Below are 71,036 nucleotides of genomic sequence, written 5' to 3'. Positions count from 1 at the left end.
CGAATCGATGCTATCCACGAGTATATGCAGTAGCTGAAAACTGAAGAATTCCCACCATGGTGGTGCCAGAGCTTCACAACCTTGCTGTTTCTCTTGACGGTCAAACTCTAAAGCATATACCCCGTGAACCAAACTGGCGGCTATACATCTACGGTGATGTCCACTTTTCCTTCAAAATACCATAAAAATTCTTATACATATGTCCACAAAAGTATGTTCAGTGGATGAGATAGCAGTGTCACATAGTGTCATTGTTGTGGTACTACTAACTCCGAAAATTATCACACAAACAGAAGCAAGAATGAGGATCATCTTACCAATCCACGTTAGTCAAGTGCAAAGGTCCTGTAATCTTGAAATCGCGCTTTGATCCTATTTTCTCAATCTTTTTTTGCTTTGATTGTGAGGCCTGTAAAACAGAATGCAATAGAGTGGGTGTTCTTCACATCAGCACGAAATCAAAATAAAACATTCAGTAAATATGGAAACTCTTAAACCAAAGTCAACACCAAATTCGTGCAACTGATCATCTGTAATCTCACAGATGAAACGATTGCGAGTACTCCCACCCATTGATTACAGTGGCAAACATTGATTCAGAAATGAATTTTTTAAGAACAATCCAATTGGCAAACAATTATACAACAAACAAAGATGTAGAGCAAAAATTTCAAGAACTAGCAAGAATTACAAAGATTGTCGTAAATTCCTGTAATGTGTTAGAGATAAAGAGAATCAAACCTGAAAGTTCATTATGAACACCCCCAATGGCTACAAAATCTGAATCAACAACCAGGAACGAAAATATTCGTTGGACCGAGTATGATTCATGCTAATAAGATCCATACATATATTGTCAACTATAATATTTTGCAAGTGGACATTGAATGTGTACACACAAGGAACTATTAAAAATGGAAAAGTCAATACAAAATGTATAAATGTTCCGCTGGAAATGAATTTCGGCAGTTCGTTGAGTGGCCATCCACTAACACTAAGCTGCAGTGCAGGCTTATGCAGCTTCTTACATGAAATTTAAGTCACTTGGGTTATATTTTCATTCTACATGGATGGTGCATTGTAATCCTTTCGGGCTTTTTGTGTCAGAAAAATTCTTTCCTTTTCTTTGTATTATTTGTCATGTTCTATTGCCAGGGCAACACTGTTTCGCCAGCTTATCCTCGGTTAAATTTGCCGCTGGAACATGCACATCAGCACATGCAAGACATATTTGGGTGCTGATAAAGATAATTAGATATTAATCCACACCGCAGAACTTCTTATTTTATTCATTACAGCAAGCTACATGATTGGACCTTTGTTGACGATCAAGACTTTCAACGTTTTTACAATTTTTCATTCCTAGTTTGTATTCGTATAGCTGAAAATTGAAGAAGTGCAAGACTATTCTCAACACAGAGAAACGTCAGTTGAAGAGATAAGACAAGACATCATCTTCTAACGAATAGATGACACTATTTCATAATGTGATTGATATACCAAGACCATGGGAAACTTCTAGTGTACTCCAAGGTGCATAATTAAGTCCTTGTCGAACAAGTCCTTGCTACATGAGTTAGCTTAAAAATAAAACAACAATTGAACTTTTTTGTTAACAATCAAGAATGTTGTTACAGTTTATCAAATCATAGTCTGTACTGGTAGACCTTAGACTGCAAACGCAGATCCTCTTTAAGTCATTGCTGAAGCCCATGAGCTTGCATGAAAGTCGGTAATTCCCAAGATGGACTTCGATTAATAGTCAGAGAAGCTGAGGGAACCACGTGTATTACTTCCGATTCTCTTCCAATTGCACTCTTTAATATTGTCCTAAGAAGACATTCTGTAGATGGCGAAATGATCTAATAGTTCCTATTGGAAATCCTTCAAACCACTGCAAGGATTCTCCTGTCAAACTCGCACGAAAATATATACACAGCACCGCATCATTTTCTTCCCATTGCAATAGGGATCGGCTATAGGCTTTTATGTGTTGTACTGCACACGTACTACCATCAAATATACTAGTAAATATAGGTAAATTGCATTTTGGTGGTATTGTTGCAATTTGAATTTTCCTTGCAAAAGGTGTTTTTCCAGCTTCTTCTACTGCTTCCTCTAACTGTCTCCTTCCACCATTTTTTCGCGTACTCATCATTTCTCTCAATTCAACCATTTCTCTGAGAATTTCTTCGCTCATAGTTTGGTCTAAATCCTGTTGCATAGGTCTTTTTAATCTGGCTTGCCTTAATCTATTCTCATGATTATTCTGACGCATGGCCTCTTCAATCTCTCTTTCTTCAGCTTCTTCTCTTATTCTTCTACGCCTTTCTCTTGCAGATCTCGCACGTTCACAAACAACATTGTTTCTCTCTTCCTCTTGTTCGCGTGCATATTGATCCCTCAATATTTCTCTACCATGTAACAGAATTCTTCCTTGTTCCGGATAATATTCTCCGTCATTATCTGACTCATGGTTAGTGCGATGACGTTCGGCTGCATTTTGAAATCTGTTGTTCCTTTGACCTTCTTGTCGACGACGACGTTCGCGTGGTTTCTCGTATCGGTCATATATTGTGCGTCTCTCGTCGCGTTGATCATGTAGATTATCATCTACTTGCAAGTTCTCATCAATATTACCTAATGTTTGCTCTCGCCTGGCATCTCTTCGATTAGATCGACTTTTTCTTGATGAACTTCTGCCGGTTCTTGATCTTGATCGCGTGATGCTTCTTGATCTCTGTTCGTGCAATCTGAGATTCTCTTCTCTTAAATCATCATTATGTCGTATCAAATTCGCACGCTCTTCATCTTCTCTTTGTCTCTCTGCAATCAATCTTTGTCTAAGTTCTTCAAGTGTCATATTTTCTTCATTTCCTTAAATCCTTCTTGCATCTCCAGTTCTCTGTGTTTCATCTTCGGTAGAATTCGTATGTGCAATATGAATACTCACTCTATCATAATCAATATCATTATTCTGTTCTTGTGTACGCTGTAGTCCACTCGGAACATCATTTCTTTGATTTTTTCTTTCTCCTTCCTCTAATTGCTCATGAATTTCACCTCTTCTTCGTTCGACAATTCTTTTACTTCTTCTGGCTGCTGCCGCTTGCTCAACAGTAGATCTAATTCTTACCATTTCTACTTTCTTGTATTATCAAATGAAAAACTATTTTGAAAAGGATTGAAAAGATGTGATGATGAAAATCTCCAATGTTGAAAGAAAAGTTCTAGGTTTTTTAATTCTGGAAACTTGATTTTTAAACAGATTCACCAACAGGATATATCACTTCAAGCTGTTTCTAGCGCCAAAATGTAGTTGCAGGAAATCCTTCAACCACATCCATTCAATAATATGTAATTCTCTAAGTAATCATACTGAAAATCACTCGTTTATTAATCAAGATTTTGAGATTGAATACAAAATATTACAAAGACTTTACTTGATCTCCAAATAAACTTTCTTTCTCCTAATTTCTTGTCTAACACTTATCTTAGATATCTCTCTCAATACACAGTTTCCTTCCTCTTATATAGGATACTACATAGTGGATGACAACTAATAGATCCCCTATTTTCGGAATCACTGTGCGTTACAATCGCTCATGTACATTCTCTCAACTTCGCACACTTTACACCTTCGCATAGATCACCACACTTTACTCGTGACTATGCTGACATCATTAAATATGTCATCCTAATTTTAGCATGTACGATGGTTTTCGCCTATTTTAGATGACCTTTACTTCGCGTACATAAGGAATGTTCACCCCAACATTAATATTTGTCATGTTCTATTGCCAGGGCAACACTGTTTCACCAGCTTATCCTCCGTTAAATTTGCCGCTGGAACACGCACACCAGCACATGCAAGACATATTTGTGTGCTGAAAAAGATAATTAAATATTAATCCACACCGCAGAACTTCTTATTTTATTCATTACAGCAAGCTACATGATTGGACCTTTGTTGACGATCAAGACTTTCAACGTTATTACAATTTTTCATTCCTAGTTTGTATTCGTATAGCTAAAAATTGAAGCAGTGTAAGACTATTCTCAACATAGAGAAACGTCAGTTGAACAGATAAGACAAGAGATTATCTTCTAGTGTACTCCAAGGTACATAATTAAGGCCTTGTCGAACAAGTCCTTGCTACATGAGTTAGCTTAAAAATAAAACAACAATTGAACATTTTTGTTAACAATCAAGAATGTTGTTACAGTTTATCAAATCATAGTCTGTACTGGTAGACCTTAGAATTCAAACGCAAATCCTCTTTAAGCCATTGCTGAATCCCATGAGCTTGCATGAAAGTCGGTAATTCCCAAGATGGACTTCGATTAATAGTCAGAGAAGCTGAGGGAACCACGTGTATTACTTCCGATTCTCTTCCAATTGCACTCTTTAATAATCCTGTCACTGATGTTTGCATCGCCAACTTCTCAATCCCTGAAACACCCAAGTATTCCATCCTGTCACGGTGTTCGAAATACCCAATATACTCGCAGCATATATGATCAGCTGGATTTACAAAAAGTTTTGGTACCCAAGCAGCTAATGCAGTAAACGAATCATCTGGACTTCTGTTTTCTTTGGAACCCTTCATGGCAACTGTGAGTCCTGCTTTGACAAGGCTGCCAGCGAATCGAGCCCCACGCTTCACTTTTTCACTCTGAATCTTTTCAATTGGAGCCGCAATGAAAGGTGTATTGAAGAGGTATGATTCCAGATAGTTACCCGTTTTCGCCATGTTTTTTCCTACAAGCATTGCGATTGAAGAGCCCAAAGAATGTCCTGCCAACCAGACATTACTAGCTCCAACTGCAGATACCATGTTTTGAACGGCTTCCATTGCAACATTATAGCGAGTTGATTGGTGAAGTCCATGTTTGATAATATTCAGGTCTAACCACAGATCCTGTGAGACAGATTGTTTCTTGATAGTGGTTCCCCTAAATGCTATTATATATCGTGGAACAATTCCCGTCTGATGTTTGTTAAAAGCCACGGGTTTGTATTCATATACAGCACCAAAGATGGAGAAATCATTACTATCGATGAGTGGATACAATAGCTGAAAGTTGAAGAATTCCCACCATTGTGGTGCAAGAGCTTCACAGCCTTGCCGATTTTCTTGACGGTCATGCTCCAAAAAATAGGAACCGCAAACTAAGCTAGCAGCTATAATTCTCCGGTGATGCACATTTTGCCTTCAAATTACCATAAAATCTTTGGTTATTGCAGCATAAGAGACTAAGAACATAGTATACGACAACAATCAGAAATTAGACAAGACTATAGTCGACCTAATGGTCGCTCTTACAACAATCACACAACTGCGACCAAATGGATGGTCCCAAATAAGTTGGGATAGGCAGTACCACGAATCTTGATGCTGGCCTCCAAAGGCTTACGTTTAGACCGACCGCACTTTCAAGGCATAAGTTGCCAAGGAATGATTCAACAGAAGCATGAAATATAATCTTACCAATCCACCGTGGTCAAGTTCACAGGTCCTGAATTTTAGAAACTATTCTTCTTGTCTAATTCGCCACTCTTCTTTTGCTTCAATTTAGGATCCTACAAAAGAAACGGAATGATTCAACAGAAGCCTGAAATATAATCGTACCATCTAAAAGACTAAAACTATCGAACATGCGAACCAAGTAGTGTGTTTATGTATGTTAGATAGGGAGGGAACCATACCTGAGAGCTCATTATGCACAACTGGAAATCGTTGAAGAATTTGAAAGGTTTATTACTTAGAGAAAGAACTGTCCTTTGGAAGTATAATGCTTATGACATTATATACACTATCAGAATTTGCAAGTGGTATTTTATTAGATTTTCTTTTCTTTTCCAACTAGTAAGAAGGATTTTTAGTGTTCATTGTAGTGCACAAGTCTCGAATCTTTTTTCCAACTAGCTAGTAAGTGACAACAGAGACTAGTCTCGGTTGATGTCATAGTCTGTGCTCTTGACCGCAGAATGTTCAAAGTCTTCGCTAAAATTTCCCTAGACGTGTCGATTGTACTTGACCCCATTGCCTGCTCACCAGTGTCCTATATATCCTTGTATCAATCAATAATGTTAATTGTAGTGGCATAAAACGATACACTACATCCAACGAGGTAGAAGATGATTTAACACTAAGTAAAGGTGCACAAACAAACATAGACACAAAGATATACGTGGTTAGGTATGATTACCTACGTTCACAGGGTGAAAGGATGAATGTTATTACTTATTTTCTTTGATTACAAGGTGTTCTCTCCTTCTCAAATGGTGTAACTCTCAAACTCTCAAAAAATGTGCCCCTTTCTTCCTCGACCAGCCTTTGTATTTATAGGCCAAGATCGAAACACAACAGAATTACAGTGTTGGTCGTATTACAGCAGTTTAGTTGTTCCCTATCGGACCTATGTTGGTGCTCGCCCATCTTTCTGTATGGCCGATAGAGTCTTGGTCTTTGATAGTTCTTCACCCGAGGCCGATGCCTGATCGTCTGGTTGACACGATGTCTCCCTTCTTTCTTGTGGTTCCTTTGTTTGACCATCTTCCTCCGAGTGCTTTCTGATCGTCCGCCCAACCTGTCAGAGGATAAGGGTCACGTCACATCCGACAACTGTTGGGTCGACACGTCCGACCCACGTGATACCTCGCTCTTTGCGATGTTCGGTTTTATCCTGTGTTTCGCCGCTCTTTCTTCTTCGGTGTATCATAGCTTAGGATCTTGCCACCTAGCCCTATGGATTATTTACACCTACATTTATGCCCTTTCTTTCGCTCGTGTGCTTGGCAGGAGGTAAAGAAAATCGTTCCACCTTCCCACATCCTTGAGCATGCCGAGAATTACACCATGCAGTCTCCCACTAATCCTTCCTTTATGACTTGTAACCGCTGCTGTCGGTCAAGACCCTTCCTCCTATAAATATATTTTTTTTTGTTCTGTTTCCTCCATTCGCTATTTTCAGAGGGTCCAAGCGCTTCTATTTTTTCTTCTTCACCTTCCTTCCTTGCCGACGCCATTAACTCCGGTGACTTTCTTATCTTCTTAGATTTCATCTTCGATGTTTTCGTTGGTGAGGTTTGCGATAGTCGTGGTTGGTTCCTCCTTTTACTTATCTCTTCATCAAAGCTCATATTTCTCAGTTTGCTCTCTGCCATGACTACTTCTTCTCCGTCAATGACTAAAAAAAGTTATGTGAATGATACCTTCTCTGAAAGCGATGTTGTTTCTCTTGATTCCTTATTTTGGATTGAGAGTCCTTCCCATCACGATTATCGTGCTATGAATTCCTTTTTTCCTGATGACTCTCATTCTTTTTCCTGTAGGGCTGATAAGAGAGTTTCCAAAGACTTGACTGACGACGAGTTTATTGAACAGTTGAAGGAAGAATTCGGTCTTCAAAACTATGAAATGACCCTAGTCTCGGGCCAAACGGCTGTGTTGAAGAAGACCGATGTAGATAAGCACGAGCAGTCGCCCGAGGCGGTCATCGTTACTCGTGGGCAATTATAACTTGGTCTACGCTTTCCTCTATACAACCCTGCTAGCCCTTTCTACTATGAGGTATTGTCGCAGCTTCGTCCGCATCTGACCTTGACTCAGTGAAATGGTAACACTTTCCGTCTGATGAATGAGTGGAGAGACCGGGGCGAGGGTCATGGATCTACGGCCGAATGGTCGACCTATAAGCCTGGAGACGCTCCCGATTACACTTCTGCCAATTTTATCGTGAACTATCGGAGCAGGACAGCTACCAATAGCGACCTCTCCGGTTTTGCTGCTATCCCTCACTGTCAGAAATCTATGCCCGAGGGTGTTGAAAGATTGATTCTAGATGTTGATCCTCTTGGTAAAGGTTTCAAAAATCGTGCTCGTCATACCAATGACCCATACCGGGATCGAGTTCCATTTCTTGTTCGCGGCCAAATTTTGCATGGTAGCTTTCCTCCTCCTCAGTTTCCTGCAGAGCCTTATCCATTCTGGGTGATTAATGATGATAAGGTATATTGTTTTCTTTCCATTTTTCTTTTGATTCCTACTGTATCGGCCTGGGGTACTGATTACTTTCTTGTCGTAGGTCAAACCTCAGGGCGAGTCTACCAAGACGGCTAGTGTTTCCAAGAAGAGGAGTGCTGGCACAAGGGTCGATGAAGATCAGGGGAAGGTAACAAACATATAGCTTTTATTCTAAGTACATGTACTTGCCCCTTTTTTTTTCCTTCACTTGTTCTGACGCTGAACCTTGTGCAGAAGTTCCCTAGGCGCGAGGATGAAGATGTTGGGGGGTCCGATACTCGTGGTGGTGAAGGTTTGGTCCCAAGGCGTAATCCTCCTCGGAGGAAGGTGGCGGCAAAGGGTTTGGTACTGAAAAGTTCAGACGTTGTGATCGATATTCCCGATCAAGATGATGAGGACGATATATTTGGGGACGAGGTTGCTGTCGTGACTCCTGGCGTGCAGTCAAGTGCTCAGGGGCCGACCCAAACATCACTCCAAAGGCTGACACAGAAGGATGTTGGATCTCCATCGGGTGCTCATACATCCTTTACCATATCGAGCCCTATTTGTGATTCCCTTGGCGCATTGAACTCTGGGGAGTTTGGCTCCTATACTGATGAGCAGATGATTGCTATCGTGCCCCATTATCGTGATATCGCACCGGTTTTTGATAATGTGGTAAGTGATTTGTTTTCATTTTTCTTTCTGGTTTTATCGGGCCCTACTAACTCGCCTAGGGATGGGACCTGTAATCGCGGAATCGGTCGAGGTTGGAAGCTGCTCTTCGCCGACGAGAGATTAGAGAGTTGGAAGCTGCTCTTCAGCAGGATAAGGAACGATCCCGTGATCTGGAGATCAAACTCGCCAATGTGCAAGGTATATTGTTGACAATAGTTGTGTTGGTTGAGTTCTTCGTACCAATATCCTGAGTCAAGTACTATTCTTCTAGCCGAAATATCTAGCATAGACCTAGACGCTGCTTCGGAGTATAGGCTTATGAAGAGAAAGTGGGATATCGAAAAAGATATTGTGGAGAATCTTCGACAACGAATTTCCAATAAGGATGGGAAGATAGACCGACAGGAGGCCGAGATCCAACAACTTCAAGAGGAGTTGGACAGATATCGCCTGTTTGAGTATGTTCCCGAAGAGATAGATAACTTACGAACTCTCCTGGGCATCTTTCAAAGACTTGCTGGTGAGAATTCGTTACTGGACGATAATCTGGAAATTCAAAATGGTTACCTGAAGCTTCAAAATGGAGATCTTCACGAAGATCGGCGACGAATTTTGAGGGAAAAAGTTGCGGCCGAGCAGTCCAACCGAGATCTTCTTGAAAGGACTAAGGGTTTCGATAAGATGTTCAGTGACCTAGAGTAGACCCAAGACCATTTATCGATGCTACAGGGGTCCTATAATCGTTAGAGGGCCGAGTGGAGTGATCACAAGAAATATTGCCCCTCGAATGGATTCAATGAAGAATACTATAATGAGTTAACTTTGAAGCTTTCCAAGGCCGAGGACGAGTTGTCCAAATCCGTGGAGTTGTTAGAATCTGTATTGCCAATTCTTTTAGGTCTCTAGAGTGCACGTTGTGGCGGCCTTAGGACTTAGCTAGTTTGTTGCTTTGACTTCGTATTCTGCCATGTCCCGTGTTTAACATGTTTATAATGTCTTGTTGCAGCCGAGCAAAGTCGTTCCAAGGATCTGGAGCGAGATGTACAAAACCTCCGGTAGGAAGTGGAGCGGTGGAAGAAGGCCGAAGGTGATGTGAAGGTTAAGCTTTCTCAGCAAATTGAGGAAGAGATAACTGCTCATTAGAACGAGCTTGATGATGCGATCACTGCCCGTGTGAACGAGTACATCGCGCAAAAGAGCCGCGAGGTCGCTCAGAGGAAGGGGGGAGGTGTTGTTTCACCCAGGAGTTGATCATGTCTTTTGTAGTGCTGCGCCACTAATTTTCCCTTTGTCTCGGGTTGTAATTCGTTTGAACACTTGACCCATGTTTCTTTTAACAACCTCTTTGAATGGGTTGTTGTGCCGCCAAGCTTGTTTTTTCCTTGACAATTCTTTAACATTGTGTTGACGTTGTTTGGTTTTATGGTTGATATCTTGTTGTTTGTGTTCCGTATCTGCATTTGATGTCAAACGTATTAGTATTACTGCCTTTTCTATCGAACACACTCAACAAGGAGGGTCATCGGGACCGATGCCATGTCCCAACCGAGGTATCTAACGACTATCTTTTAGATTCAGTGGAAGGGTTTTAGTCGTCCTAGTTCTAGGCCCGATAAATCCTGAGTGGTTATCGACCAACTAACCCGGGCAAGTGGTCACGGCCACCTGCGATGGGGGTAACCTTTCAAATGTAAGTAGCTTACCTAACTGAGAAGAAATCGTATCTTAACAACCTTTGGTAGTTGGCTTCCAACCACCAGTACCCTTAGGCTACCTCGGCACTTGCACACTGCCACTTCCCCGAGTATCGAATAGCTAGTCGACTGTAAGTCATCTCGGCACTTCCACACTGGCTTTGCCCCGAGTACGAATGACCATTCGAGTGTAAGTCACCTCGGCACTTCCTCACTGGCTTTGCCCCGTGTACGAATGACCATTGGTCGCTCATGTCATATTTCCTACCCCTCACGGTTTTAAAGAAATGAAGGACAAGTATGTTTACCTGTTTCCCTCGAACCCCTCATGGGTAATTAGAGTTTCAGATCTTGAGCGTTCCACGGTTTTAACTCGGGTTTGCCGTATGGATTGATTAATCGATAAGCTCCCTCGCCTGCTTTAGATACGATTGTGTATGGTCCTCCCCACTTTTCCGCTAGTTTACCGCCCTTTTTGTCACGTTCCCAATCGGCCAGATATTTCAACACTAACTGCCCCCGTTGAAACTCTCTTGGTAGAACTCGTTTGTTGTACTCTAGTTGTAGTCTCCTTTGGTAATTCTCCATTTTTTGAAACGCCATCTCCCTTGTTTCCTCCAAGTCATCGAGCTTGGACAATATTAGATCTGCCGATATGTTTCGTCTCCAGGCTTCGGTTCTTGTTGTGGGTATCATCGCTTCAGTTGGTAGTATCGCTTCAGTTCCATAGGTCAGCATGAAAGTTGATAGCTCAGTGGCCTCCCTTCGAGTAGTTCAATAGGCCCATAAAACGTTGTAGAGTTCTTCGCACCAATCACCATATTCTCCATCTAATTGTTTCTTCATATTTTCGGCGATAGTTTTGTTTGTGATCTCGGACTTCCCATTAATTTGAGGATATATGGGGGTAGCCTTGCTTTTTCTGATGTTGTAGGTGTTAAATAGTAAGTCGATGTTCTCCCCCTGTAGTTGTTTTCTATTATCCGAGACGATGGCCGCCGGTACTCCGAAACGACATATGATGTGCTCTCAAATGAACCTGAAGACGTCCTTATCAAGGATATGCCTAAATGTTGCCGCCTCCACCCATTTAGTGAAGTAATCCGTTGCTACTATCAAGTGTTTTCTCTGCCCCGATCCCACATGTAGTGGTCCCACGATATTGATCCCCCACTTTGCGAAGGACCAGGGGGTTACCACCGAGTTTAGAGTTACTGATGGCGCATGTATCTTCTTACCAAACCGATGGCATTCTTCGAACGCTTGCGCCATTTGTTTTGCATCACCATTCATATACGGCCAGAAGTATCCCATTGTTTTTTCTCTTGCTGATAGACTTCGTCCCGAGATGTGATTTCCGGCTGCTCTACAGTGTAGTTTATTCAAAATTGTCTGGCCTTCTTCCTTACTTAAGTATCTTAAGAGTGGTCCTAGGTACGATTTCCTGTATAAGATTCCATCTCTCAGTTCATAAGCGGTCGATTTTCTTTTGATTTTGTTGATCTCGGGTCGTCCCTTGGGTAACTCGCCTGTCTCCAAGTACGAATGAATCGACGTGCACCTCGGGCGTCTCTGGTATGTATGGGGCGAGGAGTCTCAAGACACGAATACCCTGCACACTTGGGTCTGTGAGCTGGGATGCAATGTATGCCAATGCATCCGAGTATCGATTTTCTTTTCTGCATATGTGCCGAAATTTGATGCTAGGGACATGGTCGATATAGAATTGGGCGATCTCCTAGTACTTCTGCAGAATCGGGTCATAGATGGCGTATTTGCCTATGATTTGTCGGATCACCAACTGCGAGTCACTAGTTAATCTGACATCTTGTAGGCCCATCTCGACGATTAGCCTCAGGGCGTGAATCGCTGCTTCATACTCGGTGACGTGGTTTGTTGCCTTAAATTCCAATCTAAACGAATGTACTATTTTTCGTCCCTTTGGCGTGGTAAAGACTATCCCAATCCTCGATCTATCTTTGTTCGATGCTCCATCAACGAATACTTCCCAACGTGATGGGCTACTTGCTTCGAGTAAGTCGGCCGGATCTTCTCGATCTTCTTCCATTCCGGGTATGTCCTCAACCTCATCTTTGCTTAATGGAAAATCCTCTAAGAAATATGTCACTAATTGTGCCTTCACTGTTGTCCTCATTTCGTAGGAAACGTTGAATAGGTGATTGTCTAGTACCGCCCATTTGAAAATCCTTCCAGATCGGCATGCATTGTCTAGTACCGCCTCAATAGGTGATTTTGTGAGCACGCGGATCCGATGGGCTTGGAAATATGTTCTTAACTTCAGAGTGGCGAAAGCTAGTGCTAAAATCATTTGTTCCATCCTTGTATAATTTTTCTCGACCGGACTTAATGTTTTGCTGATGAAATAAACAGGCTTCTCCTCGCTCCCTTCAATTCGGACTAAGACTGCACTGATAGCATATGAAGTTGCTCCGAGGTATAACGTGAAGATCTCCGATGGCTCGGGTCTTTGTAATACTGGTAGACTTGCGAGATGTAGCTTAATATTCTGAAACGCCTCCTCACAGGCGTCCGTCCATTTGAATTTTTCTCCCTTTTTAAGAGTGCTAAAGAACTTCTTGTATTTGTCCGATGACCGAGATATAAATCGTCCCAATGTTGTTATACTTCCGTTCAGCTTTTGTACGTCTTTTATTGTGTCCGGTGACGGCATCTCGAGTATGGCTCTGACTTTCTCGGGATCTGCCTCTATCCCCTTTGGAGTGATGATAAATCTCAAAAATTTGCTAGATGTGACCCAAAAATCACATTTGGTCGCGTTAACTTTCATTTTATATTCCCTCATTGTCCGGAAAACTTCTCCAGGTCATGAATGTGATTCTTGTCCAGCGACTTTTTACTAGCATATCGTCTACATAGACCTCGATGGTGTTGTGGATCTGGTCTTCAAACATGTCGCCCATCAACCTTTGATATGTGGCGCCTGCATTCTTCAGACCAAACGGCATCTTGGTGTAGCAGTATAGGCCCATTGGCGTGAAGAAGGAGGTGTATTCTTGATCCTCGGGGGCCAATGGGATTTGGTTATACCCCGTTGTTTATGGGTGAAAATCATTTCTGCCGATTTTGGTAATTCCTATAGGTGAGTGAGAAACAGATCTAAACCCTAAACAAATTGACTGCACGGGAGTACTTTATATTCGAGAGATCAATCTGTACAACTCTGGCCTAAACCAAGAAATGGTCGTTCCGGATTTTCTTCGGTCACAAAGAGGAGGAGAAGGGCTGGTTTAGGGAGGGAAGCGAAGAGAGTGTTGAGATCAGAACAGTTCTGGAAGAGTAGTACTTGACTTGCATCAGAAGGTGAAAGCTTTTGGGAAAGCTAGCAAAGTTTCCTTTCTGAGTATTGTATTTCTCCTGACCGAAAAATTGTTGTCTTGGTGGAAATAGGTAAGACCTATTTATACAAGTGTAAGTGAAATGTACTTTGGCCTCGTAATAAAAAGAAACGGATGAGTTAAATGGGAAGAGGTGGTAACGCCTGGTATCAATGGAATTTGATGGAATTGATGTTCCATAATGAAAGAGTGTTTCACCATTACTTCCTGCATTTACTAACCGTTTTATTCTTAATGCACTGTCTTGAAACGGGCATTTGTGTATGCCGCACGCTATAAACTTCCAAACCAAAACCCTAAAGAGCATCCCCCAGTTTGTGACATGTATTGATGTCTCGAGTGTTTTCTTGGAAAACGTGTAGCATGTCGTTGGTGTTTGATAAGTTGAGCTTGAGAGATGTGCCGGCTCAGTGGCGACCTTCGACAGTCGAGATTTTGCATCTTGAGAGGAATCGTGGCCTTTGATGTAGGCGCGGCATGCCAAAGTGCAAGGGTTGCATGGCATGTGCCAATGGCGCGTGTGGAATGCCTTGGATGTAGGTTGTGCATCGGGTGTAGGTGGTAATGCCAAAATGCAACTGTTGCATGGCATATGCTAATGGCGCGCGTAGCGGCTTTAGCCCTAGGTTTGCACGGCTTGGAATGCTAGGTTGCAAGGGTCGCTTCGCATGTGCCAATGGCGCGTGTGGCGGCTTGGCACTAGGTTTTCACCTCTTGGCATGCTAGGTTGCAAGCGTCGCTTGGCATGTGCCAATAGCGCGTGTGGGGGCTTGGCCCTAGGTTTGCACCGCTAGGAATGCTAGGTCGCAAGCGTCGCTTGGCATGTGCCAATGGCGCATGTGGCGGCTTGGCATGTTAGGTCGCAAGTGTCGCTTGGCATGTGCCAATGGCGCGTGTGGCGGCTTGGCCCTAGGTTTGCACGGATTGGCATGCTAGGTCGCAAGCGTCGCTAGGCATGTGTCAATGGAGAGTGTGGCGGCTTGGCTCTAGGTTTGCACGACTTGGCATGCTAGGTCGCAAGCGTCGCTTGGCATGTGCCAATGGCGCGTGTGGCAGCTTGGCCCTAGGTTTGCACGGCTTGGCATGCTAGGTCGCAATCGTCGCTTGACATGTGCCAATGGCGCGTGTGGCGTCTTGGCCCTTGGTTTGCACGGCTTGGCATGCTAGGTCGCAAGCGTCGCTTGGAATGTACCAATGGCGCGTGTGGCGGCTTGGACCTAGGTTTGCACCGCTTGGCATGCTAGGTCGCAAGCGTCGCTTGGCATTGCCAATGGCGCGTGTGGCGCAATGATTGTGCAGCTCGAATTTGGTTTTGGCATAGTTGCCATGATGCACAGCGATTTTGCGGCTTTGGTTTTGGCATAGTTTCCATGATGCGCAGCGATTGTGCGGCTTTGGTTTTGGCATAGTTGCCATGATGCGCAGAGATTGTGCGGCTTTGGTTTTGGCATAGTTGCCATGATGCGCAGCGATTGTGAGGCTTTGGTTTTGGCATAGTTGCCATGATGCGCAGCGATTGTGCGGCTTAGGGTTTTGTGTGTCGAAACCCTAGTTTAGCATTTGAAAAAAAAGATACTCTGGTAATTTTTTACATAAGTGCATTAAAAGTTATAATAAATGTGTTTAGCGTCATCAGTGACGTCATGCTATGCGTAAGGTTTTACGATTTTACCCATTGTCTAAAAACCACCATTAAGTCTCTTGCTTAGCTTGGAACAGGGGCCTTGTTGCAAGGTAAGCATAAGATGGTGCAGATGAGGATAGAACTGAGACAGTAAGTCGTGAAAAAGGGCTAAGGATATTTGTCTGAACTTTTTCGAGATGTAAGTTGAATCCGCAATCCTTGCATCTAGTAGCTTTGCACGATTCCCAGTTTGACTAGGTGTCTTTGGGGCCAGGCTTTGGGACGCGAGGCGGAGCTGCTAGCATAGACTTGGCATGAAAGGGATTTGTCAGCACCAATGGGTTTGGAATGGGCGTGGGACGCTCCGCAAAGTATGGCGTCGGCAAGGGAAACTCGGCAAGGGGAAATGCAGGTTGTCGGCAAGGCTCTGACATGGTCCACTGGTAAGGCGTTGGCATGGAAAGCACGGATTGTCCTGGCTGGCGTGGAGTGTTGGCATTGGATGGGATTAGCATGAAAGGCGCGGAGTTTTGCAAAAGCTGACTGGAGCATTGGAAAGACTGGCACAAGAAAAAGTGTGGATGTCTTGAGAGTGCCAAGGCTTTCTCTTGCAGGCCCAATCGTCTTTCTTCATGCGCGGCTTTAACAGGGAATTCTTTCCTTATTCAAATAGGTAGCATCCGCAATCCTTTCATATGGTAGCTTTGAGCAAATCCCGGTATGATTGGGTGTCTTCAGGGCTAGGATTTGGAACGCGGGGCGGAGATGCTAGCATGGACTTGGCATGAAGATCCATTAGCACTGACGGGCATGGAACGGGTGTGGGACACTCTGTAAATCATTTGTCAAGGCATGGCGCTGGTAAGGGAAGCGCTTTGGAAGGGAAGCAAGGGAAGCGCTTGCGGTTTAGGGTTTGACACGCCGAAACCCTAATTAGCGCCCTTTACTAGAATCGCTGTAGAATCCGCGTACGGACTAGGAATTTTACGGTCCTCCCTTTTATCGGACACAAAACATAATTCTCTATCTCTCAATGCAGGAATAGTTAGATTTTGAGCTCGCCTAGGAGGTGAAAATGGCCCGACAGTGAAAATCAGGAAGAAGTCAGGAGGGATGTTGCGGGCCCAGGGTGGCATAGTCGCGCGCCAGTCACCTATTCCCGTTCATGGAGCAAGAAGGAATCTTCATTCTGTTCAATCTCTAAAAACTCTGTCCGCATGAAAAGAGGTATCGACCCTCTTCTGTTTTTCCGTTGTTCGTCTGGATCCGTGTTTTCGTCTGCAGTGTCTCTCCAGTGGATTCCAAAGATTTACCAAAACTCCGATGTATTCTTGGGTCGGATGGATGAAATAAATGCTCGGAAACGATCACGTCAGGGATAATCTTGGACATTGTGGTTGCGTCGTCGGTCCATCCTCGACCTTAGGTTGTTCAGTGGACTTTCTGATCGTGATGATGATGTGTCGTGAATGCTTGCATGGTCCAAAACTTCTGGCGCCCCTGGATGAAATAGGGATACGTTCTATTGCCGATGTGATGCTATCAAGTCTCCTGGGACTTTGTTCCAAGCTACATCCTTCGAACCATGTTCTGAATCTCGGACTACTTCGGTTTGATATGATGGCATGGATGAATATGTGAATGTAACCTTCTGGCGTTCTTTTGGAGTCTTTGGTGCACATGTACGGCTTCATGTTGAGAAATTCCCGCGGCTCGTAAAACCTCGACAGTGATGATGTTTAAATCAGTAATAACCTGGTTGAGGGGAGTGAAAGTGTCTCATGCTAGTAGTCCCCATGCGTAACCTACTTTCATTACATCTCCTTGAATCCCCGTCCATGGGATTTGATATGAGCCTATCGTACTCTTCTGGATGTGACACTGGGATGCTCAGAAATTACATGATGAAATATTCTAGATAGTGCAGGCTTGGGATCCTCCTTGTCCTCGTAAAGTGTTGAAGGTGTCTTCTAGACAGGGAGGTGATGATATTCTTGCGCTGCACCCTTGAAGAGTAGATGACCTTGTTGTGAGTACGGCTTTTTGGTTGACTATGTCTTCTGAACTTTGACAGTGAAGGGATTCCGTGTATATCCTCAGTCCTCAAGTATGGTTTACATGTTTCTATCTTTGTAGTAATTGTTGCTGTGGTGAATCTCTGGCTGGTATCAACGAATGAGCGACAACAGTTTTCGGTAGGACATGTAATCAGAAGAGACTACATTCTCGTGGTAACAAAGTAGGTTGGCTGGAATTGTATGGGCTTCCGTGGAAGTAAAAGGATTGGCTGGCTGTGATCATGATCCTTGACATGGGGAGCGTGGTGGTACGACCCTTTGCAGGAAGAAGCGTCGTTGAAGCAGCTTCGGCTCTTGGAGAGGATGTTGAAGCTTAAGAATTCAAACACTAAAGTTTCGTATTCGGATCCTGGAGCAGCTTATGGAGAGAACGCTGAAGCGGAGCGGTTGCTGGAGAGAGCGTTGAAGCGAAGAAGCTATCGGGGTGGATGTTGAAGCGGAGTGGCTGCGTCAATCAGTGTGTTGTCAAACTGGACACCCTTCAAGCGAACAATGGTTAGGAATCCCCGGTTCCTTCTATCAATCATGCTTTGGTTTGGGAGCGGCTTCTCTGGTTGGAAGTATCTTCTTCCTTGATGCAGTGCGGTTGAGGGCTGCAGATATGTCTTGACGTTGTGCCTTGGGGAAACGTATAATCTCACATAAATGTTTCACCATGGACCGCACAGTTTTGTGGTCGAAGTCCCCAGAAATCATGCGTCTCTTGACAAGAAGAGAGTCTTCGTGAACCCAGGGGGTTTGCTGATTTTCCTTGCTTCGATTTAGGAGAAGTCGTTCCTGATCTTTACGTGTGATGAAATCGGATTGGTGATTCCCTAATGGGCGTTCATGTGCAACGCTAGAAGGATGCAAGTTGCTAGCGCTAGGAAGATGCAAGTTGCTGTAAAGATGCAAGATGTTGTAAAATGCGGGCTGCTGTAAAGATGCAAGCTGCTGTAAAGATGCAAGCTGGAAGTGCAAGTGTGACGCTGGAAGGACGCAAGTTGTCAGTGCTGGAAGGACGCAAGCTGTCATTGCGCTGGAAAAGATGCAAGTTGCTGGCCCCGAAAATATGCAAGTCGTTAGCACTGGATCTTGTTGGAACGAGCATTGGCTAGGCATGGACGCTGGCTTGGAAAGGCGTTGGCTTGGCGTGGGTGTTGGTTCTGGCGTGGGCGATGTCTTGGCGTGGCGTGGTAGCAGTAAAGTGGCCAGCATATTCCAGGTATGTACTCCAGCGTTTCTTGTGTTGGTGCAAACCTTATCCATAGGTATGCCTCCCATAAATGTGTAGAAATGTTGTTCTTCTCTTCGAATATTACCGTGGTAGCGTCAGCTACCCCACGAATAGTGACTGGTAATCGTCATGATGCAAAGTAGGTACACATGAGCATGTAACTGATTCCACGAATACTGGGCGTTAGGGTTTCTCTGAGATACAAGGTTGCATGCCAAGGTAACCGAAGGTCCTTCTGCGGACGTGGTCAAACAACAAGAAACGGAGGTTGGACGGCTGTACAAAGAGTTGGAGCTGAAACAGGCGGATCTCCAAATGACAAAGGACGTCTTCTTCGAGAAGAGGAAACCATCGTTGAATGGCTTCCTTTGGATGCACTTCTCTTCTGAAATTCTACTGTTTTTTTTTTTGCGAAAGGCAAATGAAACACCTGGCTTATGGTTTTGATTTTCTGGATTTTTGGGTTGATAGATAAGTGTTATATATGAGAGTTTTGGGTTATTGTTCGGGATGAACCGTTTTGGGATGATGTCATTTTTTGGTTATGATTGTAAGTGATACGAACATCCCAGGGAAGATATGAAACCGCAAACATTGCGTGTTGGTAGATGACATGGGATGAAACATAACATGGTTATTGGTTTTATCATTCCCGTGAAAACTTAAAATTGTAAACCGTGTCTAGGAAAGACTTACTCGGTTTTCCAGATATCTTGATGAAAAGGGATCCTCCGTGTGTAAATCGAGTTTTTTGGGAAGAACCGTCGTGATTGTAGAAAGTCCCCGGCCGTTTTGATGACTAGATCATTTGCTTTCGGTTTATGTGAAGTCCCCAGCCATCTCTTGCGGTTTGTGACTGGCAACCAGGTTGTCTGGTAGTCGAGTTGTGGATCCCGATAAAGATCGCTCGCCTCCACCGTCCTGATGTCTGGATCGAAGTATGAGATCGAGGATTGAAACCTGACATTGTAACCGAAAGATAAATCTCCCAATGTGTTTGCCAATTGTTTTTGGGTGAAAATCGTTTCTGCCGATTTTGGTAATTCCGGTAGGTGAGTGAGAAACAGATCTAAACCCTAAACAAATGTACTGCACGGGAGTACTTTAGATTCGAGAGATCAATATGTACAACTCCGTCCTAAACCAAGAAATGGTCGTTCCGGATTTGCTTCGGTCACAAAGAGGAGGAGAAGGGCTGGTTTAGGGAGGGAATAGAAGAGAGTGTTGAGACCAGAACAGTTCTGGAAGAGTAGTACTTGACTTGCATCAGAAAGTGAAAGCTTTTGGGAAATCTACCAAAGTTTCCTTTCTGAGTATTGTATTTCTCCTGACCAAAAACTTGTTGTCTTGGTGGAAATAGGTAAGACATATTTATACAAGTCTAATTGAAACGTACTCTGGCCTCGTAAGAAAAAGAAACGGATGAGTTAAATGGGAATAGGTGGTAACGCCTGGTATTGATGGAATTTGATGGGATTGATGTTTCATAATGAAAGAGCGTTTCACCATTACTTCCTGCATTTACTAACCGTTTTATTCTTAATACACTGTCTTGAAACGGGTATTTGTGTATGCCGCACGCTGTAAACCGCCAAACCAAAACCCTAAAGATCATCCCCCAGTTTGTGACATGTATTGATGTCTCGAGTGTTTTCGTGGAAAACGTGTAGCATGTCGCTGGTGTTTGATAAGTTGAGCTTGAGAGATGTGCCGGCTCAGTGGCGACCTTCGACGGTTGAGATTTTGCATCTTGAGAGGAATCGTGGCCTTTGATGTAGGCGCGACATGCCAAAGTGCAAGGGTTGCATGGCATGTGCCAATGGCGCGTGTGGAATGCCTTGGATGTAGGTTGCGCATCGGGTGCAGGTGGTAATTCGAAAATGCAAATGTTGCATGACATGTGCCAATGGCGCGCGTAGCGGCTTTGGCCCTAGGTTTGCACGGCTTGGCATGCTAGGTTTGCAAGGGTCGCTTGGCATGCGCCAATGGCGCGTTTGGCAGCTTGGCACTAGGTTTGCACGGCTTGGCAAGATAGGTTGCAAGCGTCACTTGGCATTTGCCAATAGCGCGTGTGGTGGCTTGGGCCTAGGTTTGCACGGATAGGCATGCTAGGTCGCAAGCGTCGCTTGGCATGTGCCAATGGCGCGGCGGCTTGGCCCTAGGTTTGCACGGCTTGGCATGCTAGGTCGCAAGCGTCGCTTTGCATGTGCCAATGGCGCGTGTGGCGGCATGGCCCTAGGTTTGCACGGCTTGGCATGCTAGGTCGCAAGTGTCGCTTGGCATGTTCCAATGGCGCGTGTGACGGCTTGGCCCTAGGTTTGCACGGCTTGGCATGCTAGGTCGCAAGCGTTGCTTGGCATGTGCCAATAGCGCGTGTGGCGGCTTGGCCTTAGGTTTGCACTGCTTGGCATGCTAGGTCGCAAGCGTCGTTTGGCATGTGCCAATGGCGTGTGTGCCGCAATGATTGTGCAGCTCGAATTTGGTTTTGGCATAGTTGACATGATACGCAGCGATTGTGCGGCTTTGGTTTTGGCATACTTGCGATGATGCGCAGCGATTGTGCGGCTTTGGTTTTGGCATAGTTGCCATGATGCGCAGAGATTGTGCGGCTTTGGTTTTGGCATAGTTTCCATGATGCGCAGCGATTGTGCGGCTTTGATTTTGGCATAGTTGCCATGTTGCGCAACGATTGTGTGGCTTAGGGTTTTTTGTGTCGAAACCCTAGTTTAGCATTTGAAAAAAAAGGTACCCTGGTAATTTTTTACATAAGTGCATTAAATGTTCTAATAAATGTGTTTAGCGTCACCGGTGACATCATGCTATGCGTAAGGTTTTACGATTTTACCCCTTGTCTAAAAACCACCATCAACACCCGCGTATACGTCCATCAACGTTAGTGCTTCGTACCCTACTATAGATTCCACAAGTTGATCGATGCTTGGGAGAGGGAAACTGTCCTTCAGGCAGGCTTTGTTCACGTCGCTGAAGTCAATGCAGATTCTGACTCCTCCGTTTTTCTTTGGTACCACGACCATGTTAGATATCCACTGTGGTAGTGCGATTTCCTGATTATTCCAGATTCCTATAACTTCTTTAACTCCTTCTCGACGGCCGTGTGTAATTCTTGCGCGACTCGCCTCATCTTTTGTCGGAATGGTTTGAAGCTTGGGTCAATCTTTAAATGGTGACAGCATACCTGTGGGTTTATGCCCTCCATATCGTGTACGTTCCACGCGAACGCGTCCATGTTTTCCTTTAGCACCGCTGCGAGCTGGTTTACTTGCTCGTTTGATAGTAATGACCCGATCCTCACTATCCTTGGTTCTTCTACAGTTCCCAAATTAATCTTCCGAGTAGGTTCTACGTCCGAGAAGTTTGGTTTTGGTTCCTTCACCGGTGTCGTCTCCTTTAATTGTTATGAAGGTTCGCTTCCTTGTGTTTCGTATGCCATGACCGCATGCGAAATAACTCTTTCCAGGTCCTCTGCGGCTTTGGATTCTTTAGCCTTGTTCTTCTCTCTTCTTTTTCGTTCTCGCCTCTCCTCATTTATTTGGGTATCCACCTGCATGCACTGTCGGGCTGCCTGTGAATCTCCTACGACCTCGGCTATTCCCTTGTACGTTGGGAATCGTAGCCTTTGATGATAAGTCGATGCCACTCCTTTGATTCCTGCGATCCACGGTCTCCCGATAATAGTTTCATAGGGCGAGGCGACATCGACCACACAGAATGTAGTTAACGTATCTAGGTAACCACCTCCGTCCGATACCCTTAGGGTTACTTTTCCCTTTGGAATGGTTACGGTCCCATTAAAGTCGTAGATACGATATGTCGATGGGACGAGTATATCGTCTGACAACTCCATCCTCTTGAACGTATCGTAGAAGAGTACTTCGACTAAGCTCCCATTGTCTACTAGTATCCTTCTTACCCCCCATTCCTCAATCAGCAGGGTGATGACCAAGGGATCACTGTGAGCTTGGCCGTTCATCAGGACATCCTGAGCCGAGAAAAATATAGGTTGTATCATCCAAGGTTCCATCGGCAAAGCTTTTGCTACATTAAAAATTTCCTTCCCGTTATGATCCCTCTTGTGGATTCTAGACATGATCCCAGGATTCAGATTGTACCCTTGAGGGGATGAATGTGAAATCGTGTTGAGAAACTGAGTGGATCTGTCGATTCGGACCTGGTGGACAGGTGCATCGGGTGTAGCGACTGCCTGGGCTGGGTGTCTGAAGAATTCTCTCAGGTAACCATCTCGAATAAGGTGTTGCACGATGTCTTTTACTTATCGACAGTTATTTATAGAGTGGCCTCGATACTGATGATAATGGCAATACTCTGGGTGATCCCTTGTCTCCTCGAACTGTATCCCTCTTGAAACTGGGTATATGATGTCATTCCTTTTTTCGACCTCTTTGAAGATTTCTTCTAGTGTAGCATTCAAAGGGGTGTATGTTCTCGCCTCGTGCCTCGGCCTCTTTACTTTAGCTACTCATTCCTTCTTCCCATTTCCTCGCGTAGGTGGGCTCGGTCTCTTCTCGTGCCGCCTTTGAACATCGTCATATGTCGGCTCGGGTACTACGCTAGCCTCTTGCACTCCCCTATCCCTTGATTCCTCCTGAATTTCTTCTAGGGTGATGAAATGCTCTTGCATTTTCCTCATTTCTTTCAATGTCTGTGGCTTTTCAGTGAACATAGCTATCCATATGGGGTCTGACCTCCCTAGTGAGTTTTCGAACCCAGATATCTGCTGGTCGATTGGTACTTTCCCAATTTCTGCGCACAAATTTCTCCATCGGTCGGTCAATGATCTGAGGGGTTCTCTAAACCATCGGGCCAAGGTGAATATCTTGTTGACCCTGGGCCGAGGTCTACTGTTGTGCATGTACGTTTCGAGGAAGGATTCGACTAGAGTCTCATAACTGTCGATTGTTCCTGGTGAGAGATTGTAGAACCACTTCCTTTCCCTCAGGCTTTCCGAGAAGAACTTACACATTACCACCTCATGGTTCTTCCATTGGATTAGGGACATGGTGTACATCTTCAAATGCTCGACCGCGTCTCCCGTACCGTCGAACCTAGATGGGAAGGTGGGGAGCATGCACTTAGGTGGGAAGGCCCTTAGTTCTATCTCTTGGGTGAAAGGGGTTCTCTCGGCCTCGCTTATGACCTCGGATAGCTTATCTTCTTCGCCGCCTCCTGATAGCTTCCTTATCTTTTCCTCTAACTCTCTTAGCTTGGTTTCGGTTGCATTGTCAGCCCTCGTGTTTCTCTACTGGTGATTCCTCTCGCGCCCTTCTTCTTCTATTGATGAATCCTCGGGTGGATCGTATCCTCGGATAGGTGGTGTCGGAGGTGGTCCTGATCGGCCAAAATTGCTCGGTCCTACCGTTGGTAGTACTCGCTCAACTCGGCCTTGGTGACCCGATGTCCCTCGGATGGAAGACCCTCTCGACCTCGACCTCAAGTTCCGCAGTTGATAGTTCTCAAACTCTAAAGATAGGTTCCTCTGCTGAAGATCCCTTAAAGCCGCCTCTTTCCTTCTTTGACTTTCTAGAATTGCGAGCAGTGTTGGATCCGTACTTTCATGGATGGAGTGACCGTTTGGATGGCCTAAATGAGAAAGGGGTGGCACCTTCATCGTGGGTGGTGGAGGTGGTACCGTGGGGGGTATCTGATTCAATGCCGCTGGATCGACCCTGATAGTTGTTTCTCGTCCTAATTGTACTCGCCTAAGCCGTTCTTGTTATCGCCCGAGGGCTTATTGATAGTCAGCTGGTCGCCTAGTGTTTCGTCTCTGAGCATGCAGGATTAGTGCTTCTTCATCATCCTCTATGTCTGATGCGGTAAGTCCATCTATTTGGTCATCCCTCCTCGGAGGCGAGTCGATTCGCTCCAGAGGCGATGGGTCATCGTCTCGCCCCAAATCGATATCCTCGTCCACAGTCGGCATACCCCTTGCCGCTGCCCGTGATTCCTCAGGTGGTGGATGTTCATCACTTCCCCACCTCGGCCCAGTTGCATGCTACTTCCGGTGATCGTTCCTCAGAGTTCTCCCCATCCCTGACGTGCTAGCCATCGGAAACATGCCAACACTGACGGAATTAAACTTTTCCTAAATTTTATCTCAGTTTTAAGATCTATAGAGAATACCGTAATGCTCTAACAAACTCCTAAAGTGTTGGCATGTCAAGTTTGGTTCCACCAAGGAAAATTTTATCTCAGTTTTCCTAGACGCGCACAAGGAATGTGTTTGCACCTGGTTTATGAGTGGGATCAATATGCTTGGACAAGGGTGTCCAAAGACCTGCATTTGATTGTAACCACAAGCGGTTGTTCTTGTCAACTGCAAATCAGCAATTGTTGCTACTAACGCTGACTTTGGAGAAGGGGAAATACAAGAGTAACCAGTTGTGCATGGGGAGTAAAAATGATTTTTATGTTTGAAGAAGTATGTGGAATTCTTTATTCATGGAACGTAGGCAATGGCGCCTCATTTGCAAGGATTATGGCCTTGTTAAGATTGTCCAAGGGAATTTGTCGTCATTGATTTTAAAGTGATATGTCATCTTTATTTACTTCTCGTGATGTGGGTATTTTCTGGCACACTTTCGTTTTTGGATTCCAAATATAAAATTCTTCGCAAATACTTTTAACAGTACGTATCCAATAGAAGATATTAATCTCACTTAAACACTCAACTTTATCAAAATCCTGAAATAAAGAAGGGTAATCCATCACAGCATTAACAATATCATGACAATCACACGTTGTTGTTTTTGATGATGTGGATAATGGAAATAAAGACGATACTGACTTGTAATCTATCGTATACCTTTTGTTGTGTTTTGCTTCAAATAACTCATAACTACCATCGTTTTTGATGTTATAAAGCTCATGATACATACTTTGACACCTACTGTAGTTGTCATAAATCTGACAATTATATTCCATCATCACTAAATGAGAATTCAAGTAATCATCTTCTTATTATATGAAATATAGATAGAATTAAAAGAATTGATTCAACTATTACAACGATTTATTTTCCCTAGATTTACTTTTTATCTCCTTATTTCTTGACCAAGACTCACTCCATAATCCTCTACAAGTAATGACCTCTCTCCTTTATATAGGATTTTACACAGTGGATGACAGCTAAGAAACCCATTATTTTCGGGATCACTATGCGACATATTCGCTCATATACAATTGCTTATCTTCGCATAAGCGTACCTCTTCACTCAGTTCTTCACACTTTACTCGTGACTTTGCTGACATCATCTGGTGCGTCATCTCAACTTTTTTGTGTGCGATGCTCTTCTCTTAGGTTGTATTCTTTACTTCGCTTGATTACTGACATGTGCGATATTTTACTCCTACATTTTTCCTCTTTTCATTTCTCTTATTCTTCAGAGTGAGCGATATGAGAAACTTCCTTTTTTATGTCATCGCACATGTTAATCCTTTTATGTTTTATTTTACCGACAATTTTCCTTATTTCAAGCTCTATTTATGTACGCGTGTCCTTTTAACCACTCATCTTTCGACACGTCCTTTTTAACCGTATGTTTCTATCCGTTCAATTATTCGCATTGATGAGAATAAATCTTGAAAAACGGGTCGCACTTTCCTATATATTCTCTTCTACCTTATTTCTTTTATTCTTCTTCACCTTCTCTGCAAATTTATACTCTTCATTCCCATTCTTCAATGGCTTCTGCTAGTAAAAAGACGGAGATTGACTTTAACAGATTAAAAACTGAATTCAATCAGAGGGGTTATGAAGTCTTTCTTCCTCCTTCATCTAATTTCGCATCAAAACTTAACCTTGATATAATCAAGTCTGATCAATAGAATAATCGAAAAATCATCGTTGTGTTAGGTCAACTTTAATTTCTACCAATTCCTCTATATAACCCCAAGATTCCTCTCTTCTATATAATTCTTGCTGATAAACGATTCGCACGAGGAATATTTCAGCTAAGTGGTGATGCTATTAGGATACCATTAGAGTATGCTCGTCGCGCAACTGGTCTTGGAAATTCTTACCCTGATGAAGTTCGAAAAGAGGGTCATCGTGATAAAATTATAGATCCCGCTGATTATACCCTCGATAATTTCCTTAGTAACTATTACGTCGTTGTTATGATGAGTAACGTAACTAAATGGGTTGTTCGCATAAGGAGGGTAGATGGTATCACTGAAGATAAGAAAATTATGCGAGATGTTGACTGGAATTCAAATTCTAACCGTGTTGCTCGCAGATCCAATGATTCTAGTTGTCTTAATTTCCATGTCATCTTAGAAGGTTCTTTTGTATCTGGTAAAGCTGAGGATGGCTTTGACAATCCTCTACCCGAAGATTTCCCTCTTTACCAACCTTGGGAGTTTAAATTACTCGAAAATGAGGAAAATAAAGTAGTTGTATGTGATCCTCTTGATCCAATTTGTAAACTCTCATAACTTTCCTTCTTATCTCTTATTTGTTTTTTTTCGTAGGCTGCTAAAAAGGTCAGTATTTGGCGCAAGGTATCAACTTCGCAGAATAAGGAAGTAAGAACCACACTTTCTATTTTTAATAATATTGTTGCCTTTGTTTCTTATCTTGATTATTCACGTAGGTGAATCCTTTGAATGACAAAAATTTAGGCAAAAGCAAGAGCACTCCTAAGAAACCCACATCGAAATATGTCCAAGATAACTTCGTTAAAAGATGATGTCTCTAGGAAGCGCGCGAGATATGACTCTTCTTCAAGTTCAAAATCTTCAGATGAAGATACTTTTTTATCTGAAGAAGAGGTATAGATCGATTTGTATCGGAAGAAGTTGTCTGATCTTTTTTATGGAGATGCTTTTGCTACTCTTGAGGATGATGAAATGGAACGTGCCTTCAAGATGATCTCAAGGATCTGTACTTCTTCTGATTGGGGAGATCGATCTCTTCGTGGAGCTGCCTCTGCGATAAACCCAGATTTTCAATTTGCGATGAATGGCTTGGTAATATTCTGCAATATTTTTCTTTTATCTTTTTCTTAATATTTCATTTTTTACTTGTAATGCTTCTTTTACATTTTCACAGAATGCCCATATTTCTTATATGCGATTTCTTTAGACAATGAAAGAAAGCTTCGCAAGTTGCAAGATGAAAATTCCAAACTGAGACATGAGAAGTCTAATCTTTTGGATGCGAATGCGAATCTTACAGGCGAGAATACAATATTTACAAATGAGAATTTAACTAATTCTCAATTGGTTCTCCAAACTCGAGAAAGGAACAAGGAACTCATTGGCATGCAACTTATATTTTCTCACTCCTTTTCTTTTATGCGATCGTTCGCACTTCTTACTTAGTTATCTTCGCAGACCTGTATGACCTTTCAGATGAAGCGACTAATCTTCCCGATGCTGAAATTCTTTTAGAGCACCTCAATTCCTCTTTAAATAGTTATCCTACTCGAGGATTTGAAAACCTTAGCTTGGAAGAGTTAAGATTAAAATATACTACCCTTAGACAATGCCATAAAAGTGCATTATCCACTGCTAATAATTTTAAACGACGTTTTTATGAGGGGAGAGAAGCAATTCAAGTATTGGAGGCGAAGAAGAAAAAACTTATTATTGAAAAAGATGAAATCGCTCTTAGGGGTGCGAAGGCACTAGAACATTTTCAAGAATCTATTATTGAAGTTAAAATAGAACGTGATTCAGCTTTTCATGAGAGGGACATGCTCATTGAGGAAAGAAAATTAATTCGATCTCAACTCCTTATAGAAAGTGAAGTTGAGTTTAATTGGGCTGCTAGAGTTCTGAACGATGATAAAAATAATTTAGGTGTAAATGTTAGCCTTCAAACTGAGCATTCCACACTGGTCGCAGACATTATTTCTAATTATGAAGGTCATTTTTTGTTCTTTGATCTTCACTTATACTCTTAAGAATAATTGTCTGTTATTTTGACTCATTTGTTGATACTTCGCAGAGAAATAGAATGAGTATCAAAAGGAAATTGCAGAGTTAGAAACTCGCTTAGATGCTAAAGAAGAAGAATCATCCGCTCGTAACTCGAAGTATCAGTAATTGAAGGAAAATTGGTTCAACTTAATCCAAAATAATAATAACAATGCTAATCGCTCTCGTGAGGCTGTTGTTAAAAGAGTTTGTCTGGAGAATGGTATTCCTTTGTCAAAGTACAGTTTTCTAGTGATTCCTGAAAATGTACCCATTCCTGATATCCAAGTTACTGATGGAGAAGAAGATTCTGAAGAAGAAACTAGTGATTCTGAAACTGAGCGAAATGAGGAAGATGAAAATTGATCGCTTCTTCTTGTTGTAATTTTTTGTTGTAAATTCTTGTAAATTCAGCTTTCATCTTTTTAATATAATTCTTCTTTTCTTCGCTTCATATTTATGACCTCTTCATATGCATATAAGACTATCAAAATGGGGAAAATAACACTTCTTTTGCATTCCCATTCTTGCCTCTTGTTATTCGGCATATCTTGATAGACTAAATATGATTGTTATCCTTTATCATAAACTTCTCTTGGTGCGAGCACATGTGAAACTTTATGAATAATTTCTTTTCTTGTATTATCTATGAGGTCTTATTTTTGCCTTCCTATGTAAAGGTCTTATGCTGCCTCTGTTTAGGTGCGACGAAATCGCAGGCAGTCTTTACACCATAGTGTATTGACCCATTGATATCGTCTTATCATTTTCTTGTATTATTTCCTCTTCAGGTTAATTCGCATAAATATCACAAGTCTTAATACTCGTATGAGTTAAAAGTCTTGTGACATTTACGACTTTTGACACAATTCAACTCCCTAATGGAGGGTGACGTCCTTATCTTCCCCCTGGTTTCCCCTTCAAGGAAGCTTACCTCTATCGGGTTAGGATTATGGCTCTTCCCATCCAGTTTTTCAACAACCAGTTGATTTCGCAGTCTTATAACCTTTCAGCTACAAGACTGCACCCTAAGTGGGGTTTCTTCGGACCGAGTGCATCATAGTCAGGACTTGTCAAGAGTGGCAAGGTACTCTCTAGACGTTCCGGACACTCTTGACTCAACCGTGTACCTCGGCGCGCTGATCAAGTTTATGAAATCCTTGGGAGAGCCTTTCTCACCTTAAGCTCTCAATCTAAGATTATTATCTTAGACTGACAATTTAAGGTATCTCTCCCGGATGGGCATTATCGTTTTATTCTCACCCCAAATCTCCACAACTCAAGTTCCGGGGTCGGTGTAGCCTTCCCTTGAGTCATGCCTTCTAGGTTTCTCCAATTATGGCGTGCGATAGGTCTTACTATATTGCCTCTTGCATATGAGCGAACTAGGGTGCACGCCACATTTGGATTCCTAGTCAATCTGATAATAAATATCATTTTCTGTAGTCTTTTATAAAGGTCTTACTATAAAGATTTCTCTTTTTGTTTTCTTATTATGGATTTACCATATGAAATTAAAATTTCTCATTCCAATCTTTTAATTCGTACAACTCTAGTACATAAATGCTTTTATCGAACCATCTTGCCCGAAGAAAATCAGGTACGCTATTCATTCTACTCATTTATCTTCTGCACCTTTTGAATCTTCTTAAGTTCGCATATGTTTTCCAGAATATTTATTCACATAACCATTCAGTTGGCTTTGTGCGAAAGTCATTGTACCCTCCAATTTTTGATATTTTGCCTCCACGCTTTTTCTTTCCATAGAAACTGTGTTTCTAATCTTGATTAACATTTTTTATTCGCAAAAGAATCTATTCCAACACTTCGCATACTTGTTTCCCCAACTAAATATACCGCATCAACCATCAGTCTCTCTGCTCTTTGACTATCTGCCGCATATTTTCTCCAATCCCTTCGCTTGATTTCTCTTGCTTCGCATTTGTCAACATCAACTTCTTGGAAATTTTTACTTTCAACTGTACTTCCTTTTATAATGCCGACACCCTGAGGTAAAGGAAACTTGATGCATTGATGAAATGTTGATGCAACAGCTAATATACCATGCAGCCATGGTCTTCCAATGAGAGCATTATAAGGCGACTCGACATCCACTACACAGAATGTAATATCTTTTGGTAAATTTTGTAGAAGAATTCGCATAGTCACTTCTCCCTTCGGTTTGTTCGCAGAACCATTAAAGCCATAGATCTTGTGTGTTGAAGGGATTAACTCATCATCTCTTCCACCCGTGGTTTTATATGTATGATAAAACAAAATATCTACAGAACTTCCAGTATCTATAAGTATCATATTTATCGCCCAGGTGTTTTTCTCATTTTCTTCCTCATCTTCTTCCAATAGCTTCGGATTAATTCCCAATCGCACTAACAGTGGACACTCATGTGAATGTCCTCCTCCTGGTGTTTCATCTGCGCTGAACGAGATTTTCTGCTTTTGTCATTCCTTCAAGGGTGATGTTTTTTCCAGGTTACGAATTTCCCTTCCTTCTGCATCTCTTGCATATACTCGACTTAAGACATTATCATGAAAATCTTCTATGTTTTTGAACGAGTGTATGATCGAGTTACAATATAAATTTTTTGCCTTCGCGCCCACTTCAATAACAAATGTATTCCTGTCCTTCTCCTTTGCATATGTATTTCCTTGAGGTGGGTGGTAAATTCCTTGGCTGTTTTAGTAAGAAATGGTCCAACTTTCCTTGCTCAATCATTCACAATATAATCTTCCTCACATTTCTACAGTTGCTTGTTGTGTGACCGTAGAGTCTATGATAGACACAAAATATTTTACTCCTCCTCCCTGGTGGTGGCTCTCATCCACCCGTCTCCCCATTTCACTACACATGGTTCTCCAACGTGTCGTTAGATGACGCGAACTCTCATTTGTTCTTCCGCGAAGTCCGAATGCAGTCTCAATCTGTGGTCTGGATAGATTATTACTTATGTATTTCCCCAAAAATACATTTTGTAAGTGATGAAACAAACCAATGGATTCTACAGGTAGTCCTTCAAACCACTTCAAAGATTCACATGTTAAACTTGCAGCAAAATATTTGCACACTAGTGCATCATGATTTTCCCACTGCAATAAAGATCTTACATAACCTTTCACATGTTGTATCGCATATGCACTTTCATCAAATATACTTGTAAAGGCCGGTAAACTGCACTTAGATGGTATCGGTGCTTTCTGAATTTCCTTTGTAAATGGAGTTTTTCCAGCTTCCTTCACTGCTTCCTCTAGTTGTCTTCTTCCATCATATCTTTTTGTAGTCATCATTTCTCTTAATTCTGCCATTTCCTTAAGAATTTCTTTGCTTAATGATTGATCCAAATCCTCTCGCATTGGGTCTTTTTAATCTTGCTTGTCTAAATCTATTCTCATGATTGTTTTGGCATATTGCTTCTTGTATCTCCTGTTGTTCAGTTTCTTCTCTTCTTCGCCTACGCCTTTCAGTATTTGCTTCAATTTGTACTATATCATGTCTTTCTTCGTTGCATATGCGATCATATCGATGTATTGATATTTCTCTTTCTTGTGGTGCAACTCGACCTTGTTATGTATCATCTATGTGATAACGCTCGCGTCTCCTAGCTCGATTATCATAATCAATATGACACAATCCGCTTTGCAATTCTCTCTCTTCTAATTCTTCCCTTCTTTTATGTCTATCTCTTGCACGTGCAGTCTCTTGTTCGCGCTCATATTCGTCTCTTAATATTTCTCTGCCATGTAATATCATTTGTCCTTGCCTTGGATCTTCTTCTTCCCTTTCAAAATTAATATGTGCGCGACGAAGAAGTTCCCGTGGATGTTCATACCGATTAGTTGCTAAGTCAACTATACGTCTCATTTTCCTTTGATCTTCCGAATTTTCATTTTCTTGTGACTTTTCTTCAATGACTTCCATGTGTTGTCTTCGCTTATCATTTCCTCGATTAAATTGACTTTGTATGAAGGAACTTCTACTTGATCTTAACCTTGAACGTGTAGCACTCCTTGACCTTTGTTCTTGTAGTCTAAGATTCTCTTCTCGTAAATCATCATTTTGACGGATTAGATTCGCACACTCTTGTTCTTCTCTCCTTCGTTCAATTAGTAATCTTTGCCTAAGCTATTCTATCGTTACATTTCCTTCATTCGTTGTAATTAGTCTTTCGTACCCAATTCTCTGTCCTTCCTCTGTAGAATTCGTCATTGCAGTATGGACACTCACCCTATCATAATCTATATCATTATTCTGTCCTTGTTCTCGCTGAGATTCAATTGGAATTTTTGTTCTTTGATGTTCGTCCACTCTTTCTTCTTGTTGCTCAAGATTTGTAATTCGTCTTTGTTCATCAATTCTGTTACTTCTTCTAGTTGTCATCCCTTGTTCAACAACAGATTCAATCCTTACCATTTCTAAATTTTTAGATCTCACTTTTTTCCTTAAAATTTATTATATACTATCAGGAATTATTATCCATCCCTGTTTCTGGCGCCAAAAATTTAGTTGTCATAAAACTGAAAATTACTTTCCACTATCACTAAATGAGAATTCAAGTAATCATCTTCTTATTATATGAAATATAGATAAAATTACAAGAATTGATTCAACTACTACAACGATATATTTGCCCTAGATTTACTTTCTCTCTCCTTATTTCTTGACCAAGACTCACTCCATAACCCCCTACAAGTAATGACCTCTCTCCTTTATATAGGATTTTACACAGTGGATGACAGCTAAGAAACCCATTATTTTCGGGATCACTATGCGACATATTCGCTCATATACAGTCGCTCATCTTCGCATAGCGTACCTCTTCGCACAGTTCTTCACAGTTTACTCGTGACTTTGCTGACATCATCTGGTGCGTCATCTCAACTTTGTTGTGTGCGATGCTCTTCGCTTAGGTTGTATTCTTTACTTCGCTTGATTACTGACGTGTGCGATATTTTACTCCTACACCTATGATCGAATAGTGAACAAAAGAGCTTGTTTACGCACCTAAATCGCAAAATAGACTTCCTTGGTAGCCTTAGAAAGATTTCTTCAAGAATCTCTTCAGGAAGGTTTAACATTGTTGCAGTTTCATCTTTCTTCTTCAACTTCATGTTGTACGAGCAGACGAGAAGAAGAAAATAGGGTTTTCGAGACTAAACCCTAAATTTACTAGACTATTCCCATACCGATAGAGCTATAGGTGTAGTGTTCGTGTATTTACAAAAACTCATACGAGTATAACACAAGGGAATCTTATAGGGTTCCCTCTCTCTTGTCTTGTAAAGAAACAGACGGTCACTCGGTCTAAGGAGTCATTGTGACATAAGGAGCTTTTATGATTTATATCAAAAATGTGCCTAGTAATTCCATCTTTAACAGGTAAACAACCTTGCACACACTCCGAAGGAAATTCAAAATATTTGGTGGGAAATCAGCCTTGATCGTGGTGAAGCTATAACTAGTGAAAATAAAATAAAAGACATTGTTTGAAGGTAGGTAACAATGGACATTGATTTAGGGTCATATCAATGAGAATCACACAAACACAATTCGATTATAATCTACTTTCAAAACAAGAAAAATCAAAACGATGTCACCTTCAAAACAAGAAAAATCAAAAAAAAATGTCAGTGAGAAGTCCTCCACCATGTTTCTGACTTTCTTTAAATTTTTTGATAAAGCGTAGTTTAGAAAATAAATTCTAGTGGTTGTGTAGTCATGCAACTGAAACGGAAGAGTAGTTTAATCATGTAATCGAGAAGGAAAGAATCGTGATTATGACTTAATTTTTTCCTTTTCTTTCACTTACCGTTTGTGTTCTCATTCGATATAAATATGAATGAGTATCACTGGATTTGCTCAAATTAGGTGTTATCATGGAGTGAGAATACTCACTCACTCACTAATAATCACTCATACACTCGTTGGAACGAATGAGTGGGCGAAAGGGGAGACTAAGCGGCTGATTTTGTGTTGTTTGGGAAAAAACACGTCGAGCGGCTGAAAATCTGCCTCTCAAACCTATTTTTAGAGTTTTATTAATTTAAAACTCTTCTATGCGGGACCCACAATTAGGTTTTATTATTAAAAAAAAAGGAAAAAAGATCGTTTGGTCCTTTTTTAGGTGGGTCCGTTTAGTCCTTTGGGAAAATGCCTTTACTGTTTGGTCCATAATTATTTAAAAATATAAAACGGACAAAAGTACCCTTCCGTGTTAATTTTTACTTATTTTTTGTAGAAGTTCATTCTGTGTGATGAACCATCAAAGTTCATTCTTACAAATGAAAACCTAATAAAAACCAAATTAAATCACATGTGAACGAACTTCATTATTTCATCAAAATTCTACAAAAAAATTCATCATTAAGAAAAAAAACCTACATAAACCAGAGTTCATTTCTGGAATGAACTCTTCATAAAACCTACATAAACTATACAAACCAGAGTTCATTTCTTGAATGAACTCCTCATAAAACCTATACAATCCAGAGTTCATTTCTGGAATGAACTCCTCGTAAAACCTATAAAAACCGGAGTTCATTCCTGAAATGAACTCTATCGTCTTCATCTTCTTCATCAGCAACAGCAACTCATCTTCATCATCTTCATCCTCCCCATCATCAACAACAACAACAGACGAAAAAACATCAAAATCTTCATCACAAACCAGAGTTCATTGCAGAAATGAACTCTGTCATCTTCATCTTCTTTTGTAGATCCGAAACTTACCCAAGCATGTGAAGATGATAAAGGTTCATCATCATCATAAATAGCAGCAGAATCTTCAACCTCGTCGTCTTCATCATCAAAACAGAAGCAAACATAAAAAAAAAACGAAAAACTTCATTGTATTCATCATCATCGTTCATCTTCTTCATCACTAGCAGAGAAAAAAATAGAGAGAAGAGAGAATCGTTCATCATCATCTTCATCTTCTTCATCACTAGCAGGAGGAAAATAAAAAAGAAAAAAAGAAAGAGAAATTCTAGATCTGAAAATATAGGAGAGAGAAAGTAAATCTGAGAATGAGATATTTTCTATTAAATTTTTGTATATATATGGTCACCTTAGGACCAAACAATTATTTTCTAGGACCAAACAATAATATAAGGGTATTTCTGCCACTACAAGATGACATTTACATCATCCATGACATCACCCTTGGACCAAACTATAAATTTTAGGACCAAACTATAATTTATATTACCAAATATGACCAAACAGACAATTGACTAGGTCAATTGGACCAGACTCTCTCTAATATATTATTTGTAGGACCAATTGATATTTCCTACTTTTGATAACCAAAACACCACCTCATCCTAACTTGGGATCTTGTTGGGGTGTGCACATAAAAAATATTCACAGACAAAGCCATGTTCTAATGAGTGATTAGCTTTATACAACACATTTTTACCATCTTGGGATACTTGACAAACAAACCAGTGTGCCATGAGCCCACATGCATTTGCGAAACCATCGTGGGATCAGATCATGTATATATAATCACAAAATCAAAACTTTTTTTTTTGTTCTACTGGAGAAAGCATATTTTTGGGTTCCTTCTAAGCAAATAAAACAACTGCTAGTACAAATAGACAATTTAAGTAAGTCTAATTTTGTCTACCAAAAGGAAACCAAAATAAAAGAAAAACTTTCTCAGCTAGAAAACCTCTATGCCACTCAAGAAGCCATAGCAAAACAGCAATTTAGAGACAACCTAGTACATCTAGGTGAGAAAAATATTAAATTTTTCCACGCTAAAACTCTAAAAAGAAGAAAGTGGAACAATATAGAACGCCTTAATAAGAGAAAGGATAATGAAATTTCCTTTAAAAGAGAAGAAATTCAAGAATCTTTAAAGGATTATTTCGCAAACCTTTTCTCTGTCCCTTCCCCTCCTCCCCCTCATAATCCTATGATCTTCCAGAACATTTCTTCTTGTATTACCCCTGAAATGAATGCATCCCTCAACTCTATTCCTTCTGCTGAGGAAATCTGGCAAGTTATAAAAAAATTGAAACCAAATAAGTCCCCTGGCCCAGATGGTTTCTCAATTAGTTTATTTAAACTAAACTGGGAAACTGTGGGTGATCAAGTTACTTCTTCTATCCAATGCTTCTTTGAAACAGGTGTTCTACACCCTGAATTCAATAAAACATTCTTATTCTTAATCCCTAAAAGTAGGCATCCTAAAGATCCTAGTGGTTTCAGACCAATTGGTCTCAGCAACACTATCTATAAAATTATTGCCAAAATTTTATCAAATAGGATGAAACCTCTTCTTAACTCTTTGCTCTCTCCATTCCAAGCTGCCTTTCTATCTAAAAGGAAAATCTCTGACAATATCATAATTGCTCAAGAGATAATTCATTCCTTTAAGAAGAAGAAGGTTAAACATGCTGGAATGGGCATAAAAATTGATATGTCTAAGGTCTTTGACAGAATTGATTGGAACTTCCTGATGTCCTCTATGAAAGCATTTGGTTTTGATGATACCTTCTGTAACCTCATTCACCAATGTATTTCTACAGCTTCTATAGCTGTTTTACTCAATAGAAGTCCATGAGATTATTTTAAACCTTCTAGGGGACTCAGGCAAGGTGACCCTCTATCTCCATATTTATTCATCATATATATGGAAATCTTCTCCAGAATGCTTTTAGCAGGAGAGGAAGAGAAGTTAATAAATGGTGTAAAAAGTACCCCGAAGAATAGTCTCATTTCACATATATTTTTTGCTGATGATTGCTTGCTATTCATTAGAGCAGACTTAAAGGAATGTCACAACATTCTGTCTCTAATTGAATCTGTTGGCAATGCATCAGGGAAACTAATAAATTTTGAGAAATCTGGGATATTCTTCAGTAAAAAAGTACAACCCAAACATCAAATAATGATAATCAAACTCCTAAAAATAAAAAAGATTAACCCCTTAGACTCATACTTAGGAACTCCCCTTTTCATTACTAATGCTAAAATAAAACTTTTTGAGGATTTAGTTTCTAAGATGGAAAATAAAATAAAAATTTGGATGGGAAAAATGCTTGCTCAAACAAGCAAACTTGTCCTTAACAAAGCGACCTTAGCTAGTATGGCGAACTATCAAATGAGTTGTTTTATACTACCTAAGAAAATTACTGATAAAATTGATGCACTTCAGAGAGATTTTTGGTGGGGCAAAGAAACTGACTATAAAGGATACTACCCTAGATCTTACTCTTGTCTTTGTAAACCAAAACACAAGGGAGGATTAGGTCTAAGGAATGCACATAAATATAATCTTGCTATGATAGTTAAACTAGCCTGGAGACTCTTAACTGAACCACAAGCATTGTGGGTTTCTCACCTAAAACCCAGATATTTTAGAAATACCTCACTCTTCAAGGCAAAAAAAGCCAACAACTAGCTCTTGGATTTGGAAATGCATTTATAAAGATATATAATTAGTAGAAAAAAATAACATTTGGGAAATAGTGGATGGTAACAATACCAGTATTCGGGATGATAATTGGATCCCTAACTTATAAAATAACCTTAGTAATTGGAAAACAGTCACTAACAAACATTTAACACTGGTGAAAGATCTTATTGATCCAATCATAGAGAAGTGGAATTCTTCTTTAATTTTGAAATGTTCCCCAGTCATATAGCTGAAAAAATTCTTAATACCAGGATAGCAAAAGGCAAATCTGACACTTTAAGGTGGCTTCTTACTAGGTCTGGTATTTTTTCTATTAAATCCATGTACAATAAATTGAATGAGAAAACTATGAATCATTATAACCTAGGACATCCTGATTCTTTCTGGAACAGACTTTGGAGTCTAGATATTTCTGATTAAATAAATATTTTTGCATGGAAATGCCTACAGAATGCCCTGTCAACAAATTTGAAATTATCTAAATTCATGGAAGATGTTCAACCTCGCTGTTCTTTTGGATGCTCTGAAGAGGAATCTATAGAGCATATTCTGATTTTCTGTCCTTATGCTAAAGCAGTTTGGGAAGCTGAGCCAAATCGTTTAGCACCATGTTTTCATAGTTCTATAACTTTCTTAGACATCTGCGAACAATGGATAGGAAAAATAAACCCAACTATCTCTATAGAGCTCATTTTAAGAAAATATTGGTTTATATGGAAGGAGATATTCAACAGGGTTTTCAAATGCACCAAATAATCTAGTGCTCAGTTACGTTTAGAAATCCAAAGATACTTAGACTTTCATAGTAATCATTCTAATTCTCAGGTAAAGAGTAAGGATTTGATTTCTAGCACTTGATCACCTCCAAAGAAAAAACAATTAAAGATCAATATTTTGATGCAGCCTGGAAACCTAAAACCTTGCCTGCAGGTGATTTTGAGCAAAGCAAAGCAGGACCAATCTCAGCTTCTACCGCTGAAGAAGCGGAAGCAATAGGTATGAGACAAGGAGCAAAATGGGAAGTTGAACATGGACTGGCCAACTTTTTGGTGGAAGGAGACTGCAAAAACCTCATTGACTATCTAAATGGAAAAGATTCTGGAATTGAATGGCAGAATCGAGCCATAATGGAGGAAGTCAAAAGGGACTTTAATCTTTGTCAAAAAAAATTTAGGTTTTCTTTATGCACCTAGAGATGCAAACAATGTAGCAGATATCTTAGCCAAGGAGGCTAAATACTTTAGACAGATTTTGAATTGGAGTAAATCTCCCCCTCTTGTATCAAAAATGCTCTTGAAGTAGATAAATCTAATGTTAGGATGGATATCTCTAATCCTACATTAGATGGCTCTACTCATCTTGATGTAAGGGTTACTAACTCCCTAAGTTAGTTATTTTTGAATGCACAACAAAAAAATCTCTCAATAATACTCGATAATGACCTCCTAAAATTGAAATGGTGATCCCCCATGAAAATGGGATGGTGCCCAGAAAAAGGTTCCAAGTAAGGGTGAAGACAGGCATGCACAACCAGCGCAGCTGGCTACCAAACCTGAAATTTCTAAAATTTGGGCTTTCAACCCCATTTTACTTTCTTGTATCCCTTAGCAAGACAATGTTTGTGTTCTTACGTATACTAATGGTGTAATCCTTCTAATTGTTTTGATTCCAAGTACTCTTACGACATAAGTTACTACTTTTACAATTACAAAGCCGAATAGAAATAGACAGATTTTTTTTTAGGTTGTTCTTCTTATGTGTGATTTTCATGAATACCACTGCATCAAGAACCTGTAACACAACTGTTTGAAAATGAATGTAAATTGTTATCAAATTGAATCTAATTCGACTTTCAGAATGTTAAACTGCGCCATGCTTTTTGTACCAAGTTAACATCATCATTCCGGTGTCTCTAGAATGCATTTATACAACTTAAAAAAAGACGAGCAACCAACGGAGAATAAAATCCTGTCAACCTTTGCTTACCAATAACTGAAAGAAACACTGAAGAGAACCTATAAAAACAATAACCCATTTCTTTGCTTCAAAAATTCTTCTGTATGAACTCCCAGATCCTCTGTTCCATGTATATTCGGTCCTTAAGACCACGTGGCATATGGCGTTCATCTGGGAACAGTAAGATCTCATAAGGTTTCCGAGCTGCCACTAATGCATTAACAAGCCTTGCTGTGTGGCGGAAATGAACGTTTTCATCAATCATTCCATGAACAAGTAATAATCTTCCTTTCATTTTATGAATGTGGTGCATCACTGAACTGTGTTCATACGAATCAGGATTTTCCGAAGGCAATCCCATGTATTTCTCAGTGTAAAATGTATCATACCCGTCCCATGATGTTACAGGTGCCCCTGACACTCCAAAGGAGAAAGTTTCTGGGAATCTTGCTAATGTCATAGCTGACATGTATCCACCATAGCTCCATCCGTACAACCCAATCCTACCTCGTTTTGAATAACCTTGTTTTATGAGCCATTCCGCTCCCGCCAATTGATCTTCAGTATCTATGCTACCCATCTTGTATTTCAGAGCACTCTCAAACTTCATTCCACGTCGAGCCGTTCCTCTATTATCCAACTGCATATACCAAAAAAAATGTTAAACTAACGAAACCCCAAACTATAATGAATATTGTTCTGCAATCTCAGAAAAAAGACCTGGTAACAGGGAATTAATATCAAGATACTGACCTTCCAAACTAAGACACCTTTGTTTCGCAGGTATTGAGCTCTCATGTCGACTGTGTTTATCCACGAGTCACTTACTAGTTGAACGCCAGGACCACCATAGACACTGATACAAGTATTGTATGGTGGAGGTCCAAATATTGCTGGATCAGGCTTGTATATGGCTCCATATAAGGTTGTTCCATCATTCGCTTGTATTTCAACAATCTCTGGTGGCGAAAGTCGAAGCTTTTTGAATTTCATCATAACAGTCGAGGGCTCCTCATATAAAGGCATCGTTAAACTTCCATCGTGCAATGAACGAATGAATACTCTAGGTGGAGTTTCCAGAGAGTCGTGAACATCAACAAACCTCTGCATTTGATGATCAAGCACTACAGAATGTTTTCCTTTCCCAAGTGTTAATCTCTTTGGTGCCTGTAATGGTTGGTTCCAATCGGGAAACAGGCTTGTGCTGTACAAGTTAGATTCCGTGGCACCATCGTGAGTTCCAGTAAAATAAACGAGCCCTGCAATTTCATTTACACCAGCTATTTGCTCAACCATCCAATCACCTTCAGTCAAAGGACCCAGACAAACTCCATCTTCGTCGTGGAGATAAAGATGTCGAAACCCTGTTTTCTCACTGGCCCAGATAAACCCGCCAGAATATGTATTTACTCCCTTGTCCAGAGGTGTGAAGCAGTCATGTAGATTTATCCATGCGTCCTGTTCTTCAACAAGTAGAACATGTCTTTGACCCGTTTCTATATCAAACTTGAGGAGTTTTAGCAGAGTTTGCTTTCTATTCAAAACTTGAACTGCGAGAGAATTTCCTGGCATCCAATTAACTCTAGCTAGATATTCTTCATCGTTATTATCTCCGCAGAGAAGGTCCATCCAGGTAACAGGACCCCCGGAAGCAGAAACCACAGCAAGTCGGACTTGGACATTTGCTGCTCCTGCAAATGGATAAGCATGATCTTCCTGGGCATCTAACCCAACAGAGCTTTTTCCTTGATGCATGATTCTAAATGCAGGTATCTTAGACGAATCAACTTGTGTAAATGCTATGTATTTGCTATCAGATGACCACCATGATCCATTCTTCCGATCCATTTCTTCCTGAAGTCAGAAGGTACAAACCACAAATGAATAGATTAGAGAGGATAGAGCAAACAAATTATGTATCTAAAATAAAAGTATTGAGCATCAATGGCTTACTTGGGCAATATATTCAGCAAGTCCGTGTGTCTGAAAGAGAAAGAGAAATAATCATTAGATTAAAAAAAACGATTATCTAACTGACACTCACAACTTAGATAGCAAGTCTGATTAAGACATATGATCCTTTAATGGAGCGTACATTGTAATAGATGAGACAAACATGTGGAGAAAAGAAGTTTGTTCAAGAAAAAAAGAAATACACGGAGACAAAAGAAGCAGAGGAGGCAGGGGAGTACTCACCACACAATTTACCCCAGCACCAGCGGTCAACGGCTTAACTTCACCATCTGATAAATCCAAGACATGCAACTCACCATCACTTACATATGCAAGCATAGTTCCATCTGGAGAAAGATGAGGATCAATGATTGGCGAGGCAGGTGTGCATTCAAGCTTAAGATCCGGTTTGGAACATGATAGGCCTTGAAAATAAATCTGTCCAACGAAAACCCAAAGTTAAACAACCAAACCAACTTCACCTAGTAAAGTATTTGATGCAAAGCATCATATCGGGCATTTACTAAAATATGGACATCGCGCTGACTAAAGAAAGCCCTAACACTATTTTAGTTGCACTACTTCTGCACAGAGGCGCAGATCGATAAAATAGACTGAGTGAACAACTGAGAGGGAGCTAAGCACGTCAATTGCTCAGGGCAAGCAACAACTCCCTCAGTTGCTTCCAGTCCATTTGCTCATCCTATAGACTGTTTTCAAGAAAAGTAACTAACAATGCAGATCGATTTCAACAATGCTGGTACGTGGTGGCGTGGTGGTGATGACAATTGTGCCTGCCCGAATCACCACCACCTCCACTCAGGACCACTCTACTAATAAATCGTAACAAAAACAATAGCAAATAAAATACACAATTGAGATAGAGAAAGAACTAACCCCAGCAGGCAAAGGCACCATAACCGTCTTCTCCTCCGAACAACCCTTCACCCATTCGTAACGCGTAACACCCAATCCACGCTCCCTCAACCGTTCTCGTCTCAATTTCTCTTCAGGCGATATATTGTTCTCATCTAAACCACCATCAGGTGGACTAAACAAAAGCTTTTGTTTACATGTTTCGAGATCAAAACCAAATAGCTTTCTATTCAAATTACTATCTGGACTATACAAATAAGTAATCATACTATCATCTGGACTAAAACATATCGACGATGGCGCTACGTAACCCGGTAACGGGTTTTGCACAATCTCTTCCACAGGGAAGACACTGCCATTATCATTCAACATTGGGGTCTGTTGGGTTGAAATGTCAGTTGGAGACATATCTGGTTTAACTCGTTTCAAATTCTTAGGTTGTTTCTCAACTGATTGCATTACCCCCTAAAACTTGTAAAGTTTCAATCTTTGATCTCAATAATCAAAATCCTACATAAGAAAACATAAATTCACTCACAAAATTCATAAAAATCAAAACTTTATGTGATTAGAGTGTGATTAAATCAGTTTTAAGTGGAATTGAAACCCTAGAAACTCATGATTTTGAGCTGAAAACAATGAAGAAACTGTTACCTGATTGACCCAATTGAAGATCCAAGATTGTTCCTTTCTCCCTGGGATTTGACGATCTGTGGGGGTGAGAGGAAATTTTTGAAAACCTAAAGAATAATAATTTTTCAGAGAATTTTTATGAATCTTAAAAGGTTAAATATTTGATTTTGTTTTTCTGATTATACGGTGATTAGGATTTAACACGTGTCGATATATGAGGGGGAAGGCATCTTGTTTTGATACTTGAGTGAGACATTTCATAAGTACTTTCCTTGCTCACAAAGGTTCTAAAAAACACGTGTATAGCAAAGTTGGTGCCTGGTGGTGGTGTGGTGGTGGCTGGGGTGGTGGAGTGGTTGTGGTGGTGGTGTAATGCGGGCTATATCATCCAACAACAAAAACCCAGAGAAAATTGCTCAACTCTGATCTAAACTGTCAGGACAAATGGGCATAATTGCCCATTTTATCCTTGATCTCGCCCAACCTTTTGATGGACTGAGGCATGAAAATCTTTGAAAAACAAGTAGTATTACTTTAAGTAGAGAAACAGTGAGACCAAAAAAACAAATAAGAATACAAAATTGTGCTTTCCTTGATGAGTTAGTTTTAATGTTTGGAATCCTTTACACTTCATTCTTTTTCATGTTTCTCCTCTTTGGTATCTTCCTTTCTTTTCTCGTCATTCCTTTTCACTTCTTCACTTCTTCTCTTCTTCAATTCATTCCCCATCCATGGACAATAAGCTTATTGATCTACAAATCTGTAAGCAAGTGTGTCGGCCAAATTACAGGAAGAATGGTAACGTCTCCGACTACAGAGGCATCCTTGGAGTTCACACCGACATGGGTAGTTGCACTTGTCTGTCTAATCATTGTTTTCATATCTCTTGTTGTCGAACGATTACTGCACCACATCGGGAAGGTCTGTGAGCACAACTGCAACATGTTATCATGAAAATTCGTTAATATTGATTCTGTTCATGTTCATGAGATATTGAATTCGTTTTCAGTGCTTGAAGCGTAAAGATCAGGATGCATTATTTGAGGCATTGCAGAAATTGAAAGAAGGTAACCAGAGTTACTAACTTGTATCGGTTTTCTAGCTACTTTCAGAAATCCCGTTCTGAAAAGTGATATACAACTTCTGAATGCAGAGTTGATGCTCCTGGGGTTTATTTCCCTTCTACTGACTGTCAGCCAAGGACCGATAAGTGAAATATGTATTCCCAAGAGTTTCTCGAATCATATGCTTCCATGCAAGAAGAAAGAATCCGCTCCTAATCTTCTGGGTCACTATAGAGAAGCTGTTTCTCCATCAACTGTGTGGAATGGAAGGCGGTTGCTGGCTACTGGTGGTGGTGCTGCTGCAGAGCACTGTTCAAAGCATGTAAACAATACAAAAACTTGCACCTCCGTGAAACCTAATTCATAGATCATATCCATTTTAGCTGCAACACTGGAAGGCATCCATAATCTATCACAGGAACAAAACAAAAATCTAGAGCAGAATATCGGACAAATTGCATTTCTGCAGTAAAATAAACAAACAAGAACTGTTGTTCATCCCATTCATTTGTCAGCAGGATTTATCAGAATCGATAACTTGTCATATTTTGTTTTCATTCATCTATTACAGGCTTGAGACCGTAACTGGTACTATAGGGATACTCATATCTGTTTGCATGTCTCAATTTATGTATCAGGATAAAGTTCCATTGTTATCGCTTGAAGCTTTACATCAGCTGCACATTTTCATATTTGTGCTGGCAGTTGTCCATGTCCTTTTCTGTGCAACTACCATGTTTCTCGGTGGATTGAAGGTAAGCCTAACAATACTCTTTGTATGTTTTTGAACATTTATAACGGATGAAATGAAATTATACCGATTACTATATGCATTTTATCTGATGCAGATTCAACAATGGAAACAATGGGAAGATTCCATAAGGGAAGTGAAAGGTAATAAACATCTAAATCCCTCTATTTTTGTACGAACTCACCATTATTATCTGTAATAGGACAGAACTTAAACAGCTTGGAAACTAATAAATTATCCATCTCCAGGTTCTCCAGCAGTGAAGAAAGAGCATGTTCACCGGCATATCCTATATTTTAGACAGCGTGCAAATGGATTTTGGAGAAAATCAGTTGTCATAAGCTGGATTGTGAGTTTCCAGACTAGGAATTCCACTTGATTGTAAAAATTTGCTACTGAGAAGTTCATCTTAATATTTTCATACGAGGCTTACTGATTCTAATATGCTGACACCATTTTTCCTTTCTGCTCATTCTTAGATGTCGTTTTTCAAGCAATTTCTAGGTTCTGTTACAAAGTCAGACTACGTCGCAATGAGACAAGGATTTATCATGGTAACCATACAAACAAAAGATGTTGTACACATACTACTTTTTTCCATTTTCTGATGTTGTTGGGGATATGTACAACCTAAATGTTCTCTACTTTTCAACGCAGTGTCATTGTCCATCAAATCCTGATTACAATTTTCATAAATATATGCTGCGAACTCTAGAATATGATTTCAAAAAGGTCGTTGGCATAAGGTAACTGTAAAACTGAATCAATCTATATACAACATGAACTAGTATGTTTTTAAGAATAAAAGTTATGTTTCTTACCTCATCATCGAAGTTCCACTTGATATGCAGTTGGTACTTATGGCTCTTTCTCGTGTTTTTCTTGCTGGTGAATGTGGAAGGTGTGTGGATGAATACGAACTCTAGCTTCAGATTACATTGCATATACAAATTCTTTAAATTCCCTTTTGGTTATTAATGCAGGATGGCACACGTACTTCTGGATGTCATTCTTACCATTGATTGTAAGTATTCCTTGCGTTTTCTCTTCCTTGCTGATTGCATCCTGAAATTTTGATAAACAAATAGAAACTAACTTACTGCTGTAACGGAACTCTTCGCAGCTCCTGCTTGTTGTTGGTGCAAAACTAGAACACATCATCACCCAATTAGCTGAAGATATCTCAAGCAATAAACCAATAGATAATGCAGCAGTCATAGTAAAGCCATCTGACAAACATTTTTGGTTCGGTCGTCCAGGCATTGTTTTTTACTTGATTCACTTCATACTGTTTCAGAATGCATTTGAGATCGCATTCTTCTTCTGGATCTGGGTCAGTATTCCAAACAAACTAAGTCTATAGATTCAATGCTATTAACAAAATTGTTCTATTAACGTCCTTGTAATATTGCAGACTACGTATGGATTTAATTCCTGCATCCTGGAGAGATTGGGCTACGTCATCCCCCGACTTATCATAGGGTAAACTTTAGCAAACATAAGAATTACAGATTCGACAATCGTGATTTAACTATGCTGACATGCGTTTTCAATACATGCAGTGTGATTGTTCAAGTACTCTGCAGTTACAGCACTCTACCTTTATATGCAATTGTGACCCAGGTCAGTCTACAAGAGAACTGCTCCCCTTATATAAACTTTTTGTAAAACAAATATTGTGATTAATCATTGAATTTATTTTTCTTTGATTGAGTGAAGATGGGTAGCAGGTTCAAAGAAGGGATATTCGAGGATCACGTAAAAGCATCCTTGCAGTCTTGGCATGAAGGCACAATGAGGGGCAGGAGATCAAGTATCAAAAATCGTAGCACAATTGAGATGCAGAGGATGGACAGTGAAGCTTTTCAATGTGCTGACTCTACCGAGTGCACATCAGCTACTCTGGAAGGAATTATAACCCAGATAACGGAGGTTCCAGATCGAAATCATAACCAGTTATCTGAATAATTTAATCTTTAATGTGTATACATTTGTCATACAAACAATATACGATATAAAAGTAATGGATTCTACTGTGTGACCAAATCATGGGTGGAGATTGACTTATATGCTTTCCTCAGAATATTCCCAAGGAATGTCTCTCAGGTGTGTGTGTAACAATGAAACCTTGTTTCTCAAGTTTGCCATTTCGGAACTATTGAAACAGGTTCTGGTATAGGACACGCATGGACACAACAACACTTTGCAATTAAACTTGAAATATATTTGAAATTTATTTTTATTAAAGCTTGAGAAAATGGAAGAAGAAGAAACATGGCTGCCTTCATCAATATAAGCCTGAATGCGGCCAGTTTATTTTCCTAGAAAAGAATGTATATAACATTCTTTAGGTTGCCATAGTTTTTTTAGGTTGCCATGTCAGACACCCCCTACTAGTGTCTGACACCGACACTCGTACCTGTATATTTGTTCCACTCAGCTCTCATTTGGCTTTTCCAGCATACGCTTTGATCCCCTTCTTCTGCATAAAAATAAGCCCGGAATCACTATCTAGTTCACATTTCAAACCCATTATGACTTAAGCACCTATATATTATCATCTTAGAGTTACCTCTGGGAGGGGTTTCTGGAACCGAAGACACCCTTCATCAACGAGTGTATATTCACAGAACGTTCACTCATGATCTTATCATGATACATCTTGCTACCAATCTCACTGATTTGTTCTTCAACCTCTTCTAAGGGTTGGTCCACATTAAGGGAGAGCTCCCCTTTCCTGATGACAGTCACACTGAAACCATTTGCTTTGGAGTCCCTAAATGCATCCTGCAGACATTTTAATAAGATTTATTGTAATCCTACTTCATTTGTTTTTTCCTCTCTTCAAAATATATAAATACGAGTGAGGTGATTCAGATAAACAGATTTATTTACCTTAGGAGGCCTTGCAACAACGAAAGCAGTACCATTTCCAAGCATTTCCATATGAGCCTGTATGATGTAGCAAAAATTCTTTGAATCTTTAGCATCTTCAAAAGCAATTACATGGTGTTGCTTAGGATCCAAATTGAGATCTTCAGCCATTTCCAATGTATAAAATCCCGCTTTCTGGGCGCCATCCTCCTCTCTATATAGTTCAATGCACTGCAAATATAAAAATGAGATACAGCAATTAATAAATGAAATTGAAAACTGGATAGGAAAGAAAAAATTCGTAAAAACAGAACTGCTAGGTAACAAATAATGTCTTATGGTATTAGATACACACCAGCACATATGGAAGATCTAACCACCAGAGATAATCTTCTTCTTTTTCCTCTCCATATTCTCGATACTTACTGACTACAGCTTGTGGTCCAAAATACTCCATCTCTTTTTTAAGCTTGTCGAGCTTCTTTTCTATAGCTATTCTTCTCTTTTCCGGTATTTTTGTCATTAACTCAGCTGTTTCCTTAATTTCTTTCTCGGTAATCCAACGATCCAAATCCTTTCCCATGCCCTTCATAACAGCTTTAACCTCAGGATCAGTCTCTGCGTTGTAAGAGTCTAAAAAGCCTTGAGACCATCTCTTTGTATGCTGCCAATACTCTTTCCCTGATTTTTTGCCAGGTCTCCTAGAACCATCACTGCTTTCTATGACAGTCTTCGGATTAAAGGAAGTCCCCTTCTGAGGTGTCTTACTTAGATTGTCAACTGCTGAGGATGTACCATTCTTGGCTGGCGACTTGGTTGATTTCTCAAGAATGTCTTGAGTATCTTTATTCATGGCTGATGGCATTCCCATGCTTTCAGCCAAAAACTCCTTATTCTCTTGGACATAGTTATTGAGGAACTCAGGATTTTTGTCAACTGGTGGACCTTTCCAACGAGGTATGAATTTCTCCGGTGGATCATGCACGCTGATTCCATCTAAATAAAAAGAAAGCGACTATATTAGCAGCATTTCTTTCAAACACGCACAAATTTAGAAAACAAGCTGTATAAGTGTATAATGTATAAACATTTCTTGCTTTTAGTTTTTTGGCCATAAACAAGATATAATGTATAAGTGTTCTGTTTTCAATTGCAATAAATAGTTTACGACTAAATATACACAGTTACCTGCTCCATAATCCAGATTTTCAACCCTTGAATGGATGTACTCGTGAATTTTTGACAGTTCTGAATTCTGTTTCTCAACCTTCTTCTCAAGACCCTCGAAGAATGCACGCCTATCATCAGCATCCATCATGTAAAACGGGTCGCGTCCCATCAATTCGTTTTCACGGACTTGAAACACAATTTCTCTAAGACTGTCGTCTTTCATCCAATCAAGTTCTCCATCATCTGCATCAGACCCCAACTGACTCAACTCGGGAGTTAAATTTAATTCTTCTTGCACTTTCTCTCTTGCAACCATGTAGTTCTCTTTGAAACCAGCTCGAATCTTCTGAAGGACAGGGTCAAACTCTTGAAAGTTTTTCTCCATCCAACTCTCCTGGGCTACAGGCTGTGCAACTACTGAACTCTGGTAACTGCCTGTATTTGCTTTGGATGAGCCGGGCCACCGAGTATCACCCATTTCGAAGTTGTCTCTATCATCAGTATCTACAACCTTGATGGCATCACCATGAGTTGGATTCTCTAACTTCTTATTGACATTATCCTCCACCTCACTTGAGCTTGAATCTATGTGCCGTGGAGTAGAATCTTCAATAGCACTTACAACAGGTGTTGAATCCAAGGACTCCAAAACTATGGAGGATTTCACAACTTCTGGTTCATTTAGCAGTATATGGCTTTCCTCCTTGTTCAATTGTTCATCTGCTGGAGATTCTATTACATCAGTACTTGCTACCGGGCCTCTAAGATGATGTTCCTCATTTGTTTTCTCCAAGTTTAAGGTACCTTCACTGTTACTTGTGGTTGGCAATACAATTTCAGAAGCATCTTCATGATTTTTTATACTTGAACCTGTTGTTGTTCCAGAATCACCATCTTCTACAGCATTTCCTGGTAATGCTCCACTGAATTCAGCATTTATCGTCAGAGATGCATCGACAGACACCTGCTCTGTGAATTCATCGATGTCCGTGGATTCCCTAGAGCTTAAATCCTCCTCTTTCAGTATCTTCTCACCTTCCACATTAGTTAACTCCTCATTCTCCTTCTTATCATTCATAAAAAATCGAGATTTTTCCCGCTGTTGTTGTATTGCCTGCTGCCGCTCATGCTCTTGCTTTCTAGCCATTCGTTTTTTTTCAAAAAATTCGACAAATTTTGATTTCGCAGCAACACTACCAGATGAATCAAGTAAGCCTGGTTTATCATCTGATATCTTCTTGCCTTCCTGGTTAGCCAACTCCTCATTCTCATTATCATCATTTTCATCAACACCGAATTTTTCCTGCCGTTCAACCTCTCTAGCTTCACTAACAATTTCTTTTGTCTCTGTAACTTTATCATCAAAATCTCTGGATTTCGCAGCAACACTACCAGATGATTCAAGTGAGCCTGGTTCATCACCTGATATCTTCTTGCTTTCCTTATTAGCCAACTCCTCATCCTCGTCCTCATCATTTTCATCAACACCGGATTTTTCCTGCCTTTCAACCTCTCGAGCTTTTCTAGCCATTTCTTTTATCTCCATAACTTTATCATCAAATTCTCTAGATTTCCCACCAGCTGATTCAAGTAAGGCCGGCTTATTATCACTCCTTGCTTTCAAAATATTGTTCATGAGCTCTTGCTTATCCAATTTCGGCCTCTCAATAATAACCGGTTCAGAAACACATGCAGCAACAACTTCAACATTACCTATCGCCATCTTCTCCTCCGCCTCTCTTTCAATTCTTGCTTTCATCTTCCTCCTCAACATCTCCTTCTCCTCCTCACTCATCACCACATCATTCCGGGATCCAAACACCTTCACAGTCCAATATAAAAACAAACAACCAAAAAGAAATGCAAAACCATTCGGAAACAACTTAATCGGCAGCGCACTAACTGCGCGAATCCCTTCACTAAACTGACCCTGAACAACAAATTTAGCAATACCACTATCCTTAGGCACCACATACTCTCCATTTTCAATCTCTTTCGCTACACATTGCGCACGGGACATTTTCAAATTCACATCTACTAAATCCTCATCGAGTTTATCATCATCGTTCCTAGCCGATAACGGTTGAACACCACTCCTCCTCAAAATCTCATCTTCATTAACACAAACATTCTTAATATTTCCATTCAAATCAGTATATACAGTAAAAATTGGACCTGAACCATCACCCCAAACCTCAGTTTCACTTAAAGGTTTCACCTTTTCTACATTAGACCTAACATTCAAATTGAAAAACCCTTCAATCAAATTCTGTGAATCATTTAAAGGTCTCACCTTTTGATTTAGCTGTTGTTCAGAAATCTTTTTCCTCAACGAATTCCTTCTTTTGCCTAACTTTGATGAGATTTTTAAGCTCTGATTGCTGCGGAAACAAAAGGGGGTTTGGTGGAGTAATCTAGGGTTTGTGGCATGAGTTTTTAATGGAAATGAAGTGGAGAAGGAGAAACTGAGAGGAGAAGGAAAAAGGGGTTTTGGTAAAGATTGGAATTGAGGTTTCAGAATCTCCATTGGAGAGTAAAAGATGGTTGCAGAAACGAAATCCTAAAACCCTATGAGTATAGAGAGAGGAACAGATAGTTCCTTATGGCCCGAGGGCCGAGACCAATCTCTATGACTATGGCAATGTTTTTCTTGGCAATGTAACCGAGACCAATTGCTATGGTGGCCGAGCCATAGTTAGCCATGCCTTAGTTTGTGGAAACTTGCATCATTATTTTATTTTGATGTGACTCGTTTAGATCTAATCATGTAAGTCCTCTGAATTTCACTGAAATTATCCGACTTGTTTTGATGTGACTCAACGTGTTTGTGTTTTGAGTTTGTTGACCCGACTCAATTGACTCGTATTTTGATGTGACTCAACGTGTTTGTGTTTTGAGTTTGTTGACCTGACTGAACTGACTCGTATTTTGATGTGACTCAACGTATTTGTGTTTTGATTTGGTTGACCTGACTCAACTGACTCAAAAATATGTGATTCAGTGGATTGATCTCATAAGCCAACGACATTTTGTTTCATGACTTAAACGGGCTCAATCCGGGACTAGGTCTGAATCGGATAACGAGTGAGATCTGACAAAAATTTGAGGAAAAGATAAACGGTTTTACGTATGACTTGTGTCGATCGGGTCATGGAGCGAGTCAGATCGAGATGTCGAGTCATCAAAAAACATATACATATGTTGTTAGTATCGATCTTCCATGAGGTAAACAGATGGATGACGAATTCAGATTGAAACTGGAATTCCAACAGACACAATTAAGTAGACTCTCATCATACATGTTGGATATCAATAAAAATCTCTAATAAATGTCTTAATTTTAATAAGTAGCTCGAATAAATTAGTGTCCATAAAGACCAAATCTGAGCAGAAAGGCTATGAATAAATTAGTGTTTTTGGTAGGTTAAGAGAGTTTTCTAGAGAGGAGAGAGAAAAGAGTTTTCTGGAGAGAATATTGTAATCATTAAAAAAATCTGCAGGAATCGAACTTATTGACCACATGTACCTAAATGTTAAAGTCAAGTCTTACAATAAAAATTATGTGCGCTAGCGACAAAATTATTGCAATCTTTTAAGTTTTGACACAAAAATAAGATAATAATAACGTCCATAAAGAACATATATATTTCCTGCAAATGCATCTCCCACCTATTTTTTGCCATAACCTAAGAGTTTTACGTGTGTTTATGGTACTCCAAAAAGAAGTCATACGTGATGCCTGGTTCATGAATGTGGATATTTGAGCTCAACTGATCCATGGTCTAAAAGTTTCATGAGTTTATTTTTAAGCATTCAAAAGTTACACGTTTCTGCTCGTGCGGGTTCAAACCCCAATTGCACATACGGTTACCTACAAAAACTAGCAATGATGATTTATATAAGAATTACGAGTGTTTTTGTATAAAAGTGGGTTATATAAAATTTGGGGATAATATTTCTTCCTTCAACTCTGTCATTTAAGAGTCTAAGATGGAAACACAACGAGATTCAGATACTAAGATACTGAAACGATTGAAGCAACTAACTTTGAAGATTAAATTTTGTTATATGTGGTTGTAGATCAATTTTCCTCAAAGACCTTTACTAGCATATAACCTGAGGAGACAGTTCAAGTTCATTCGAAATTTCAAGCCCAAGCTATAAAAAATTGGAAATTTTGTGAAACTCCAAAAAATTGAAAAAATTGATCAAAGATACTATATAAGATTTCATACTTGTTTAAATACGTCTAAATATTTTGAGGACAATATAATCCACACTTCAATAAGTTATCACTATTCAAAAAGAATTCATTTCCATTAGATTCTAAAGTCGCTAGAAACAAAAAATAAGTTGCTAACAATTCATAGCATCACTAACACAACATTTAAGAAACTAAAGACTTTCAGTTAAATTCGATTGACAGTTATTTCCTAAAATATGTGGATTTGAACAAATTTTTACAACTCATGTAACTAGATGATGGTTAGTTTTTGGTACATTCAAAGGAAAATGACGACCTTCTTAAAATATATGAAATTATTTGAAATCTAGAAAACTTTTTTTTTTAAATAAATACCAATATCCAAACTCACGAAAAAAGATATATTATACAAGAAATATTATGTTTAAAAATATATTCATTCATTTATGAGTATTCTTTTTTTTTTTTTGAATAAACATCTGAATACTTGAATTAATTAACACAATCTATCTATAATATCGCAATATCCTGAAGTGTTTTACTTGAAGCATAGCACAAAAGATAAAACTATAATAAAATGGATGGTGAATTGGTAATCATCTTCAAAAAAAAAAACATATACCATATCATCCGGAAGAGACCCATCACACATGTTACACTTGAGGCAGCTTCTCTAGATGTTGCTCGAGCCTCTACTCGTGACTTCTCAGCACGAATCTTACCAAGAAGCTAGAGATTGATAATATGGTTAGATCACTGTTACATATCCTTAAACTTATCATCTCTACGAAAGTGACAGTATTTTGGTTCCTTACATATATAACTTCTGGTCGGAACACCCATGTTCTTAGCTGATTCACTTGCCAAACCACCCATGTTCTTAGCTAATTCACTATTAGGAGTATTTGTATGTAGGGAAAAAAAAGGAAACTTGAGACGTTGCGTTTTTAACGTATGAAACACGTTTAGATAATTAATTTAATATTACTATAAATATTCTTATGCAAGAAGAAAACATATGGTATATTTCGCAAATACAACCAAAATGTAAAGTACAAAATTTTTCTTCAAGAAATTGAAAATAGCAAAATTCATAAAAAAAAACATATATATTTGGGGATACATAATTAATTATTTAATATTTTTTAATATGGGTAAATATTAATCAAAGAAGTTTAGTGTACATAGAAAAATTTAAAAATATAATAAACTACGGGTCGGCAAACAATTATGCATAGTCTCTCTTCTATTAAAACTCCACCAAGATAGGGTGTTCATCAATTTCAGTCGAATTCATTCATTCTACAAGCTTGATAGAAGCGACCATTCATGACTTTTTGTTTCTTTGTAGTTTAATGGTTGAGTGAGTTTAATCAACACTATTGTTAATTAGTTTTTGTTCTCACGAATACTTTAAAAAGAACATGAAGGAAACAATTTTTTTTGATATTTTCATTTAAATTTGTATATACAGTAAAAATTGGACTTGGACTATCACCCCAAACCTCATTTTCATTTAAATTTGTGTTTTGATTTGGTTGACCTGACTCAACTGACTCAATAATATGTGATTCAGTGGATTGATCTCATAAGCCAAGGACATTTTGTTTCAAGACTTAAACGGGCTCAATCCAGGATTAGGTCTGAATCGGATAACGAGTGAGATCTGACAAAAACTTGAGGAAAAGATAAACGGTTTTACGTATGACTTGTGTCGATCGGGTCATGGAGCGAGTCAGATCGAGATGTCGAGTCAGCAAAAAACATATACATATGTTGTTAGTATCGATCTTCCATGAGGTAAACAGATGGATGGCGAATTCAGATTGAAACTGGAATTCCAACAGACACAATTAAGTAGACTCTCATCATACATGTTGGATATCAATAAAAATCTCTAATAAATGTCTTAATTTTAATAAGTAGCTCGAATAAATTAGTGTCCATAAAGACCAAATCTGAGCAGAAAGGCTATGAATAAATTAGTGTTTTTGGTAGGTTAAGAGAGTTTTCTAGAGAGGAGAGAGAAAAGAGTTTTCTGGAGAGAATATTGTAATCATTAAAAAAATCTGCAGAAATCGAACTTATTGACCACATGTACCTAAATGTTAAAGTCAAGTCTTACAATAAAAATTATGTGCGCTAGCGACAAAATTATTGCAATCTTTTAAGTTTTGACACAAAAATAAGATAATAATAACGTCCATAAAGAACATATATATTTCCTGCAAATGCATCTCCCACCTATTTTTTGCCATAACCTAAGAGTTTTACGTGTGTTTATGGTACTCCAAAAAGAAGTCATACGTGATGCCTGGTTCATGAATGTGGATATTTGAGCTCAGCTGATCCATGGTCTAAAAGTTTCATGAGTTTTTTTAAAGCATTCAAAAGTTACACGTTTCTGCTCGTGCAGGTTGAAACCCCATCTGCACGTACGGGTTACCTACAAAAACCATCAATGATGATTCATACAAGAATTACGAGTGTTTGTGTATAAAAGTGGGTTATATTAAATTTGGGGATAATATTTCTTCCTTCAGCTTTGTCATTCAAGAGTCTAAGATGGAAACACAACGAGATTCAGATGCTAAGATACTTAAACGATTGAAGCAGCTAACTTTGAAGATTAAATTTTGTTATATGTGGTTGTAGATCAATTTTCCTCAAAGACCTTTAGTAACATATAACCTGAGGAGACAGTTCAAGTTCATTCGAAATTTTAAACCCAAGCTATAAAAAATTGGAAATTTTGTCAAACTCCAAAAAATTGAAAAAATTGATCAAAGTACGATATAAGATTTCATACTTGTTTAAATACGTCTAAATATTTTGAGGACATATAATCCCCACTTCAGTAAGTTATCACTATTCAAAAAGAATTCATTTTCATTAGATTCTAAAGTTGCTAGAAACAAAAATTAAGTTGCTAACAATTCATAGCATCACTAACACAACATTTAAGAAACTAAAAGACTTTCAGTTAAATTCGATTGACAGTTATTGTCCTAAAATATGTGGGTTTGAACAAATTTTTACAACTCATTTAACTAGTTTGAACAAATTTTTACAACTCATGTAGCTAGATGATGGTTATCTTTTGGTACATTCAAAGCAAAATGACGACCTTCTTAAGATATATGAATTATTTGAAATCTAGAAAACTTTTTTTAAATAAATACCAATATCCAAACTCACGAAAAAAAAGATATATTATACAAGAAATATTATGTTTAAAAATATATTCATTCATTTATGAGTATTCTTTTTTTGTTTTTGAATAAACATCTAAATACTTGAATTAATTAACACAATCTATCTATAATATCGCAATATCCTAAAGTGTTTTACTTGAAGCACAACACAAAAGATAAAATTATAATAAAATGGATGGTGAATTGGTGTTCATCTTCAAAAAACATATACCATATCATCCGGAAAAGACCCATCACACATGTAACACTTGAGGCATCTTCTCTAGATGTTGCTCGAGCCTCTGCTCATGACTTCTCATCACGAATCTTACCAAGAAGCTAGAGATTGATAATATGGTTACACCACTGTTACATATCCTTAAACTTATCATCTCTACGAGAGTGACAGTATTTTGGTTCCTTACATATGTAACTTCCGGTAGCTAGGAACACCCATGTTCTTAACTGATTCACTTGCTAAACCACCCATGTTCTTAGCTAATTCATATTAGGAGTATTTGTATGTAGGGAAAAAAAAAGGAAACTTGAGACGTTGCGTTTTTAACGTATGAAACACGTTTAGATAATTAATTTAATATTACTACAAATATTCTTATGCAAGAAGAAAATAAAAAGAAAACATATGATATATTTCGCAAATACAACCAAAATGTAAAGTACAAAAATTTTCTTCAAGAAATTGAAAATAGCAAAATTCATAAAAATAAATAAATAAATTTGGGGATCCATAATTAATATTTTTAATATTTTTTAATATGGGTAAATATTAATCAAGAAGTTTAGTGTACATAGAAAAAATTAATAAATATAATAATCTATGGGTCGGCAAACACTTATGCATAGTCTCTCTTCTATTAAAACTCCACCAAGATAAGGTGGTCTGATTCTCATCAATTTAAGTCGAATTCATTCATTCTACAAGTTTGATAGAAGCTACTATTCATGACTTTTTGTTTCTTTGTGTTTTAATGGTTGAGTCAGTTTAATCAACACTATTGTTAATTGGTTTTTGTTCTCACGAATACTTTTAAAAGAATATGAAGGAAACAATTCTTTTTGATATTTTCATTTAAATTTGTATATATACAGTAAAAATTGGACTTGGACTATCACCCCAAACCTCATTTTCACTTAAAGGTATCACCTTTTCAATAACCTAACATTTAAATTAAAAAACCCATCAATTGAACTCTGTGAATCACTTAAAGGTATCACCGTTTGATGTACTTGTTGTTATGAGAGCTTTTTCCTCAGAGAGTTCTTTTTGGTCCCTATGTTTGATGAGATTTTTAGGCTCTGATTACAGCGGAAACAAAAAAGGTTTGTGTGAAGGTAGAGAGAAATAGTGTTTTGATAAAGATTGAACAATCAAATAACGTAGGAAATTTATCTTAATTTACAAGTTATTGTTATCTCCTTAGTTAATATTTTTATTTTATTTAAAACTCTAGTTATTCTTCCATCAAAAGTAGACCTAGAGATGGTCGCTGCTTATGTGTTTTGAAAAGAGATTTTCGAGTTGTATTTATAGGAAAATTAACTTGCAAATCAAGTTAGGATTAGGTTTTTTATTATAAAACGAGTTTTGTTTCTTGTAAAAAAATTAAACACAAAAAAAGAATTTTTTCCATAAATAAAACTCTTAAATAAATTATTTATCAAGTTAAAAACTTGCAAAAAATAATTTCAAGTAGACACGGACTTGGTGCTTGGTACACGCGCATGGGCATGGGTCGAAACATGTATTTTTCGAGTTGAAGAAAAGTAGACCTAGAGATGGTCGCTGCTTGTGTGTTTTGAAAAGATATTTTCGAGTTGTATTTATAGGAAAATTAACTTGCAAATAAAGTTAGGTTTAGGTTTTTTCTTATAGAACGAGTTTTGTTTCTTGTAAAACAATTAAACACAAAAAAGAATTTTTTTCCATAAATAAAAATCTTAAATAAATTATTTATCAAGTTAAAAACTTGCAAAAAATAATTTCAAGTAGACACGGACTTGGTGCTTGGTACACGCGCATGGGCATGGGTCGAAACATGTATTTTTCCAGTTGAAGAAAAGTAGACCTAGAGATGGTCGCTGCTTGTGTGTTTTGAAAAGAGATTTTCGAGTTGTATTTATAGGAAAATTAACTGGCAAATCAAGTTAGGTTTAGGTTTTTTCTTATAAAACGAGTTTTGTTTCTTATAAAACGAGTTTTGTTTCTTGTAAAACAATTAAACACAAAAAAGGAATTTTTCCCTAAATAAAACTCTTAAATAAATCATTTATCAAGTTAAAAACTTGCAAAAAATAATTTCAAGTAGACACGGACTTGGTGCTTGGTACACGCGCATGGGCATGGGTCGAAACATGTATTTTTCGAGTTGAAGAAAAGTAGACCTAGAGATGGTCGCTGCTTGTGTGTTTTGAAAAGAGATTTTCGAGTTGTATTTATAGGAAAATTAACTTGCAAATCAAGTTAGGTTTAGGTTTTTTCTTATAAAACGAGTTTTGTTTCTTGTAAAACAATTAAACACAAAAAAGGAATTTTTTCCATAAATAAAACTCTTAAATAAATTATTTATCAAGTTAAAAACTTGCAAAAAGTAATTTCAAGTAGACACGGACTTGGTGCTTGGTACACGCGCATGGGCATGGGTCGAAACATGTGTTTTTCGAGTTGAAGAAAAGTAAACCTAGAGATGTTCGCTGCTCGTGTGTTTTGAAAAGAGATTTTCGAGTTGTATTTATAGGAAAATTAACTTGCAAATCAAGTTAGGTTTAGGTTTTTTCTTATAAAACGAGTTTTGTTTCTTGTAAAATAGTTAAACACAAAAAATGAATTTTTTCCATAAATAAAACTCTTAAATAAATTATTTATCAAGTTAAAAACTTGCAAAAAATAATTTCAAGTAGACACGGACTTGGTGCTTGGTACACGCGCATGGGCATGGGTCGAAACATGTACTTTTCGAGTTGAAGAAAAGTAGACCTAGAGATGGTCGCTGCTTGTGTGTTTTGAAAAGAGATTTTCGAGTTGTATTTATAGGAAAATTAACTTGCAAATCAAGTTAGGTTTAGGTTTTTTCTGATAAACCAGTTTTGTTTCTTTTAAAACAATTAAACACAAAAAAAGATTTTTTTCCATAAATAAAACTCTTAAATAAATTATTTATTAAGTTAAAAACTTGCAAAAAATAATTTCAAGTAGACACGGACTTGTTGCTTGGTACACGCGCATGGGCATGGGTCGAAACATGTATTTTTCGAGTTGAAGAAAAGTAGACCTAGAGATGGTCGCTGCTTGTGTGTTTTGAAAAGAGATTTTCGAGTTGTATTTATAGGAAAATTAACTTGCAAATAAAGTTAGGTTTAGGTTTTTTCTGATAAAACGAGTTTTGTTTCTTGTAAAACAATTAAACACAAAAAAAAGATTTTTTTCCATAAATAAAACTCTTAAATAAATTATTTATCAAGTTAAAATCTTGCAAAAAATAATTTCAAGTAGACACGGACTTGTTGCTTGGTACATGCGCATGGACATGGGTCGAAACATGTATTTTTCGAGTTGAAGAAAAGTAGACCTAGAGATGGTCGCTGCTTGTGTGTTTTGAAAAGAGATTTTCGAGTTGTATTTATAGGAAAATTAACTTGCAAATAAAGTTAGGTTTAGGTTTTTTCTTATAAAACGAGTTTTGTTTCTTGTGAAACAATTAAACACAAAAATAGAATTTTTTCCATAAATACAACTCTTAAATAAATTATTTATCAAGTTAAAAACTTGCAAAAAAATAATTTCAAGTAGACACGGACTTGTTGCTTGGTACACGCGCATGGGCATGGGTCGAAACATGTATTTTTCGAGTTGAAGAAAAGTAGACCTAGAGATGGTCGCTGCTTGTGTGTTTTGAAAAGATATTTTCGAGTTGTATTTATAGGAAAATTAACTTGCAAATCAAGTTAGGTTTAGGTTTTTTCTTATAAAACGAGTTTTGTTTCTTGTAAAACAATTAAACACAAAAAAGGAATTTTTTCCATAAATAAAACTCTTAAATAAATTATTTATCAAGTTAAAAACTTGCAAAAAATAATTTCAAGTAGACACGGACATGGTGCTTGGTACACGCGCATGGGCATGGGTCAAAACACGTGTTTTTCGAGTTGAAGAAAAGTAGACCAAGAGATGGTCGCTGCTCGTGTGTTTTGAAAAGAGATTTTCGAGTTGTATTTATAGGAAAATTAACTTGCAAATCAAGTTAGGTTTAGGTTTTTACTTATAAAACGAGTTTTGTTTCTTGTAAAACAATTAAACACAAAAAAGGAATTTTTTCCATAAATAAAACTCTTAAATAAATTATTTATCAAGTTAAAAACTTGCAAAAAATAATTTCAAGTAGACACGGACTTGGTGCTTGGTACACGCGCATGGGCATGGGTCGAAACATGTATTTTTCCAGTTGAAGAAAAGTAGACCTAGAGATGGTCGCTGCTTGTGTGTTTTGAAAAGAGATTTTCGAGTTGTATTTATAGGAAAATTAACTGGAAAATCAAGTTAGGTTTAGGTTTTTTCTTATAAAACGAGTTTTGTTTCTTATAAAACGAGTTTTGTTTCTTGTAAAACAATTAAACACAAAAAAGGAATTTTTCCCTAAATAAAACTCTTAAATAAATCATTTATCAAGTTAAAAACTTGCAAAAAATAATTTCAAGTAGACACGGACTTGGTGCTTGGTACACGCGCATGGGCATGGGTCGAAACATGTATTTTTCGAGTTGAAGAAAAGTAGACCTAGAGATGGTCGCTGCTTGTGTGTTTTGAAAAGAGATTTTCGAGTTGTATTTATAGGAAAATTAACTTGCAAATCAAGTTAGGTTTAGGTTTTTTCTTATAAAACGAGTTTTGTTTCTTGTAAAACAATTAAACACAAAAAAGGAATTTTTTCCATAAATAAAACTCTTAAATAAATTATTTATCAAGTTAAAAACTTGCAAAAATAATTTCAAGTAGACACGGACTTGGTGATTGGTACACGCGCATGGGCATGGGTCAAACATGTGTTTTTCGAGTTGAAGAAAAGTAACCTAGAGATGTTCGCTGCTCGTGTGTTTTGAAAAGAGATTTTCGAGTTGTATTTATAGGAAAATTAACTTGCAAATCAAGTTAGGTTTAGGTTTTTTCTTATAAAACGAGTTTTGTTTCTTGTAAAATAGTTAAACACAAAAAATGAATTTTTTCCATAAATAAAACTCTTAAATAAATTATTTATCAAGTTAAAAACTTGCAAAAAATAATTTCAAGTAGACACGGACTTGGTGCTTGGTACACGCGCATGGGCATGGGTCGAAACATGTACTTTTCGAGTTGAAGAAAAGTAGACCTAGAGATGGTCGCTGCTTGTGTGTTTTGAAAAGAGATTTTCGAGTTGTATTTATAGGAAAATTAACTTGCAAATCAAGTTAGGTTTAGGTTTTTTCTGATAAAACGAGTTTTGTTTCTTTTAAAACAATTAAACACAAAAAAAGATTTTTTTCCATAAATAAAACTCTTAAATAAATTATTTATTAAGTTAAAAACTTGCAAAAAATAATTTCAAGTAGACACGGACTTGTTGCTTGGTACACGCGCATGGGCATGGGTCGAAACATGTATTTTTCGAGTTGAAGAAAAGTAGACCTAGAGATGGTCGCTGCTTGTGTGTTTTGAAAAGAGATTTTCGAGTTGTATTTATAGGAAAATTAACTTGCAAATAAAGTTAGGTTTAGGTTTTTTCTGATAAAACGAGTTTTGTTTCTTGTAAAACAATTAAACACAAAAAAAATTTTTTTTTCCATAAATAAAACTCTTAAATAAATTATTTATCAAGTTAAAATCTTGCAAAAAATAATTTCAAGTAGACACGGACTTGTTGCTTGGTACATGCGCATGGACATGGGTCGAAACATGTATTTTTCGAGTTGAAGAAAAGTAGACCTAGAGATGGTCGCTGCTTGTGTGTTTTGAAAAGAGATTTTCGAGTTGTATTTATAGGAAAATTAACTTGCAAATAAAGTTAGGTTTAGGTTTTTTCTTATAAAACGAGTTTTGTTTCTTGTGAAACAATTAAACACAAAAATAGAATTTTTCCATAAATACAACTCTTAAATAAATTATTTATCAAGTTAAAAACTTGCAAAAAAATAATTTCAAGCAGACACGGACTTGTTGCTTGGTACACGCGCATGGGCATGGGTCGAAACATGTATTTTTCGAGTTGAAGAAAAGTAGACCTAGAGATGGTCGCTGCTTGTGTGTTTTGAAAAGATATTTTCGAGTTGTATTTATAGGAAAATTAACTTGCAAATCAAGTTAGGTTTAGGTTTTTTCTTATAAAACGAGTTTTGTTTCTTGTAAAACAATTAAACACAAAAAAGGAATTTTTTCCATAAATAAAACTCTTAAATAAATTATTTATCAAGTTAAAAACTTGCAAAAAATAATTTCAAGTAGACACGGACATGGTGCTTGGTACACGCGCATGGGCATGGGTCAAAACACGTGTTTTTCGAGTTGAAGAAAAGTAGACCAAGAGATGGTCGCTGCTCGTGTGTTTTGAAAAGAGATTTTCGAGTTGTATTTATAGGAAAATTAACTTGCAAATCAAGTTAGGTTTAGGTTTTTACTTATAAAACGAGTTTTGTTTCTTGTAAAACAATTAAACACAAAAAAGGAATTTTTTCCATAAATAAAACTCTTAAATAAATTATTTATCAAGTTAAAAACTTGCAAAAAATAATTTCAAGTAGACACGGGCTTGGTGCTTGGTACACGCGCATGGGCATGGATCGAAACATGTATTTTTCGAGTTGAAGAAAAGTAGACCTAGGGATGGTCGCTGCTTGTGTGTTTTGAAAAGAGATTTTCGAGTTGTATTTATAGGAAAATTAACTTGCAAATCAAGTTAGGTTTAGGTTTTTTCTTATAAAACGAGTTTTGTTTCTTGTAAAACAATTAAACACAAAAAAGGAATTTTTTCCATAAATAAAACCGAAAATGCTATTCCAAGCACTCTTTACCACACTAATCACCACTCAACGGTTAGGTGTTGCACATGTAGTGGTCCAATTTATTCATCCAAGACTCACCCTTAGAAAAAGGGGTACACCATTTGAGAAATGTAGGGTTCAGATGTTGTGAGCTGTGAGTAGAGTGGTGTTTTGTGCGGTGAATAGCACCACCGAAATAAAACTCTTAAATAAATTATTTATCAAGTTAAAAACTTGCAAAAAATAATTTCAAGTAGACGCGGACTTGGTGCTTGGTATACGCGCATGGGCATGGGTCGAAACATGTATTTTTCGAGTTGAAGAAAAGTAGACCTAGAGATGGTCGCTGCTTGTGTGTTTTGAAAAGTGATTTTCGAGTTGTATTTATAGGAAAATTAACTTGCAAATCAAGTTAGGTTTAGGTTTTTTCTTATAAAACGAGTTTTGTTTCTTGTAAAACAATTAAACACAAAAAAGGAATTTTTTCCATAAATAAAAATCTTAAATAAATTATTTATCAAGTTAAAAACTTGCAAAAAATAATTTCAAGTAGACACGGACTTGGTGCTTGGTACACGCGCATGGGCATGGGTCGAACCATGTATTTTTCGAGTTGAAGAAAAGTAAACCTAGATATGGTCGCTTCTTGTGTGTTTTGAAAAGAGATTTTCGAGTTGTATTTATAGGAAAATTAACTTGCAAATCAAGTTAGGTTTAGGTTTTTTCTTATAAAACGAGTTTTGTTTCTTGTAAAACAATTAAACACAAAAAAAGGAATTTTTTTCATAAATAAAACTCTTAAATAAATTATTTATCAAGTTAAAAACTTGCAAAACATAATTTCAAGTAGACACGGACTTGGGTCTTGGTACACGCGCATGGGCATGGGTCGAAACATGTATTTTTCGAGTTAAAGAAAAGTAGACCTAGAGATGGTCGTTGCTTGTGTGTTTTGAAAAGAGATTTATAGGAAAATTAACTTGCAAATCAAGTTAGGTTTAGGTTTTTTCTTATAAAACGAGTTTTGTTTCTTGTAAAACAATTAAACACAAAAAAGGAATTTTTTCCATAAATAAAACTCTTAAATAAATTATTTATCAAGTTAAAAACTTGCAAAAAATAATTTCAAGTAGACACGGACTTGGGGCTTGGTACACGCGCAAATTAACTTGTAAATCAAGTTAGGTTTAAGTTTTTTCTTATAAAACGAGTTTTCTTTCTTGTAAAACAATTAAACACAAAAAATGAATTTTTTCCATAAATAAAACTCTTAAATAAATTATTTATCAAGTTAAAAACTTGCAAAAAATAATTTCTAGTGGACACGGATTTGGTGCTTGGTACATGATAGACACATTTTTGTGTCTAATTTGTCTTCAATGTTCGTATTGTTGGAACTCTATTTTTGTACTAATATTGTGTTTTTATGTATTTTTAGGAAATAAACATTTTTGGAAAATTCACTCGAAAAGTTGATTTTGGCACCCGGAGGACAAGTTTTATTCGGAATCTCGCTTTTGTTTAAGGGGTAACCTAATTACTAAGGGGCACCCCCAGGTCACCCCAAGGCAGCTGCTATTCGCACCCCTACTCTGGATAGGGGTCTACCAGTTTCTTCCCCATTTGAATCGAATTTGGCGGGAAATTCTTTCACGTCTACATGAATTTTGGATTCGAACTCTCGGGCTTTTAAAGAGATTCAACAATGTAAATCATTTGGGCTGGACTTGGTAGAGCAAAACAGCGTTAGTTTAATCAATTGGATCAACTGAATTGGGCTGGATCAAGTGAAACGGAGCTCAACACGGAACTGCAGTAAAGAAAAAAAATATTTCATCGAATATTTGATTCGATGCGTATTGCATGGGAAAAGATTTTCTTCTTTACTCAACAAAATTCGTCCCTATCAAATCAGGATAAAAAAGGAAAGACAACTTAGAAGACGCAAAGAAGAGAAAGAAAATATTCTCGTATCTGCCAGTTTTGAAGAGAAATTATATGAAATTAACTCGAAATATTTCAATGCATGTCGAGTATAAAAAGGCCTGTTGGGTCGATTAGGAAAGGGGTGTTGACAGTTGGGAGTAGAGAGGAGAGCGCTGCAGAAGAAGAATCCACCATTTTTCTCTGTTGCTGGTGCTGCCAGTGATGAAGATGAAGAACACGAAGAACAGACAGCCAAAAACCGTCGTTCTTCAACAGTGACAACGACCAGTCCCTGTGGGTCGTAGTCAGCTACGCAGACAACAACAATATTCTTTTATCGTTCTTTGTAACGGTGTTTGCAACAATTATAAACGTTGCAAACACCCGATTTTCATCATTTTCTCTTTATTTCATCGCTGTGAACCATTTTTGAGCCATAAATATTTATTTTGAGAGCATTTTTACTATGATGAGTTAACCCCCAACACTGGGATGACGGAGGAGGCCGAACTTCATACATGGGTAATTTAATTAATTCTTTTTAAGACTTTTGCATTAAAAATTAATTGAAATATGATTTGATTAAATTGGGTGTTATTTGATTAGATGGGTCATGCTTAGCTTAGGTGATTTGATGTTCCATGCTTAACATTTACAATCAATTTTTTGAGAATCTACTTTGGCAAAATAAGAGTCCATATAACTTATGTTTTGAGCAATTATTGTCGAGAATAATTCATTGAGCCCTATTTTATGAAGATTGGCCGAATCATTAGTCCCAGTACCTCTCACCATTGTTAATATTTTATTGTATATATTTATCTTTTTTTATTAAGTCTAAAAAATTATCCTTCACAAATTCGAGAGTTTGAACCTTCATTACTACAACCCCAGAAAAAACATTATCATTTTGATTTCTTTTTAGAGGAACCAGTTTATCCTGAGAATACTGTTTTAGAGTCATACGATTTAGAAACAATAGTCTTAGATGAACTCGAAGAGATGAGCGAGGATGCACCGCAAGATCACAACTTAGAAGAATCAATTGCCCATTTTCAAGAATCTGATGACCTACAAATTAGGGAAGTTGTGACTAGTCTATCTAGAGACACTGAAAACTCTAAGTTTGGGGGTGAGTATCATCCTCCATGTGCTTTAAATCTTAGTAAGGTCCCTCACTTGGGACTTGACATCAATGCCTCAACCATCTTACAAGATTATCTTCATACTCGTTTTCCAGAACCTAATGATATCCAACAAGAGTCTCAACTGTTAGAAACCCATCCTCTGGTTGATGTGGTTAACCTAGGCAATAGTACCAAGATTTATTTTGTTTTCCACCAAATAGTTTTCTTCCAAATGTGGTAACATATAGATTTCAAATGTGTCGAATATTAAGTTGTGAGACTAAACCTAAATGCCTTAGGAAATTAGAATCGACACATTTGCTTAAGAATGACCACTACTCTCACTGTGGTCAATTATGTAAGTCAAACCTGATTGACTTAGAGGATCCTCAGTTATTTAGGTTATTATTATTTTGTGATTCTAAGTTCTTATTTGAGTTTTTCCAGACTCTAGGACCTAATAATTTGGATCCAACCTATGAGGAAATGCATCCGAGGAAAATATTTTATTTAGACCCTTTAATAGAACCTGAACCTGAACCACAATTAGATATAAATATCTTAATCATGAAACTAGATAAGGGCATGCTATCCTTGTTCACTTTCTTGGGTTATTGTAGTTTCCTTTGGTCAGCTCTATTTCGTTTTGAAGACCCACAGTTATTTCGACTGTTACTTTATGGTTCGAGTTTACTAATCCTTTCCTAAGTCTGGCTGAAGACTTTAAACTTAGCACTTCTTGGGAGGTAACCCAATCTCATGCGACACGGTAATATCTTTACTTATCTCTTTTGCTTCTATTGGTAACAGTTTCTCCTTGTTCATGCTTTTAATTTCATCTTTAGAACATTGAGGACAATGTTAGATTTAAGTTTGGGGGTACGGGAGAAACTTTTTAGTTGCACTTTTGAAACTTCTAGCGTCACATGGTATCCGGTTAGCTAAGTTTACATAATGTTTCTCCCCGAAAAGATAGAAATTGGAATGCTAGAGATAACAACTTATTGAGACATTAGAGATAAAAACATTGAGATCCTTGAAATTCAGGAGAGAACTTGTTCCTTTTAGAGGGTAACCGTGATGGACCTAACCATACATGATAGAAAGGAAAGTAGGTCAGGGAAATGCCAGAAAGACAAAGCAACCTCACAATGTAGTCTTAGTTACTGGATTGCGACTCTCTCTCAGTAGAAACTTATCATCATCAACAAGCGGAGCGACATCAAAATCTATGAAGAAAGTTGAAGACGTTTTAGGTTTAGAAGCAACAATAGAAGAGAATAATTCAAAAATCAAAGTTGAAGTTATAAGAGCAAATGATATAAGTTGTTAGAATCCGTGATACCAAGACATCACAAGTTGCGAAGATCCAAGTTTTGAAAGTCCTTCTCTCATGGCCATGTAAATTTTTGTCATGTAATTTTTTGTTTCCACAAAAAAAAAAACATCATTACGTTCTTTTTGTTCAATAAGGCCATAGGGAAGAAGAAATTTATAAGTCAAGCAAGAAATCGAAGAGAAGAGTTAATTGTCAAGGTTCTATGAGGTTCGAGAGTTTATCATCAATAGTTGAAGAACGAAGAAGGCGTTGTTTCTACTGAGCACTGTGAGAGAGTCGAAGAAAGATGCATTTTGGTTGCTTTGTTAGTCTGCTTTCAATCTGGCACAAGATCTTTCTAGCACTGGTTTAACTCATCACACGTAATTAGTCCAGCTGTGTAGCAGATGTCCCTCTCATTTTTATCTCTCTCCTAATCTTATCCAGCTGTAAAGCAGCGGACACATCTTACAATGTTTATCTAGCTGTGTAGCGGATATCTCTTTATCTAGCAGTTGTGTGGATGTGTCTCCCCTTTTCTTCAGTTAGCTTTAGAGCTGACACCTTTAATTTCTCTGGCATTCTAGTTACTTGGAGATAGGTTGAGAATATGTATGTCCTCATAGATCTTTGGATACTTGTGACCAATTAGGAGACAACACTCTGGTACACCTCTGGTAAACCTCCGGAAACAACACTCCACCGCTAGGGCCACCTAGCGGTTTAACGGCCTGTTGCACGTGCTAAGTGTAGTCTTTTATCTTTTCAAAAATAAATTTTGCTCGAGGACTAGCAAATAATAAGTTTGGGGATATTTGATAGACACATTTTTATGTCTAATTTGTCCTCAATGTCCGTATTGTTGGAACTCTATTTTGTACTAATATTGTGTTTTTATGTATTTTTAGGAAATAAACATTTTTGGAAAATTCGGCTTGAAAAGTTGATTTTGGCATCCGGAGGACAAGTGTTATTCAGACTATCGCTTATGGATAAGGGGTAACCTAATTACTAAGGGGCACCCCCAGGTCACCCCAAGGCAGCTGCTATTCGCACCCCTACTCTGGATAGGGGGCTACCAGTTTCTTCCCCATTTGAATCGAATTTGGCGGGAAATTCTTTCACGTCTGCATGAATTTTAGATTCAAACTCTCGGGCAGTTTTAAAGAGATCCAACAATGTAAATCATTTGGGCTGGACTTGGTAGAGCAAAACAGCGTTAGTTTAATCAATTGGATCAACTAAATTGGGCTGGATCGAGTGAAACGGAGCTCAACAGGGAACTGCAGTAAAGAAGAAATATTTCATCGAATATTTGATTCGATGCGTATTGCATGGGACAAGATTTTCTTCTTTACTCAACAAAATTCGTCCCTATCAAATCAGGATAAAAAAGGAAAGACAGCTTAGAAGACGCAAAGAAGAGAAAGAAAATATTGTCGTATCTGCCAGTTTTGAAGAGAAATTGTATGGAGTTAACTCGAAATATTTCAATGCCTGTCGAGTATAAAAAGGCATGTTGGGTCGATTAGGAAAGGGGTGTTGAGAGTTGGGAGTAGAGAGGAGAGCGCTGCAGAGGAAGAATCCACCATTTTTCTCTGTTGCTGCTGCTGCTGCTGCCATTGATGAAGATGAAGAACAGACAGCCAAAAACCGTCGTTCTTCAACAGTGACAACGACCAGTCCCTGTCGGTCGTAGTCAGCTACGCAGACAAGACCAGTATTCTTTTATCGTTCTTTGTAACGGTGTTTGCAACAATTATAAACGTTGCAAACACCCGATTTTCATCATTTTCGCTTTATTTCATCACTGTGAACCATTTTTGAGCCAAAAATAATTATTTTGAGAGCATTTTTACTATGATGAGTTAAACCCCAACACTGGGACGACGGAGGAGGCCGAGCTTCATACATGGGTAATTTAATTAATTCTTTTTAAGACTTTTGCATTAAAAATTAATTGAAATATGATTTGATTAAATTGGGTGTTATTTGATTAGATGGGTCATGCTTAGCTTAGGTGATTTGATGTTCCATGCTTAACATTTACAATCAATTTTTTGAGAATCTACTTTGGCAAAATAAGAGTCCATATAACTTATGTTTTGAGCAATTATTGTCGAGAATAATTCATTGAGCCCTATTTTATGAAGATTGGCCGAATCATTAATCCCAGTACCTCTCACCATTGTTAATATTTTATTGTATATATTTATCTTTTTCATTAAGTCTAAAAAATTATCCTTCACAAATCCGAGAGTTTGAACCTTCATTACTACAACCCCAGAAAAAACATTATCAGTACACGCGCATGGGCATGGGTTGAAACATGTATTTTTCGAGTTGAAGAAAAGTAGACCTAGAGATGGTCGCTACTTGTGTGTTTTGAAAAGAGATTTTCGAGTTGTATTTATAGGAAAATTATCTTTCCAATCAAGTTAGGTTTAGATTTTTTCTTATAAAACGAGTTTTGTTTCTTGTAAAACAATTAAACACAAAAAAGGAATTTTTTCCATAAATAAAACTTTTAAAGAAATTATTTATCAAGTTAAAAACTTGCAAAAAATAATTTCAAGTAGACACGGACTTGGTGCTTGGTACAACGCATGGGCATGGGTCGAAACATGTATTTTTCGAGTTGAAGAAAAGTAGACCTAGAGATGGTCGCTGCTTGTGTGTTTTGAAAAGAGATTTTCGAGTTGTATAAATAGGAAAATTTATTGCAAATCAAGTTTTGTTTAGATTTTTTCTTATAAAACGATTTTTGTTTCTTGTAAAACAATTAAACACAAAAAAAGGAATTTTTTCTATAAATAAAACTCTTAAATAAATTATTTATCAAGTTAAAAACTTGCAAAAAATAACTTCAAGTAGAAACGGACTTGGTGCTT

General features: G+C 38.4%; 6 protein-coding genes across 8 annotated transcripts in view; 1 reads left to right on the top strand and 5 right to left on the bottom strand.

The window, feature by feature from the left end:
- LOC113321032 (GDSL esterase/lipase At4g10955-like) overlaps positions 1–833 on the bottom strand; it is a 1,804-nt gene extending 971 nt beyond the window's left edge. Inside the window, exons 1-3 of the mRNA XM_026568912.1 lie at positions 742–833; positions 318–409; positions 1–169 (exon numbers count right to left, since the gene is read on the bottom strand). The exon at positions 1–169 is cut by the window's left edge and continues 971 nt beyond it. Coding sequence (XP_026424697.1) covers positions 1–169; positions 318–409; positions 742–753 — 273 coding nt within the window. The 5' untranslated portion in view covers positions 754–833. The remainder of the gene's footprint in view (positions 170–317; positions 410–741) is intronic.
- Positions 834–3,907: 3,074 nt separating this feature from the next.
- On the bottom strand, positions 3,908–7,171 carry LOC113325121 (GDSL esterase/lipase At4g10955-like). The gene is made up of 3 exons (XM_026573346.1): positions 7,012–7,171; positions 5,493–5,520; positions 3,908–5,214 (listed from the first exon to the last, which is right to left on the bottom strand). The coding sequence occupies exons 1-3, from the start codon at positions 7,169–7,171 to the stop codon at positions 4,236–4,238; spliced, it is 1,167 nt and encodes a 388-aa protein (XP_026429131.1). The 3' UTR covers positions 3,908–4,235.
- A 14,923-nt stretch (positions 7,172–22,094) lies between these two features.
- On the bottom strand, positions 22,095–22,787 carry LOC113325120. Its single transcript, XM_026573345.1, has one exon. The coding sequence runs from the start codon at positions 22,785–22,787 to the stop codon at positions 22,095–22,097; it is 693 nt and encodes a 230-aa protein (XP_026429130.1).
- A 17,095-nt stretch (positions 22,788–39,882) lies between these two features.
- Positions 39,883–43,637, bottom strand: LOC113321886 (dipeptidyl aminopeptidase 4-like). Its single transcript, XM_026569834.1, has 6 exons — positions 43,513–43,637; positions 42,880–43,368; positions 42,226–42,420; positions 41,983–42,012; positions 40,783–41,883; positions 39,883–40,669 (listed from the first exon to the last, which is right to left on the bottom strand). Exons 2-6 carry the CDS (start codon positions 43,315–43,317, stop codon positions 40,118–40,120), a joined length of 2,316 nt encoding a protein of 771 aa, XP_026425619.1. The 5' UTR covers positions 43,318–43,368; positions 43,513–43,637; the 3' UTR covers positions 39,883–40,117.
- Positions 43,638–44,075: 438 nt separating this feature from the next.
- Positions 44,076–47,352, top strand: LOC113323240 (MLO-like protein 13). Its single transcript, XM_026571521.1, has 14 exons — positions 44,076–44,412; positions 44,501–44,558; positions 44,645–44,877; positions 45,194–45,310; positions 45,404–45,449; positions 45,555–45,655; positions 45,786–45,860; positions 45,964–46,052; positions 46,158–46,207; positions 46,290–46,330; positions 46,430–46,639; positions 46,721–46,788; positions 46,869–46,929; positions 47,026–47,352. The coding sequence occupies exons 1-14, from the start codon at positions 44,101–44,103 to the stop codon at positions 47,272–47,274; spliced, it is 1,710 nt and encodes a 569-aa protein (XP_026427306.1). The 5' UTR covers positions 44,076–44,100; the 3' UTR covers positions 47,275–47,352.
- LOC113323239 lies at positions 44,780–51,968 on the bottom strand. 3 transcript variants are annotated; one of them, XR_003347494.1, is made up of 8 exons: positions 49,369–51,968; positions 48,536–49,176; positions 48,202–48,411; positions 47,879–48,093; positions 47,726–47,788; positions 46,323–46,453; positions 46,128–46,232; positions 44,780–44,911 (listed from the first exon to the last, which is right to left on the bottom strand). XR_003347494.1 is itself a non-coding variant. In XM_026571519.1 (5 exons), the coding sequence occupies exons 1-5, from the start codon at positions 51,875–51,877 to the stop codon at positions 47,743–47,745; spliced, it is 3,621 nt and encodes a 1,206-aa protein (XP_026427304.1). In that variant the 5' UTR covers positions 51,878–51,968; the 3' UTR covers positions 47,496–47,742. The 3 variants fall into 3 exon arrangements, 1 of the variants encoding a protein (XP_026427304.1); XR_003347493.1 differs by having other exon boundaries at positions 46,128–46,453; XM_026571519.1 differs by lacking the exons at positions 44,780–44,911; positions 46,128–46,232; positions 46,323–46,453 and having other exon boundaries at positions 47,496–47,788.
- Between the last annotated feature and the right edge of the window lie 19,068 nt (positions 51,969–71,036).

The sequence above is a fragment of the Papaver somniferum genome, chromosome 11 (assembly GCF_003573695.1).
Source record: "Papaver somniferum cultivar HN1 chromosome 11, ASM357369v1, whole genome shotgun sequence".
NCBI lineage: Eukaryota > Viridiplantae > Streptophyta > Magnoliopsida > Ranunculales > Papaveraceae > Papaver > Papaver somniferum.
Note: the sequence above shows the minus strand (reverse complement) of the source record. Positions and strands in the feature narration are given on the sequence as shown.

Coding starts and splice junctions, on each gene's coding strand:
- LOC113323239 (XM_026571519.1), bottom strand. CDS start 51,877: ATGGAGATTCTGAAACCTCAATTCCAATCTTTACCAAAACCCCTTTTT. Junction 48,412..48,535: donor TAGATCTTCCATATGTGCTG/GTGTGTATCTAA, acceptor TTATATTTGCAG/TGCATTGAACTATATAGAGA. Junction 47,789..47,878: donor TCCAGAAACCCCTCCCAGAG/GTAACTCTAAGA, acceptor ATTTTTATGCAG/AAGAAGGGGATCAAAGCGTA.
- LOC113323240 (XM_026571521.1), top strand. CDS start 44,101: ATGTTTGGAATCCTTTACACTTCATTCTTTTTCATGTTTCTCCTCTTT. Junction 44,559..44,644: donor ATTGCAGAAATTGAAAGAAG/GTAACCAGAGTT, acceptor TTCTGAATGCAG/AGTTGATGCTCCTGGGGTTT. Junction 45,656..45,785: donor CAGTTGTCATAAGCTGGATT/GTGAGTTTCCAG, acceptor GCTCATTCTTAG/ATGTCGTTTTTCAAGCAATT.
- LOC113325120 (XM_026573345.1), bottom strand. CDS start 22,787: ATGTCTAGAATCCACAAGAGGGATCATAACGGGAAGGAAATTTTTAAT.
- LOC113325121 (XM_026573346.1), bottom strand. CDS start 7,171: ATGGCAGAGAGCAAACTGAGAAATATGAGCTTTGATGAAGAGATAAGT. Junction 5,521..7,011: donor GGCGTCGGCAAGGAAGGAAG/GTGAAGAAGAAA, acceptor TCTAAAATTCAG/GACCTGTGAACTTGACCACG. Junction 5,215..5,492: donor AACTTGACCACGGTGGATTG/GTAAGATTATAT, acceptor GGTAATTTGAAG/GCAAAATGTGCATCACCGGA.
- LOC113321886 (XM_026569834.1), bottom strand. CDS start 43,317: ATGCAATCAGTTGAGAAACAACCTAAGAATTTGAAACGAGTTAAACCA. Junction 41,884..41,982: donor TTGCTGAATATATTGCCCAA/GTAAGCCATTGA, acceptor TTCTGACTTCAG/GAAGAAATGGATCGGAAGAA. Junction 40,670..40,782: donor AAGGTGTCTTAGTTTGGAAG/GTCAGTATCTTG, acceptor TGGTATATGCAG/TTGGATAATAGAGGAACGGC.